At 41.4% G+C, this 61,423-nt stretch overlaps 1 long non-coding RNA gene across 2 annotated transcripts; it reads left to right on the top strand.

The window, feature by feature from the left end:
* Positions 1–1,115: 1,115 nt before the first annotated feature.
* Positions 1,116–54,547, top strand: LOC137636110 (uncharacterized). 2 transcript variants are annotated; one of them, XR_011042940.1, is made up of 5 exons: positions 1,116–1,201; positions 7,449–7,630; positions 17,966–18,125; positions 26,954–27,038; positions 53,623–54,547. It is a non-coding gene; the product is annotated as an uncharacterized lncRNA (long non-coding RNA). The 2 variants fall into 2 exon arrangements; XR_011042939.1 differs by lacking the exon at positions 53,623–54,547 and having other exon boundaries at positions 26,954–27,164.
* Positions 54,548–61,423: the final 6,876 nt, after the last annotated feature.

Genomic DNA, 61,423 nt, shown 5'->3' with positions numbered 1-61,423 from the left:
ATGGAATATATATTTAATACGAAATTATTCGAATCATTAAACAATAGATATATTCATGAGCAATCTAGAAAAGGCAGAAGTTGCTAACAGTTTTTAAAAATTTAGATTTTTACCAGTTTCTATCTTAAGAATTTAATATATTAGGGTTGGGAATGAAAGTAGACACGATTTCTATAATATACGTTGTAAATTTCATTTATCATATTGAGCAGGTCTTGCACAAAATACCTTTGCATAATTCACTAAGTTGAGATTTATTTTTAGCATAATTGGTTATGTTTGCTCTCAGTAGGTGTCCATACCATCACTGTGTCCATGAATTTCTTAAATTAAAAGTCTTAAATAGAAAATAAACATCTATAAATCATTAGATACAATAAACAGCTCGTATTTCAAAATATTCAAAATCAACATTATATAAAACAATTGGATGAACTTTTCTGCATTATCTAATTTAGTTTTTTCCCTATTAGAAAATCGTCTGCAGCACAAATCTAGATTTGTTTAATGTTTTAGGTTAAACATATCACTTTCTAGTGTTGAATATTCATTATTTATTAATTGTAATTAATTATAAGATAATGTAATCCATTTATAGGACTAGAAAAGCAGTCCTTAAACAGAATAAGGAAACGCTTGTCAGTCAACTTTCTTGTTACTGTTCATAATTAAGTTATAAAATATAATTCCACTTTTACTGTACTGTCCATGGTGTATAAAAAATTTAGTTTTATTTTAGAGAGTTTTATTTTATAATTCACACGAGCAAATCGTAGATACGAAAATATATAATATTTTTTCTCGAAATTCTCGAAGTCACTAAATCAGTGTTGCCAGACATGGGAATTTATCCCTAGATTTGGGGATTTTTGATGTCTGGTGGAGATATTCTGTACCAATTTCTACGAAGAAGAAACAAAGATGAGTAAACCTTTATATTGTTGCAATTAGTTTTCTTGCAATTATATGAAGTATAGGATTAATTTCTGTATTATTAAAGCCTACAGGATAGGAAGAAAATATATTTGTGGAAATTGGAGATTTTTTTATCATGAGTTTTCGGGGATTTTTAGACTAACCTATCTGGCAACACTGCAGTGATGCACCAAGTGAGTTCCAATTCCAAGATGGCGACTTTGTTTTGGTTTTGGGAAGGCCACTCTTCTGGTCCTCCGTACTAACCTTCTAAGATAAATTAAATGTAAGTTATTTCATATTTATCATTATATCATATACACAACATCCCTTATGCTAAATGCCTTTTTATGCAGTGATTATTACCAAAGTGTGGCCATGTGACCATGTCAAGACTTAGCAATGAAGCCACAAAATTGTATTGCCATTGTAAAATTTTCTTATTTTACGAAAATTGCTTTGGATTTTGTGCCAAGGTGAGGTATAAACAAAGGGCCACTCCGAATTTAACCTGTTATTTATATTATGCAACCTATGTGGACATATTAACCATATTTTTTTAATGAAAATTATTTTGTAGTTTTAACTTGTGTTCTGATATCTCCCACCCTACGTATCCTAGTAGTAATGGGGTCCAACTTCGGTCCCTTGGTGGGAATGTGTTGACAGCGAAAATGAAAAATAGAATAGGTGAAGATAGGGGCTGAATTTAACGAAACAACAAGAAAACTTAACACTAAATTATGTTTCGTGTTACTCTTAAAATATTTTATTTTTCCTAGTTTCCTTTCCTCGCTGGGCTGTTTTCCCTGTTGGGCTCCTCCTGGGCTTGTAGCGTCCTGCTTTTCCAACTGGGGTTGTGGCTTGGCAAGTAATATTTGTTTTGACGTTGTTACTGCTTTTAGAATGATTTTTTGTTAATTTGTTCTCATATTTATTTCCTTATTTTCTTTCCTCACTGGGCTATTTTTCCTTAATTGAGCCCTTGGGTTCATAGCATCTTGCTTTTCCAACTAGGGTTGTATCGTGGCTAGTGATGATAATAAGGTGAACCAACCCCTACCGAGTCACTGCGTCCTAGGTAGCTCTATTGAGGACCGTTTTCTATGTACCAATTCAGAATGGTCTGCTTCGCTTACATAACATTTTAATGCTCATTTGTTCCGGGCAGTGTTACTTCGTTGTACCATTGGGCAGGTAATGAGGTCCACTATTTAAAGCATTCAGGGTGTATGTATGATGACTGTCATGCCCCATAACTCCCTTATTTTCACCCCCCTTTTGTTAAGAATAGTTTTTATTATAAAATAATCTGTTTTAATGTTAGTTTTCTCTATATTTTAATTGTTCCTATTTTTTATAGTTTATTTCCATAGATCATTTCCTCACTGCGCTATTTTTCCCTGTTGGAGTCCTTGGGCTTATGGCTGGGTTTTCCTATTAATATAGTGTTCACTTATCATGGGCTTTTACCCACATCCCCCTCTAAAAGAAAGTCTTATTGAATCTTTTTTTCATAAATTATTCTATTTGGGCTGTACAGACTCTTGTGGAATTTTGTGTAAAAAGCGAACAAATACCGCTGTGAATTTTTTTATATTTAAGATAGCAAAATTTTTATGAAGCTTTAAAATAAATTTATCTAAATGAAAGTATGTTCGGAACCTCAATTTGGGTACCTCGCTAAATAGGCGTTACGTTGTGGTCTTACGGTGATTTAACTGAGGCTAAGTATTCCTCTTTAAAATGTATAGGTACACTAGGTTAAGAAATTTCACATCCTCGGAGACACCTGTTATCTTGACAAAACCTTAGGTTGATTACTTTCACAGATGCCGATATGTATTTCAATATAAGTCATTAGATAACATCGTCGCTGGCTACGACTAACAAATCTGAGTAAGTGTAAAGGTTGGATAGAATAGAAACCAAGGGTTTCCTGTTATAGAGATTAGACGTTGTCAGGTTTCGTCCAAAGGAAAAGGGTAAAGTTAAGTAGGTGAATTAATTTTGGTATTGTTGTGTATTACAGGGCAATGTAACCTAGGAAAAAAATTACTTTTTCTTATAGAAAAAATTACGCTTTTCGAAAAACACACTTTCCCGTCGCAAATGAATAGTTTCAGAAACATATATATTATTATTATTATTATTATTATTATTATCATTATTATTATTAAATGCTAAGCTACAACCCTAGTTGGAAAAGCAGGATGCTATAAGCCCTTGGGCCTCAACAGGGAAAATAGCTCAGTGAGGAAAGGAAACAAGGAAAAATAAAATATTTTAAGAATAGTAACAACACTAAAATGAATATTTCCTATATAAACAATAAAAACTTCAACAAAACAAGAGAAAGAGAAACTAGATAGAACAGTGTGCCTGAGTGTAACCTCAAGCAAGAGAACTTTAACCCAAGACAGTGGAAGGCCATGGTACAGAGCCTATAGCACTACCCAAGACTAGAGAACAATGGTTTGATTTTGGAGTGTCCTCCTAGAAGAGCTGTTTACCATAGCTAAAGAGTCTCTTCTACCCTTACCAAGAGGAAAGTAGCCACTGAACAATTACATTGCCGTAGTTAACCCCTAGGGTGAAGCAGAATTGTTTAGTAATCTCAGTGTTGTCAGGTGTATGTGGACAGAGGAGAATCTGTAAAGAATAGGCCAGACTATTCGGTGTCTGTAGGCAAAGGGAAAGAACCGTAACCAGAGAGAAAGATCCAATATGGTACTGTCTGGCCAGTCAAAGGACCCCCTAACTCTCTAGAGGTAGTATCTATATATCTATATCCTACAATAATGGGTGACCCCCAGTGGGAACTCGGGGTTTTGGGTGGGGAAACTATATATAATCGTAAAACAGGCCTTTTCTTCTCTATACATTACCTTCTTGAATGTATAATATACAGAGGAAAATACAAAACATTATAACTGGATAAACTTTGGAGGCGCCGTTGCAAAGACTATGTCTCACAAAAAAATACAGTAACCAGTGCTGCCAACGTGTAATATAGATCAAATGTTAACGTATCATGCTAACATTAGCAGTGTTTTTCATTTAATTTTTCTCATTCTACTTGCCCGTTGTAGACGCTCTTGTATGTACATTTGGACATAGCAGGTTTCGACTTTCTGCGCAAAAACCCCGCCTCCCTGCGCAGAGACTTTTCCCCCACCAATAGGATTTCTTCTTCTCTAATCGTGAAATGTAACTGTTCGTCTCTCTACCAGCTCTGTTCAAGTCTATTACTCGATTAGTTATGTAATACCCTCGTATACATATTACGTTTGACCCCAGTATTATTTGTTTTATTATCCAATACCTTATAAAATCACCTCTTTTTTTTTTTTTTTTTATATACCCATCAAATATTATTTATCATACATTCCATTTTATCTTCATACATTACTTTTATACATTTTATTACCTTGTCACTCCCATATTTCACATAAATACTTGGTGGACAAGTTTCCCATTCTGTTCATTCATGTTTACTCTGTAGACTCCGTTGCTTTTCCGTTAACCAATCACGAACCCATATGTATGTGAAGTTTACACGGGGGGGTTAAAATTTCCCAACCCCCACCTTCCAACAAGCCCTTTTCCGTGGAAACCTTTGCCCAAGTCACGTCGTTGTTAGTTCAAGTGTCGTCTTTTGCGTATTTTACGATCTAAGTATTAGAAAATTGTAACGTCTTCAGTAATACATACTTGAAACTATTTTGGTGTATTCCAATGTTGATAATTTTCTTAATTCACGTAATGTAATATACCAACTTTTACAGTGTTCCAAGTGCAGTTCTAATCTAAGGCAAAACAGTTAAGACACCACAGTCTCGGTCACAATACCCCTGTGACCCCTAAGTTACGTCGTCACGGTCATAATAGTAAGTCATTAATTTCTTTTAACTTTAATGTGTTAGTTTTATTATATTTTGTTAGAGTGCAAAGCTCAGCATTACCAATTGCCAATGCATACGAGGGTGATGTTTTATTTTCATGCGAGCCAATGGTGAAACAAGAACCATTATATATATTGTTATCGTAACAGTACTAACGTTACCGTAACGTGAGTGAAGTGATATATAGGTCATTACATTGGGTTTGTGACCTGGGAACCCCTAGGGTAGGTTAGGTGGGTTTGTTAGGTTCTGTGCCCTTTTTGTACTTTTTTATATATTGTGTAAAGGGTATATGGAGAAATTCTTTAAAATATACATGATGATAATACCGTATCATTGCTAACGTTAGTAATGGCACCGCAACGTTAGTAATGGCACCGCAACGTTGGTAACGCTGTCTATCACCGTAACGTTGGGTATCATTGGTAACATTGCTAATGTTATCGTTCGCAGTACATACGTGGTGACACCGAATTTGACAAGTGCTTATATTTAAAAATTTTAACACAACATAAATGACAACAGTGATTATATTTAACCATTTCAACAGAACATATATGTTTTCCTGTAGAAAATAACGTGATTTAACCGGCTTTCACCTTGATTTCATCCGTAATAACAGCAACCAGTTCGGCAACTTAAAGTTAGTTGAATTGGTTGATCTGTTTGTTTGCGGTTGAAATGAAGGTCAAATTCGGTTAAATCACGTTATTTACCACAGGAAAACTTATGTTTTCTGTTCGAAATCACACCCTGTAATACAATACAAATTTACCCAACCCCCTAATGCTAAGAAGTTTTTTTTTTTTTTTTTTTTTTTTTTTTTTTTTTACAAAAAGATCTGTTAGTTACTTTTCTCAATATATTTTAATTGATCATAACTATTTGTATAGTTTATTTTCTGTAATCCTTTCCTCATTGGACTATTTTTCCCTGTTGGAGCCCTTGGCCTTGTGGCAGAGTTTTCTTATTGATAGACTTATGGGCTCACATACCCCTTGAAAAAAAAATCGTATTGGATCCTTTTCATAAATAATTATATTGTGCTGTACAGACTCCTGTTGACGTTTGTGTAAAAAGCGAACAAATACAGCTGTAATTTTTTTATATTTAAGATAGCAAATTTTTTACGAAGCTTTAAAATAAATTTATCTAAATGAAAGTGTGTTCGGAACCTCAATTTGGGTACCTCGCAAAATAGGCGTTACGCTGTGGTCTTACCGTGATTTAACTCAAGTCAAGTACTGTATTCCTCTTTAAAACGTGTAAATACAGTAGGTTAACCCTTTTACCCCCAAAGGATGTACTGGTACGTTTCACAAAACTCATCCCTTTACCCCCATGGACGTACCGGTACGTCCTTGCAAAAAAAATACTATATATATTTTTTTTTCATATTTTTGATAATTTTGAGAAAATTCAGGCATTTTCCAATAGAATGAGACCAACCTGACCTCTCTATGACAAAAAATTAAGGCTATTAGAGCAATTTAAAAAAAGATATATACTGCAAAATGTACTGGGAAAAAAATAACCCCCTGGGAGTTAAGGGTTGGAAATTTCCAAATAGCCTGGGGTTAAAACGGGTAAGAAATTTCACATCCTTGGAGGCGCCTGTTATCTTGACAAAACCTTAGGTTGAATAGTTTCACAGATGCTGATATATATTTCAATATAAGTAATTAGATAACATCGTCGCTGGCTACGATTAACAAATTTGAGTAAGTGTAAAGGTTGAATAGAATAGAAACAAAGGTTTTCCTGTTATACAGATTAGACGTCAGGTTTCGTCCAAAGGAAAAGGGTAAGTTTAAGTAGGTGAATTAATTTTTTCAAGTGAAATCGGGTTTCCAGGAAAAATATGATAGGAGGATATTGTTAAGCATGAACAATGATTTAAGGGGTCAATAAAAGTACTTGAGTACTGTGGGCTACATACTAAGTTTAATTGTCTGTGAACAGTCCACAGGCTAAACTGATGGCCCTTGAAATTTTGAAAGTATTGTCTTTATGTTAAAAATATGCCATAAAAAGAAAAAATGGTAAAAAAATCCTGGAATAAATGTTGCCAGGCATTTACTGTTTTAAAAACAGATATATTGACCTGAAGGACAATATTACAGTCACCAATCCGTAAAAGATAATAAAAAAGTAAGGTAGCAATTCTGGTCAACTGTATTTTACTGAAATATGGCTGAGAATAGTAAATTTTTCGTAGAATTTCCAATTAAAATTACGGGTTTTAGTGTACTTTTAAGTATTGTAACTATATAAAATTTTAAAAAATCAACTTGACAAATTTTAATATGTAAGGATAACTTTCCATGGTATCTAATAACAGTTCCTTAATCTGTACCCTTCATCGTCTTTGTGAGTTATTTCAGAAGTAGGTTTGATAAGGGTGTCATGCTAATTTTATATTTATTTCAAAGTGACATAACTGCTTGTTTGACATAGCAAGAATCAAGATGAAACCATTAGGTTCACTACATGTTTTATTGAACCATTTAATGCCTACATTTTCAAAGTGTCTTACATGGTAAAAAGTTAACCTTGTGTAACAAATTTATTTAGTCATAGTCTTAGTCTGTTTTTCATCATTTTAACCATCAGTTGCTTCTTTATAAGGTAAGGTATCTGGTGTCAGTTCCTGTATCATCCGGAGAGATGCACACCTGAATGTTAGGGCAAGCCCAACGCACTGTGGTGCCCAGCCCAAGTAAATGGATTAAACTCTTGGTCCCTGCCTGGTATCAATCTGCCGCCATGTGAATGCTAGGCCACCAAGTTACCGAAGTACTAGCCTGGAGGTAAGTTATTGATGTAGCTCTTGAGGAACTTATCACTTTCATTGAATAATTTTCTTGTAGTTTCCATTGGTAATTACTATATGCAACTGTGGATTAGCCAAAATTAGTCTGGTTGAATGATTTGTACCTTATAACTTGTCATGGTGCTGTTACAGTCACACACTGTAGGCTACAATAGTGGAGCCTTTGTGAAATTCTGTTGGCTATAAAGTTATGTATGCTAAGTACTACATGTTTTGAAAGCCATCATGTACCCTTTTTGGGGGGGGGGGGTGTTTGTAGATTTTTGTTGTCAAATGTTGTTACTGGTGAATATGGGAAATGTTCCAGAAAATGTTATGGCTATCAAGCCTGGATTGAGTCCTACTATATCAAGGCTGAGTTCTTGTGAGAAGTGCAATTCTGTATTACACAGCATAGTTAAATGATTAGGGAAAGACACAAATGTTTACCCAAATTTTATGATTCTTGTGATATTTATCTCTACCAGTGAAGTTGAAAGGCGGTTATGCTTCTGCCCCTGTATGTTTGTTTGTTTGTTCGTGAACAGCTTCCTGGCCACAATATTAATCGAAGAATAATGAAACCTGCAGGGATTGTTATGTAAAAAACTGGAAATGATTCGGTTTTGGATGGTCAGGGTCACTGTCGAGTAAAATGTCCAATTCATGTAATCAACCATAACTTTGGACATCGTTATCACAGAGACTTCAAACTTGGTTTATAAGTGTATGAAACTCCACGCCAATTAATACATGTTAATGTCAAGGTTGCGAAATAAGCTGCCAAGGGGGAGGTCGGCGTTCTTATTGAGTGTCCCTCTAGTTAGTCATTGAGATAAGTAGTTCAAAATTGTCAGTTTGCTACTTTCTTGACGCTTCCTAAAGCAACTGCAGTGTTCCCCCTCATATTTGCCTGGCTGTTGAGTGACCTTAGGCCAGAATGGCCAGCCGTATGGCCCAAATTCTCTAAAAGCTAATGCCGTGCTTTTGCATGAGTTTCATACCATAGGGTAAAGTGCAAATGATCAACAGTAGGAAAGGTTTATTTGTTATCGAAAATATTTCCAATGAATTACAGACTTAATTTAAATCAAGATATTTATAACCTGATACCTCCGAAGGAATTAAGTCTTCCTATACTTGGGGCTTGAATATGGCCATTTAACTAATGCTCCTGTTGCGTCAAACATTAACAATTGAACATATTTTATGTGGATGTATGAAAAAGTGGTGTCATGTATTGATCTTAAATCACTTAGATCTTTTTTTATTATATTATTACTTGCTATGCTACAACCCTAGTTGGAAAAGCAGAATGCTATGAGCTCCAACAGTGAAAAAAGCCCAGTGAGGAAAGAAAACCAGGAAAAATAAAATATCCAAAGAACACTAACATTAAAATAAATACTTGCTTTATATACTATAAAAACTTTAACAAAACAAGAGGAAGAGAAACGAGATAGAAAAGTGTGCCCGAGTGTACCCTCAAGCAAGAGAACTCTAACCCAAGACAGTGGAAGACCATGGTACAGAGGCTATGGCACTACCCAATACTAGAGAACAATGGTTTGATTTTGGAGTGTCCTTCTCCTAGAAGAGCTGCTTACCATAGCTAAAGCCACTGGACAATTACATTGCAGTAGTTAACCCCTTTGGTGAAGAAGAATTGTTTGGTAATCTCAGTGTTGTCAAGTGAATGAGGACAGGCGAATCTGTAAACAATAGGCCAGACTATTCGGTGTATGTGTAGGCAAAGGGAAAGAACCGTTACCAGAGAGAAGGATCCAATGCAGTACTGTCTGGCCAGTCAATGGACCCCATAACACACTAGCAGTAGTATCTCAACGGGCGACTGGTGCCACCCTGGCCAACCTACTACCTACCAATTATAACTTATGATTCCTTTATTTTCTCTTCATGTAAAAACAAACATCCAAACCAGCCTCGTACGAACTAATATATTGGAATCGGTATAACATTAGATTTAGTTATTTTCTCTACTCAAGAACAAACCCCAAAATTAGTCCTGTACAAGCCATAGATTGGATTCAATAGTTTGGTTGAACTTTTTAAACTACCAGACATTTATTTACGACTACTTTCAACCAGGTAGAAAGAGTAGAAGACTTTAGCTGTGGTAAGCCGCTCTTGTAGGAGAAGGACACGCCAATATTAAACCATTGCCGCAAGGGTAGAAGAGACTTTACCTATGGGAAGCAGCTCTTATAGAAAACACTCCAATATTAAATCATTGTTCTCTAGTCCTTGGTGGGGCCATAGCCTCTTTATCATGGTCTTCCACTGTCTTGGGTTAGAGTTTTCTTTCTTGAAGGTGCACTCAGGTGCACTATTCATTTTTCATTAATTTTTTTCCTCACTGGGCTATTTTCGAGTTGGAGCCCTTGGGCTTATAGCATCCTGTTTTTCCAACTAGGGTTGTAGCTTAGCTATTAATAATATGGTGCATTGCTCCCAGCATCCAATTTTTGCCTCTCCCCGGCGTACCCAGGTCATCTGGTATAGTTGATTTAAAGAGGGAAGACAGTATTAGAAAGGAAATGAGGAAGTGGGTAACCTAAAGTCAATTTGTTTTAATGAGGTGCAATTGCACCAACTCGCAGCGGTGCCCTTTTAGCTTGGAAAAGTTTCCTGAGCACTGATTGGTTAGAATTATCTTGTCCAACCAATCAGCAATCAGGAAACATTTCCGAGCTAAAATAGCACCGCTGCGAGTGGGTGCAAATCTGTCTCGCTAAAAAAAATTGGTTATAGATCAGATTTTTTATTTGTGATGAACACAACGTTGGTTGAATTGAGTATTGAATTTAATATTAAAGAAATGCAATGTATAGAGCAATATAATTGTTTAATCCATCTAAAAAATGAATTTTCAATATTAAACTTACCCGATAATCATGTAGCTGTCAACTCCGTTGCCCGACAGAATTCTATGGAGGGATACGCCAGCTATCACAATACTAGAAGGGGGTGTACTTACCAGCGCCACCTGTGGCCAGGTACTCAAGTACTTCTTGTTGACACCTCCTCAATTATTCCTCTGTCGTGCTTCCGGCAAGACGTTCTGGGATACGCTTATGTTCTTGGAGTATTTTCACGACTTTGGTGAAGTATTTCTCTTTGATTTCGGCTGTCGCTTTACTGGAAACTTCTATATTAGCTTAGTTAGCTTTTGGAATTAATTTGATTTATTATGGTGACGAAGAGAGTATGAACTCTCGTTCACCTTTCAATGGCCGACCCTTCCCTTAGACGGAAGTGTTGGTTTCTAAGAGAGTATAGACTCTCTTTCTTAATTTTGCTTAACATTGAGCCCGTCATTTCGGTTTTACCTGTTAACATATTATGCTATTTCCGCCACAGAGTTTGAAAGAATTTCTTTGATAGTCTCGTACTTTTTCAATGTTGAACTAACGTTTTGTTTTGTCTCTGCAGTTGTTGACGTTCAGAACGTTCAACTTGCACTCTATCGTTACGATAGAGAAAGAATGTTCACGGTTTCACATTGCAGTAAGAGTAACCGTGTCTAGCGTTTTGTTCATTCTTTCTTAACTTAATGGTTTTGATCCTAATAAAGGAACTTTTCATTTTGGGAAATATTTCAGTTTTTTCCTTTAACAATAATATGTTTTAACGATATATATATGATTGGGCTCTTCTCTCAGGTTCTAAGTCAAGAGAGAGAGAGAGAGAGAGAGATAGAGACGGAGGGAGAAAGAGGATAAACGTTTCACTCAAGCCTGCCAGGCGTACGAGTATCGTCGTTATCGTTTTTGCTCTTCTCCCTAGTCTCTTTAGGGGAAGAAACTAAACGTTTCTAGAGTGATCTAGTGTTTAGTCTCTTTCCAGCCACTGAATTATCTTTCATTAGATTTTTCTGTTACATTGTAATTCTGTTTTCGCAATTACTAACTTTTGAGAAAGGATAGAATTGCGTGTTTCAGGTACAAACCACTTAAAGTTTCGAGTTCAGTGAAATAAGTGCAAACAGAAAATCAAAGTGATAAGTGATTAGCGCAAAGTGTGTCAGTGTTGTGCGTGAGGGTACTTCTGTGCGCGCCAGTCGTTCTCCCAGTCCGGGACCTCTTGCAAGCTCCCAAGCCCAGGGGAGAAGCAATGTCGAAGGACAAAAGGGTTCGGCAGGCCTTGATCGGCGCACAGAAGTATCCTCGGTGGTTGTGGGCGTGTCTTACCGAGACCGTCACTCCCACCCGCAGACGATTGAGCCCTTATTTTGCTCGTCTGCAGAAGAGATTTAGGGGAGAAAATAAAGGCAGAGTAACGCTGGTCTCAGGTCTCAAGACCTCTTAAACGTAAAGTCCAGACCTATGCCAGACGTACGAAGTTAAAGTTCAACAACCCGGATGCAGTCATTGGGTTAGCTCTGACTCTCCTCAGTCATCAGTTGAATACACTCCGCCTAAGAGGAGTAAGGTTCTGCCGCAGCAGATCTCTGCTGTTAAGGCTTTACCTCAGCAGACCTTAGTGTCTGCCGACCCCAAGTTGACTCTACTGCAGTCCATGCAGTCACAACTTTCGGTCTTGATGCGTGAGTGTCGGGCTGAGAGTGTTGCGCCTCCGCCTCCGCCTACACTCCCCCCGCCTATGTTCGCTCCGCCTGATCGCAGTACCACCTGCCAGGCGTACGATGTTGTGGACTCTACTACAGTCCATGCAAGCACAGCTTTCGGACTTGATGCGTGAGTGTCGGGCTGAGAGTGTTGCTCCTCCGCCTCCGCCTACACTCCCTCCGCCTACACTCGCTCCGCCTGATCGCAGTACCACCTGCCAGGCGTACGATGTTGTGGACTCTACTACAGTCCATGCAAGCACAGCTTTCGGACTTGATGCGTGAGTGTCGGGCTGAGAGTGTTGCTCCTCCGCCTCCGCCTACACTCCCTCCGCCTACACTCGCTCCGCCTGATCGCAGTACCACCTGCCAGGCGTACGATGTTGTGGACTCTACTACAGTCCATGCAAGCACAGCTTTCGGACTTGATGCGTGAGTGTCGGGCTGAGAGTGTTGCTCCTCCGCCTCCGCCTACACTCCCTCCGCCTACGCTCGCTCCGCCTGATCGCACTACCACCTGCCAGGCGTACGATGTTGAGCCACGTGCTGAGTTTGCTGTTCCCTGTGGTGTTCAGCCTCCGCCTTCCTTAAGGCAACCTTTACAATGGGATCAGGAGGATTATACCTCTCTTCCTCCGCCTCCACTTGCTGCTCCACCAGTGGTGCAACACTCGGTTGAGGTACAACAACCTCTCCCGTCCATGAGTCAGTCTCCTCAGCTCTCGCTGCAGCGAGCTCAACCCTCCACAAGGCAAGCACCACAACACCTTAGCCTTGCGCCTCAGGAGCCTCAGCTTGCGAGACATTTACCTTGTTCTGCGCAGCCTCTTCCTCATCGCGCTCCGCTCACACCACAGGAACTGGAACTTGCTACTCCGCTTCCGCCAACCGCTCAGCAAGCGCAACCCTTGGGTTCAACCACTCATGCTAGGAGTCAGCCTCCTCCACCCATGCGCCTTCCTTCTGCTTGTCTTTTATTCAGCCTTTGCAGACTGAGCCTCAGGTGTTCCCTCAACAGAGTCTTGAAGAGGAAACCACAACTATTGTTGTTCCAGCTCGTTCTGACTCTGCTGTTCAGCATACCTTACCTCCATTTTCAAACCATGGCAAAAATATGAATCATGAGTTATGAATGTAAGGTAAACATTATGTTGATTTTTAAACCCCATGCAAGCATGCATAAAGCACTCTAGCACTGGTCATGGAATTTCTGAGAAATGTTTAACGCCATGCACACGCTCTGCTTTCCTTACAGCAGGCTCTGCTTACAGCAGGCTCTGCTTACAGCAGGCTCTGCTTACAGCAGGCTCTGCTTACTACATGCTCTGCTTACAGCATGCTCTGCATACAGCATGCTCTGCATTCAGCGTGCTCTGCATACAACATGCTCTGCATACAACATGCTCTGCATACAGCATGCTCTGCATTCAGCATGCTCTGCATACAACATGCTCTACTAGTCTGCTGCTTTTGCACCAGTGAACCCTCACTCAGAGAACTTAGCTTTTCTAGGATAAGGTCCCTGTAGATGAGAAAGTTCTTTTCTCCCTCCTTCTGATATTCCCTTGAGGACTCTGTCATTTGGAGGGAGCCTTTAGCTGCATAACCTCTTATGGACTTTTATTTAAGCATAACATGCTTCCAGGGAAGTTAATGGTTCCACTTCAGTCGCTAATCCCGTCTGTTACCACACCTGCTCCCATAGACCTTGAGCTGTGTTGCATGACATGCAGTCCAAGCTTAGTCCTTGTTAGAGGATTTTTTTGTTTACGGAGTCATTGTGTCACGGGGAAGACGTTCAACAACCAACAGAAGTGACTTGTTGTGACGCAGTGCGGCAACCTCAGCAACCCGTTAAGGAGTTGTCTGTACGACCCAGACAGTCTAGACAGATTCGGGTTGTCACTGTACTTCCTCGCTTGCCCATGATTGACGGTTCACAGACTGTGCAGCAGTATCATGATCTTGTGTCCGGCTCCGTCAGACGACTGGCTTTTAAGAGCTCCCACAAGTCGTCGCTGTCTGGAGATTTTCAAATGGACTATGGATCTGACCAAGGAACTGGGCCTCCTGGTCAATTTTGAGGAGTCTCAGCTCGTTCCATCCCAGACCATTGTCTCCTTGGGTATGGATCTTCAGAGTCGAGCTTTTCGGACTTTTCCGTCGGCCCCAAGGATCTTCCAAGCCCTAGAATGCATCCAGAGCATGCTGAGAAGGAACCGATGCTCAGTCAGGTAGTGGATGAGTCTAACAGGGACACTTTCATCTCTGGCCCTGTTCATCGTGTTAGGGAGACTCCACCTTCCCCCCCTTCAGTATCATCTAGCTGCTCACTGGATAAAGGACATGACGCTAGAGACGGTCTTAGTTCCTGTTTCCGAAGAGAGGAGGTCTTCTCTCGCGTGGTGTAAGAACAGCTTTCTTCTCAAGGAAGTCTACCTTTGGCTGTTCAGAAACACGACCGCCGTCTCCTCTCGGACGCATCAGACATGGGCTGGGGTGCGACTTTGGACGGACAGGAATGCTCGGGAACATGGAATCAGGAGCAAAGGACACTTCACATCATTTGCAAGAAGTTGTTGGCGGTTATTCTGGCCTTGATAAACTTCAAGTCCCTCCAGCTTAACAAAGTGGTGGAGGTAGACTCTGACAACACCACAGCCCTGGCTTACATCTTCAAGCAGGGAGGGACTCTTTCGTGGAAGTTGTTCTAGATCGCAAGGGACCTACTCATCTGGTCTTAAGATCGAAAGCTAACTGGTAACGAGGTTCATTCAGGGCGGTATGAATGTCATGGCAGTTCACCTCAGACGGAAGGGTCAGGTCATCCCCACAGAGTGGACCCTTCTCAAGAATGTTTGCAACAGACTTTGGGCCCTGTGGGGTCAGCCAACCATAGATCTGTTCACTACCTCGATAACCTAGAGACTCCTGTTGTATTGTTCTCCGATTCCAGACCCAGCAGCAGTTCACGTGGATGCTTTTCTGCTGGATTGGTTCCACCTCGACCTGTATGCATTCCCGCCGTTCAAGATTGTCAACAGGGTACTTCAGAAGTTCTCCTCTCACAAGGGACACGGCTGACGTTGGTTGGCTCCGCTCTGGTCCGCGAGAGAATGGTTCTTAGAGGTACTGCATGGCTGGTCGACATTCCCAGGACTCTTCCTCTAGGAGTGAACCTTCTAAGTCTACCTCACGTTAAGAAGGTACACCCAATCCTCCACGCTCTTCGTCTGACTGCCTTCAGACTTTCGAAACACTCTCAAGAGCTAGGGGCTTTTCGAAGGAGGCAGCCAGAGCGATTGCCAAAGCAAGGAGAACATCCACTCTCAGAATCTATCAGTCTCAAGGGGAAGTCTTCCGTAGCTGGTACAAGACCAATGCAGTTTCCTCAACCAGTACCACTGTAACCCAGATTGCTGACTTCCTGTTATATCTAAGGAAAGTAAGATCCCTTTCAGCTCCTACGATCAAGGGTTACAGAAGTATGTTGGCAGCGGTTTTCCGCCACAGAGGCTTGGATCTTTCCACCAACAAAGATCTACAGGACCTCCCTAGGTCTTTTGAGACCTCAAAGGAACGTCGGTTGTCCACTCCAGGCTGGAATCTAGACGTGGTCCTAAGGTTCCTTATGTCATCAAGATTTGAACCTCTCCAATCAGCCTCTTTTTAGGACCTCACATTAAAAACTCTTTTCCTCGTGTGCTTGACAACAGCTAAAAGAGTAAGTGAGATCCACGCCTTCAGCAGGATCATTGTTTTCACATCTGAAACGGCTACATGTTCCTTGCAGCTCGGTTTTTGCTAAACGAGCTTCCTTCACGTCCTTGGCCTAAGTCGTTCGAGATCCCAAGCCTGTCCAACTTGGTGGGGAATGATCTGAAGAGAGTACTTTGCCCAGTTAGAGCTCTTAGGTACTATCTAAAAAGGTCTTAACCTTTACAAGGACAATCAGAAGCCTTATAGTGTGCTATCAAGAAACCTTCTTTTCCAAGTTCTAAGAACTCAGTTTCTTACTATTCAGGCTTCTGATTAGAGAAACACATTCTCATCTGAAGGAAGAAGACCTTGCTTTGCTGAAGGTAAGGACACATGAAGTGGGAGCTGTGGCTACTTCAGTGGCCTTCAAACAGAACCATTCTCTGCAGAGTGTTATGGATGCAACCTATTGGAGAAGCAAGTCAGTGTTCGCATCATTCTTTCTCAAAGATGTCCAGTCTCTTTACGAGTACTGCTACACCCTGGGATCATTCGTAGCAACGAATGCAGTAGTAGGCGAGGGCTCAGCCACTACATTCCCATAATCCCATAACCTTTTAACCTTTCTCTTGAATACTTTTTATGGGTTGTACGGTCGGCTAAGAAGCCTTCCACATCCTTGTTGATTTGGCGGGTGGTCAATTCTTTCTTGAGAAGCGCCGAGGTTAAAGGTTGTGATGAGGTCCTTTAGTATGGGTTGCAGCCCTGTATACTTTAGCACCTTTGGGATGATTCAGCCTCCAAGAGGAACGCTGCGCTCAGTAAGGAAGACGAACTTAAAAAAGAGGCAGAGTAACGGTTCAATTCGACTTCCTTACCAGGTACTTATTATTTCATTGTTATTTGAGATAACTGTTATATGAAATATGGGATACTTAGCTATCCTTTAATCTTGTACACTGGTTTTCACCCACCCCCCTGGGTGTGAATCAGCTACATGATTATCGGGTAAGTTTAATATTGAAAAATGTTATTTTCATTAGTAAAATAAATTTTTGAATATACTTACCCGATAATCATGATTTAATTGACCCTCCCTTCCTCCCCATAGAGAACCAGTGGGACCGAGGAATAATTGAGGAGGTGTCAACAAGAAGTACTTGAGTACCTGGCCACAGGTGGCGCTGGTAAGTACACCCCCTTCTAGTATTGTGATAGCTGGCGTATCCCTCCATAGAATTCTGTCGGGCAACGGAGTTGACAGCTACATGATTATCGGGTAAGTATATTCAAAAATTTATTTTACTAATGAAAATAACATATTAATAGATTTTTATTGTATCATATTTCTTTGATTTCTGAATAAGACAAAAAAAAATTATATTTTTTAATGCAAATTGTCTGTGAAGTGTATAGAGTCCAATAGATTTAAAAGGTATTATGAGGACTTGACTTTGAATTGTCCTGAGGCATTCATTGAGGTCACCTTTAGTAACAGACCCATAATTTCAACAGCAGTTTCAGCTCCGACCTCAGTGAAGGGTAACAGAAAGGTCATGATCGACTACTAGGTTGAGTTATAAAAGGGACAAACTGGTTTTTCAATCCTAATACCTGATATGTTGGCCTAGTATCATAACAAGATAGAGCTTCTGTATTTGTTATTAATATACAGAAGGTGCTCAACTTAATGAACAAACATTCAGAGATAGACAATTTCCAACTGAAATCATAAATTTTAGATGGTGTCAAAAGTTCATCAGGAAATACAGTAATAAAAAGAATATTTCTTTACTTTTGCAGCTGAAAATTGTAGGCATGTGAGTTGAGTGAATCTTACATTTGGCCAAAATTTAACAATTTGAATTATCATCAGCTTTTTGGAACCTGTTACATTTGTAAATTGAGGACATTCTCTACTATTTTACAGGCCCAAGATTGAAAGATAGTATAGGAGAAGGATAAGGTTATTTTTTATACAACTGTGTTCAACTATATTAATACTGCAATTTAAAACTAATGACTTACTGTATATGAATTTTGCAGATGGAATCTTTCAACTATGAGGGTGGATTCTTTACTAACCATTTTGTCCAATAACTCAATGATGACCACAATTAGAGGCCCATATATATACTGGGGTTCATACCAGCATTAGCAAGATGATGATGTCACGCCAAAATACAGGTGGAGAAGAATTGCCCGTGTAAGTAATAGAGAAATTTTCAGTAGTCTTATCCTAGGGATCCTTTCTCTCGTACCAGATTCCAGAGATAAACTAGGAAAGCTTTTCCAATAGGGCCTGTTGTTTAGCTAGTAAAAATGATGTGTTTGATGTTGGAAATAGTTAAGCCTATGTGTGGGTTTTGGAACAGGGCAACTTGTTCTGGATGTTTGGAAATATACAGACCAGTATAATTTCGACAAGGTACAGTTGCTAATAATTCGCAAAACCTTGAGGGGTTTGGAACAGTTGCATAAGAGAGACCTTTTTGATTTCATATTTGGGTAGACTTTACTGAACCTCGACATCGCCATCACTGCCTGCTTTTAGTGTGGGATTCAGAAATAGAGTTTTTGAAGGAATTTAAACACAAATTTTCCATTAAATTTGTGTCGGTACTTTCCGAAGTTCATGAGCATCACCCACCCTCCTCTCAGTGCTGTGTTGGAAAAGTTCCTTAAGCTATAGAGAGATTTTCAGGTTGGAATAAGTAATGAGAAGGTTAGTGATGCATTCACCCAAGTAACCTCCTGATAGGGCAGCATCTTCGCATGGCTGGGAGCTGTAAACACGTCGGCATATAACAAGAGCATCACCCACAGAAAATTTTATATAAAGTTTGGAATTTTGGGCTTTCACTTCAATAGGGGGGGAACAGCACTGAACTTCGTTCAAATACAATATCTTTTAACCAAGATACTGTTTCTTTGGAACCAGACAAAAGACCGACTCCTTGTTGAACCTTCCCATGATTAGATACCAGTTTGTTAAAAGAAAAAAAGGGGGGGGGGTTCAAAGAAAGCACAATAACTTAGAGTAATACCCCACTTTAGCTCAGTTTGATGTGTGTCTTTCGATTTTGTCGCTTTTCCTCAAGTGTTGAATATGAACACATTACTTCTGTTCCTACATTGTAAATGAACGATGATTACTGTACTTCACATGGAAGCTTACAGTATTAATGTAGGTTTTTCCGTAACTGGAATACAAACCACGCTATTTAATAGGGGTATTACTTTCTGGGTAGTTGAAATGACGAGTCATTAATTTTTAACGAGGGTTAACTACCCACACCGCTAGTTAGCGGGGGGTTAGGGAGGGTAGCTTGCTACCTCTCCCCCTCACACACCTGTGATTGAGCTCACTTTGCTTTCGGCTCGGATGTTGAACGGTCGTTGCCGCTCTTCATCCTCGCCGACTTTTGGCGGCCATTAACCCCATTTTGTTTTCTCACTTTCTCTTAAAGTGTGTGTGAAGTTGACTTCTGCGACCATGCGCACCTGCCCTGAACTCTCCGGCCGCCCTTGTGGAACATGTATGTCGGCGGTTGAGACTGATCCTCACGCCCTTTGTCCTTCCTGCAGAGGTCAACGGTGGGATAGTGTTAACAAGTGCAGGGAGTGGTCTTCCTCCCAGTGGGAGAGGTTTGCGCGACGGCGGAAGAAGAAGTCCAAGCAGGATGTTTCTCCTTCGAAGGAAGAAAAACCCACGGCCTCTTCTTCCGTCGCCCAACCCTCCTCCGAAGCTCCTATACGTTCGGTCTCTTACGAGAGACTGTCAAGTAGTAGTGTAGACCAAGTTATTATTGACCAACCCTGGGTCTCGAGAGGTGATGTTGCTTCCCCTAGCGAAGCAGCCCCACCTCTCTCCCATGGTGAGGCCTTGTCACTAACTTCCCTTTTTCAGATGGGTTCGCCCTCCAAGGAAGCCCTACTGCAGTTCATCCGCATGGGTGCTTCTGTTAAGCAATTATCGTCACCGTCAGAGGTAGATCCCCCGACTTTTGTCTACGTTGTTGTGTCGAAGGTGTCTCATGCGGCGTCATCCATCTCCTCTGCCACTCCAAACTCCACAGCTGTAGCTGCCGACTTGGTTTCCCTCGTTCCTGACCATCCTACGAGGGGGAAACTTAAGTTCAACGTCGGTCTCTCCTGCAAGTGTTTCTTCCCCTCGGGGGAGTTCACTTATAGAGACTCCCCTTCGGAGTACTGCTGATGGTCAGCTTGCTGATCCAACAGCCCCCGGAGGGTGCATCCGTCGAAATACTCGCCTTCCTCTTCGCCTTAGAAGTCTCCCTTCGAGGCGCCTATTTGGTTCAACGTCATCACTGCAGTCCCCTGAAGAGGAGCCCCGGTCAGACCTGCATACATCATCCATCACTGCACCTGCAACCAGTCTTGTGACTTCGGTCCTGGACCTCTCTGCAGATAGTTTGCGATCTCCTTCAGTGGATGGTCGTCCTAACAAAGGACACGTCGACCATCCGTCCTCCAGACCTGCCGACCTTCCATCACCATTCCTGTCGCCTGTAGAGCCCACTGTAGTTCCACCTAAGAGCGCAGCTGCGCACCATCACACTCGCCCTGCGCACCACACGCCCAGACCTTCAGCGCCCACCAGCTGATCATCACTCTACAGTGCTTCGGCGTGCCCATCAACCTGCTCGCCTTCACAGACGGCAGCAGCCTCACACGCTTACGGGCTAACATTCACCGACACGTCGGTGCTCTCCTGCACGCTACATGCCCACGCGCCCACGATCACCTTCGCGCACACGCCCAGGGTCACCCACGCGCCAGCACACCACAGCGCACTTGCGCTCTCCTGTGCATACACGCCTACAATCTCCTGCGCGCCAACGCTCGCCCACGCGCCAGCACTCTCCTGCGTGCCAACGCTCTCCTATGCGCCAGCGCCCTCCCCCGCGCCAACGCTCTCCTACGCGCCAACATGTGCGCCCTTCATCACTCGCTCGCCAACCAGCGCGGCAAATACCTGCGCTCCATCACTCTCCAGTGCAAAAGTCTGTAGGTGAGACGACAACCACATTGCCGCCCTCACCTACGCGCCAACTTTCATCAGCGCGCCACCATGTGCCCACACGCCAACTCTGCACGCCACCATGTGCCCGCGCGCCAACGCTCTCCTACGGACGTGCGCCAACACACTCCTGCGCACCCACGCGTGCTCCAAGATTCTCCCACGCTCGCTCCAACTTTCTCCTGCGCGCGAACACGCGCACCAACAGGCACGAGCACGGATGTGTCATCCGGCAAGGTCGCCATCACCTGATTCCCCTCCCCGCAAACGCATTCCAACGCGCACTGCGGGAGAAGGGAGACACTTTCAAGCAGAGGGGTTCAGGATTTCTAAACTGCTGTCTAAGGCAGACCCACCTATTACAGTGATTCCTTGTAGGGAACCTTCTGTCCCTTTCCCTTCAGGGAATGAGTCTGACAGTGCATCCGTCAGCCAGCAGCCCTGGTTCAGTGCCTTAGTCAGAGCCGTAACAGGCTTTCAAGCCTGTCCTGTCTGATCGCTCATCAGAGCGACCCATAGCTCTAGATCTAAGGCACGGAACCATGGCTTCCTCTACCCCTTTGAAGAGGAAAAGAGGAGTTTCTGACGCGATCACTTCCCCGAGGGCGAAGCTGACTCCATGCAGACCATCGAGACAAGTTCCTCCTGTTTCTCAGAGAGAGACTCCATCCCTGTCGGACGAAGACCTCCCGTCACCAAGGGAACCGCGCGTGGAGAGAGACTCCTCTATCGCACCAATGGAGGAAACCTCTCCACGCCAAGAGTTCCCCGCAATCTGAGATCAGGAGGGACATGCCACAAAGATCATAGATGTTGGAGTCTTGCCTCCTTCCTCGGAAGGAATCCAAAGACACTAAAACACTGCCAAAGTCCTCCACTAGGGCTAGAATGGAGACTGCCAGCCACTCAGGGAATGTCCGCTATTCACCCCAAGAAGAGCCTTTGGGGATAGGAGACTTTGCTGCAAGTCCTACAGCAGGAGACCACCAAGAGTCAGAGCATGCATTCTGGCAGGTTCTGACTCTAATGAGGGTTCTCAATGGGTTTTCCGACCCAGAGATACCACCTCGACAGGGCAAAGACACGGTCTTAGACCGCGTCTTTGGTACTCAGAATCCCTCAAAGACCAGTGCAGCCCTGCCCTGGTCTCAAGGGTTGAAGAGTACCAGGGATAAGATCTCCCTACAGCTCTCTGACTTTTCCTCCTCCAACTGTGCCGGTACCACGAACAAGCTCCTCCCACCTCGCGAACAGCAGAGTACTGTACAGTACTTCAAGATCCTGGAGGAACCCAGTTCAGCTCTTCCTCTTCACCACACTCTGGAAGAGCTAACCAGGGGAATCCCTCTTGAGAGGCTCCAACCGGGAGGTCTCGTTCTCGACAACCTAGATCCTTAATCAGGTGGTCAACAAGTATGCTATGCAAGCTACTTCGTGGCTGGACATCTGGTTAGGGACCTTGGGTATCCTGATACGGTCCAAGGATTTTTCCAAGGAACATACTAGGAAAGCTATGGAAACCTTCCTTCTCTCAGGCACTCGCACGATCGAGTTTCTTGCCCACCAAGTCTTGAACTTGTGGGCAAACGCCATCTTGAAACGTCGAGATACAGTGTCTGAGAGGTTCCACCAGAATGTCCCTATCGTCGAGATAAACAGGCTCAGACATTCCTCCCTAGAGGGGTCCCATCTGTTTGAGCTTAAGGATGTGGAACTTGCTGCTGAGAGGTGGAGTCTCCTCCATAAGGCTTTAACACCCCAACAGTCCCGTCCAACCAAGACCGTAACGACGACGAAAACAGCAACGAAGACTGTGATGTCTAAGCCTTTTCTTGTCAAGGACAGGAAAGGTAAAAAGTCCTCCAGGGGAAGAAAGAATCCTAGAGGGAGCAGCCGAGGCCGCAAACGCTAGGATAGGCATTCCCCCTGCATTTTCACCACGGAGGGTGATGCTTACAAAGTTGCTCAGACAGGTGGAAGCAACTTGGGGGCAATTCCTGGACAATCTCCTTGATCCGTCTAGGTCTGCGTCCTGTTCATAACATCTCTACCTCCCCTACCTCCCCTACCTCCCCTGACCAGGAATCCAGTGCCATGGGATCACCAAGGGGGCAAGCCCTTCGAGCAGAAGTCCAGATTCTGTTGAAGAAGGGCGCTCTCCAAGAGGTCCTCGATGGATCCCCAGGCTTCTTCAGTCGACTCTTTCTTGTAAGAAAGGCCTCTGGAACCTGGAGACCAGTCATCGACCTGTCAGCCCTGAACAAGTTTGTCAAACAAACTCCGTTCAGCATGGAGACGGCAGACACGGTCAGACTAGGAGTAAGACCGCAAGACTTGATGTATACGCTGGACTTAAGATTCAGCCTAGACAACAGAAAGTACCAGTTCAAGGTGCTGTGCTTTGGTCTTTCCACAGCACCACAAGTTTTCATCAGAGTGTTTACCCTAGTATCATCTTGGGCACACAGGATTGACATCCGTCTCTTCCGTTATCTGGACGACTGGCTGATCCTAGCGGACTCGGTGTCGACCCTTCTTCAACACCGAGACAAACTTCTGAGACTTTGCCAGTATCTAGGGATCATGGTAAATCTCGAAAAGTGTTCTCTACTCAGAGACTGGTATACTTAGGCATGATCATAGACACCAATCTCAACAAAGCCTTCCCATCAGGCGACAGGATAACAAGGCTTAGAAAGGCCACAAGACCTTTTCTCAGACGAGAAGAACTTCCGGCCTATTCGTGGTTACGTCTCCTTGGTCACATTTCATCGTTGGCCCGTCTAGTTCCCAATGGTCGCCTCAGGATGAGATCCCTCCAGTGGCGACTCAAGTCCCGGTGGAATCAATCCCACGAATCCTCGGACATCCAGATCCCCATGGGACCTGCGGAACTGACAGACCTCTAGTGACAGACGAGAATCTACAAAAAGGGGTGGACCTTCCTGTCCCCCCCCCCACGGATTTGATGCTGTTCTGGGACGCTTCTAAAAAAAGGGTAGGGGCCCCACGTGCTGCACCACACGACCTCAGGCCTCTGGTCAGAGTCAGAAAAGTACCTCCACATAAATGTCCTAGAGATGAAGGCCATCTTTTTTGGCCCTTCAACAGTTCCAACAGTTTCTGGCAAGCCACTCATTGGTGGTGATGAGCGACAACACCACAGTAGTGGCTTACATCAACAAGTGAGGAGGTACTTTTTCGCAGCAGCTCTCCCATCTAGCAGTAGAGATACTGAGATGGGCCGAAATCCACTCGATACCACTATCGGCACGCTTCATTCCAGGCAAAAGGAATGTGCTCGCCCTCAACCTGAGCAGAGCATCTTATATAGTGAGTACCGAGTGGTCTTTGGATCATATAGTAGCCAACAAAGTCCTGACTTTTTCTCCGACTCTGGATCTTTTCGCAACGGCCCTGAACCTCAAGCTCACGCTGTACTGTTCCCCAGTCCCAGACCCCAGGCTCTCTGGCAAGATGCTTACCAACAACGGTCGGACAACATCGACGTTTACGCCTTTTTCCTCGTTCTGTCTGAGGAGGAGGGTACTCAACAAGAGCAGAACATTGGTCAATCTTTCAATGACTCATAGCTCAGCTATGGCATCACGCAGAATGGTTCCCGGACCTTCTGCAACTCCTAATGGAGCCACCAAGAGAACTCCCTCCACGACACAATCTACTCAAACAACCACACACCAACATCTTCCACAAATCCGTAGCGCGACTTCATGCCTGGAGACTATCCAGCATCTTCTCTCTGAGAGAGGATTTTCGCAACAAGTTGTGATTTGGATGTCTGGCCATCTGCGGAAATCATCAGCAGCAGTCTTCCAGGCAAAGTGGAAAGTCTTCTGTGGTTGGTGTGGAACGGGTATCTCTCCACTCGATGCCACTATTCCAGCAATAGGGAAGTTCCTCGTGTATTTGCGTGAAGAAATGCGCCTATCAGTCTCGGCAGTGAAAGGCTATCGCTCAGCCTTAAGCCTCGCCTTCAGACTGAAGGGAATTGACATTTCTTCATCGCTAAAACTTTCTCTACTCATACGGAGTTAAGAACTTACCTGCCCTCAGTCAGAAGTGAGACCTCCCCCATGGAACGTGGTTCGAGTTCTCGGGTCTCTTAAGAGACCTCCTTATGAACTATTACGCCAGGCAACAGATCGCCAACTGACTTGAAAGACGGTGTTCCTGCTAGCTTTGGCCTCGGCCAAGCGAGTCGGTGAACTTCACAGTCTCTCATACCACATCGCCCATTCAAGGGATGGGGAGAGGTAACGTCCAGCTTCGTCCCTGAGTTTATTGCTAAGACTCGGAACCTGGGAGTAGCGGATCATCGATTCGACTCCCTCCGGATTTCTAGTCACCATACCGTAACAGATGACCCAGACCATCTCTTACTATGCCCCGTAAAGAGCTTGAGGCTGTACCTCAAGAGAAATGCCGCAGCCCGTCCTCATGTGCCAGCACTACTCGTCGGCACAGGAAGGACTAAGAGGAGGGTCACCAAGAACACCATCTCAGCATGGATTCGCAGGGTCATTGACCTTGCACTGAATCCAGACCCTCCTCTGTCACATCCCCCCAGAGCATATGATGTCAGCGGCATTGCTACGTCCCTGGCCTTCATAAGAAATTATTCAGTGACGCAGGTTCTTCAAGCTGGGGTGTGGAAACGTCATAACACGTTCACATCCCACTACATGCAAGACGTGACCCACAGGAGAGACTATATGTTTTCTATCGGTCCTGTGGTGGCTGCACAAGAGTTAGTTTAAAACCTCAAGCTCCTTATTGGACAAGTAGCAGAAGGTTGAGGGTATTGTTACCAAGTTTTAGTCTGCATGAATAAAAAGGTTTGACTGGCCCTTATTCTTTTATCAACATCCTCTCTCTTGGTGAAAGCAGCATCCTGGGTTCTCTGCATAGCTGACCTCAAACCACTGCGGGTAAACCATGCTCCCTTGTGTACCTAATATTAAGATTAATACCAACGTACCCTGACGAGGTGGTATTGGGAAAGTCCTAATGCACAGTTATCCATTTAAGAACTTCGGTACAACTTTCTAGGACAAGTCACACTTCTTCATACCTTCACACACAGCTTGCGTAGGCCGCAGACCTTACGTAGCAAGGTTTTAGCGAGGTGCAGGGGCTCCTTATTTCTTGAGTGCTAACACACAGATAAGGAGCCCCCGGGCAAAGCCAAAAAGCCAGACTGGCACGGACGTCCACCCTTCCTAATGGGTGAGTCATCCCTATTAAATAGCGTGGTTTGTATTCCAGTTACGGAACAAATGACATTCGTAGATTATTTGTATTTTTCCTAACTATACAAACCTTAGCTATTTAACCAAACTTACCCGCCAGCCCTATCCTTATTGAAGTCCTACCTGCAAGCAAAGTGAGCTCAATCACAGATGTGTGAGGGGGGAGCGGTAGCAAGCTACCCTCCCTACCCTCGCTAACTAGCGGTGTGGGTAGTTAACCCTCGTTAAGAATTAATGGCTCGTCATTTCAGCTACGCTGAAAGTAATACCCCTATTAAATAGCCAAGGTTTGTATAGTTAGGAAAAATACAAATTATCTACAAATTTGTCATTTTAATTTGCTCCTGCCGTACCACAGGACGTTGGCAGCACTCCCGGACATGTAATTTTGTAGTTTAACATGTTAAGAATTAGCCCAAAGAATATCGAGGTCTAAGTCAGTAACTGGCCAGTGGAAGTGTCGGGCTACAACATCAATGAAGGGTTAACAGAAATGTCATTATTGTATAGTGTGTGTGTTATAAAGTATACATACAATGCCTGCTTTTGTGGCCCCATATCATAAGATGGGACTTCCTTGTACATTATATTCTTAATACTGTATACTATTTAAAAGGCTAAGATAGGAAGTATAGGCGAGTGGTATTTATTTATAAGAATGCATTTATCTGTATTACTAATACTGTACAATTTAAAACTAAAATAATTTAAATCTTTCAGATGGATGCCTGCAGAACATGGAGGAGGACGATGATGATAAGTCCGTGCCTACTGGACGACGGTGATGTTTTTTTTTTTTTTTCGGGTAGGCCAGGCCCAGCAACTACCAAGATCATATTGATGGATACTAAAGATACGTCTTGCAAGATAAAGTCTGCCACCAATACCTGTCTGCAGTGGCCAGTGTCATGATAACGCCAAACCTGAGGCCTTTGTCCTGCAGTGGATTAGAAACAGCTGCATTTTTTGTTGTGTATTACAAAGTTGTTCCGTACTGGAATACAAACCTACGCTATCTATTTAGGGGTATTACTTTCTGCGAAGCTGAAATGACGACCCATTAAAATTTAGCTAGGGTTAACTACCCACACCGGTAGTTAGCGGGGTTAGCATGTTAACGCTCCCATTCACACACTGGTGATTTAGCTCACTTTTAGCTCGGATGGAGACCGGTTGTATCTGCTCTTCCTCCTAGCCTATTTTGGACTGCCATTAACTTTTGTCTTTTGACTTTTTCCTATCTCATATATATATACACACACACACACATATATATATATATATATATATATATATATATATATATATATATATATATATATATATATATATATATATATCAAAACATTCTTAATGTTTATGTATTTATATATGTAGAAATGTTGTAAGTTTCCTTTCCAGTGTTTGTGCTGTGCGTGTGATACGTAACGACAGGTTCTCAAGACACTGGTGCAATGCAGGGGAACCTTCCCCTCCAACCTCTACCCCCTTGTCCACCGGTCTTCCCCATCGGCAGATAACCTACCGTTGACTCGGCCGCCACCGCTGGGAAATCGTCATCGTTTGGACCCTCCTCGTTCAACTGTTGCATTCGCCTTTCCCTCTTCCTACGGGAAACTTATAGATTACTGAGCGAAGGGAGTGTGACCTCTCAGAGATTGACTTCGGTCTTTCTCTTCTCAAGGGCGTTCACCTTCCATGGGCCTCCAATAGTGTACTTACGAGGGAAGCACCTTTCCCGTTGTTAGGTTAGGTTGCGCTTTCGATTGTTTTCTCAATTATTTAAGCGAAATTATAATTGCTTGTATTGGTAGGAGAACCAGAATTTAATCACTCCCTATGGTGAGCATTGAAATTGTCAACAGAGACAAAAGAGGCCTTTCTATCATCTTGTATCTAAGCCATAACGGTAAGAAGACAATTGAAGATAAAACCATCCACATTCAAAGCAGCACTTATGAGGAGCTGGGTACTCTGTCTTAGTATACACTGCCATTCCCCTGGCCCTAGGAAAGGCATCCCTTTTCAAAATTATTGGCTTCCTTAAACCAGTTATAAGAAGCTCAGATGAGTGCATCATATTAGGAACCAAAGTTTTTGAGCCCTAAAGAACATCTTACTGTCTGGATGCAGTTATAAGGTCTTGAATATCTGTTTGAAGACCACGAATATTGCAATATAGCAGATGACATGGACGAAATTCAAGACATACTGGCCCCGGATTTTGCTCGATGTCTCCAGACAGCATAAGAATTAATGGTAATAAAAAAAGATACTCATACTTAAAAACTAAATTAACAAGAATGATAACGAAAACAATATGTAGAGAATTATAAATAAAGAAATTGATGAAACCCATAGAATATAGAAAAAATATCAGAAAAACTGGTCAACATGGAGGAGCCGATACACCATGCAAGGCTAAATACCCTTCAGGATAGCCACTTCAACTAACGTGAAAATAGTAAGGATGGTCTTGAAAAGAAAAAGAAACGGATGAGTAAAAGACAACCTCTTGGTAAACCACCAGGCATCCATGGCCCTTCTATTAAGCCTGCCCAACACCATTAAAAAAAAAGGTAGAATAGTGTGCTCGAGTGTACCCTCAAACAAGAGAACTGTAACCCAAGAGTAAGACCATGGTACAGAGGCTATGGCACTACTCAAGACTAGAGAACAATGGTTTGATTTAGGAGTGTCCTTCTAGAAGAGCTACTTATCATTGCTAAAGTCTCTCTTCTACCCTTACCAAGATGAAAGTAGCCACTGAACAATTACAGTACAGTAATTAGCCCCTTGAGCAAGGAAGAATTTTGGTAATCTCAGTGTTGTCAGGTGTATGAGGAAAGACGAGAATGTGTAAAGAATAAGCCAGACTATTCGGTGTATGTGTAGGCAAAAAAAGAAATGAGCTTGAACCAAGGAAATGGATCCAATGTATTACTGTCTCGCCAGTCTAAGGATCCAATAGCTCTCTTAGCGGTCGTATCTGAACTGGTGGTCGGACCGCATCAGCTGCTTCCAAACCCCGAAGCTTTCCTAACTACGCATTCTTCTTCACTTACCTTCTCCTTCCTTAACTACTAGAGTAGGGAAGTCGAATAGGATAATTACGGAAACTAACACTTGTCAGAATTCAGGCAGGAACATTGTTCAGCCAGATAAATCCTTACGCCCTGCCATCTCAGCTTGGGATGACATCATCACGGCCGCTAAGTTTTCTGCGCAAGAAGAATTTTCTTCACGTGCAAGACAAGCGTACAACTAATCCCAGGGTATTCCCGGCAAGGTCAAATCATGTGCTGGTTTTAGGCAAGAGAACTTTTCTCCAACACATCAAGGTTGAGATATCCTCCCTAAAAGGTCTAGGCGGTGGCCCAAACTGTGACCCCCGTGGATATGAATGATCGTCTGCTCGGGATTCCCCTTCACGAATATTGAGAGGAAGAGATGTGAAAAAAATCTCTTGCCCTACGGAACTCCAGTCAACCTTGCTAAGAAGTGTAACGAGGTCCGTGTCGAAGACAAGGCAGAGGCCTTCCAGTCGACAAACCTTTTGCTTGTACGGTAATAGTCCAAATCCGGGAAAGGAAACCCATACTTCAGCTGCACATATTGAGCCAGGAAAAAGTTTCCTTGGGCCTCTCTCCACCTTCTTATATCGCCTCAATATGTTTACAGCTAGAGAAGGGAAGAACGTTCGAGATGAATTAGGTAATCCTTATAACCTTGACAACGGGACTATTGTCAACCCTACGCTGGCCGCTGCTAAGAGCATTGGTGCCAACCCAACAGAGGTAAACCCTTTAGGAAACCACCTTGTCGGTCAGAGACGCCTTAAGCTACGAGCATTAGAAGCATCATCCATCACCTAGAGAATATAACAGTCTCTCCACATGAGAAACCTGCCGCTGAGGAAAAACCGGGAGAAAGGATTCCAGAAGCAAGCACGGAATCCTGAACGCAAGTACGTACTAAACCTCTTTAGACAAACTAGAGAGAGTAACCCTGTTTAACATGCAGCTCTTGGCTTCTGAGAATTCTTGAAGCCAACAGGTCCCAGGGTTATTACCTCTGGCCCCGTTTGAGCAGAGAAATTTATTTGCACCATCAATGGTCTTTCAGAGCCCATTTCTGTTCCAAGTGAACTTTACTAGCCTAGTTCCATCTGCCTAGACAAAGGACGTACCTACATTTCCCTCCGTTTTTTCAAGCACTGAAATGGTAAACATGGAATTAGCAGCAATGTTTGCGATCCATACCTGTTCATGGCTTGACCATTGGTCTAGAGCAACACTGTATCCTGTGATGCGACTACGGAAAATCAAAAGGATCGTTATGTCCTATGTCAATTAGAAGATTTGTCATGAGCAGGGTCAAAACCCCAAGAAATCTTTTCACTTCAGGCCGTCCCTCTATGGGGGAACTGTCTTAAAAAGGTGTGATGTAATCTTGGCCAGAGGCTTGGAACAGCTGCCCCCTGGAGAGTTATAAGTCTGATTTGGTAAATTCCCCCTATCTGCTCTCCCAGACAGAGGTAGTAGGTAATAGTAAAGATAGTAAGATGGGAACAAACTACCTTGGTAGGAAGAGATACAACAACTGGTATGCCACCCTCTCAGCTCCCACAGAGAGAATTGTGTAAGATACAATCATATCCAGTAGTTCAAACTACTCTGACCACGGGAAGGTAAAGGCTGCAGGTTCAATGGCTCCTACTAGTAATATGTGCGTTCCCGGGCTTACCTTAGGTAGGGAGTGGATGTTAAAGTGCGGTAGGAGATTGTAAAATTGGTCGAGGACCAGTCTCTGAACCTTGATATAGCATGTTCAGGATATAGGTCTCCCCTTTTTCTTTCCTTTACTCCCATGGTTAGACTAGCTACGTCTCCACTAACTGTGTTGCGGAGGACATCTCTGGCCTCCGGTGTTAGACATCCACTTCCTCAAGAGTATTCTAATACCAGCTGCGGGCAAGGGAAGAACCTGGTTCAAGTTTCCATTTCACTGAGCCTCACAGTAGGAGGTCGGATTTCGTTTGGATTTATCCCATTTCTTTTTTATTTTGTAGTTGGGAATAGAGAAAAGTTGGTTTCAGGCTGTTGGTTACCCAAAGCTCTGGTGAGGTACTAACTGCAAGCCCTTACCAAGGCTACCTGAAGGAAAATCTCTTAACCCTTTTACCCCCGGGGTATTTGGAAATTTCCAACCCTTAACCCCCAGGGGGTTATTTTTTTCCCAACACATTTTGCAGTATATTTTCTTTAAATTGCTCTAACAGCCTTAATTTTTGTCATAGAGAGGTCAGGTTGGTCTCATTCTCTTGGAAAATGCCTGAATTTTCTGAAAAAAATTATCAAAAAATATGAAAAACTAATTTTTATAGCATTTTTTTGCAAGGACGTACCGGTACGTCCATGGGGGTAAAGGGATGGCTTTTGTGAAACGTACCAGTACGTCCTTTGGGGGTAAAAGGGTTAAGATACTACCTTCTGAGAAGAAGACTACTATCTCAAACATATACCCTTGACTAGACTCAAGATCATGATAGGAAAATTAGGTTATGGAAGTATGGGCCCTTTAATTCTCTAGAATATGGAATGGAGCCATCCCCACTTGGTGCCGTCAGATGTCTGACCATAAACCGGAAACTTTCCTGTTTTCATAAAGAAAGATCATTCCCAAAACCAGATTTTAGATGACGGAACCTTATTTCTCCGGGAAAATATTTACCCATCCTGAGAAGCTATGTCTTGGCTATATACGAGAGTATCCTCGATGAGGGTCTTGTTTAGCCTCGGAAGACTATGAGTACACAGAACCCCTCCTCTATCAGAGGAACCTTGGCTTCCCATATCCTTGGAGGACCATGTTGTATCAAGAATAAAAGCTCAACTGTGAAGTCGTAAGTTGACCTCCTGTCTTTCCCATCCATCTGTTAAACAGGACTTCGGTACTCCCTTCCGAGGCTAGATAGCTTCTCCGGAAAAGCTAAGAAGTCGCTTATGGATAAGGACTTTTAGAGCCGTGAGATACGCATTTACTCCTGTCAGGAAGCCTGGCATAGATATTTATGGAGAGGCCTAAACCAGTTATTCCCCCTGCGGAGTCGGGTCATCACCGAGTAGGAGCGGTCATAACTATATACGAGTATGAACCAGGTATGACCAGTAGAGTTATGTCCTCCATACCTCCTAATTAAGCTTGCCCTTAAATGTTTTCCTGTCCTGAATCTTTTAATTTTGCCGGATTTCTTGTCACCCAACGTTCTCAACCAATACTTTGGTAATGGCTGACGTCGTCCTCCCCCCTTGACTCAGGAATATAAGACCAGGAGATCCAACGAAGTCAGATGGACACCACAACTTCTTGAATGTAAGAAACCGTCATCAGGTCTGAAACTTCTCAAGATAAACTCGAGCAGACGACCAAACCGATAAAAGAGTGCTGTAAGGAATCGCTCTTAGACTAGTTGCAGTGGGTTTACTTGACGTGTAACATATGAATCTAACGGTAGTCTTCCTTGGAAATAGTTAGTCAGCAACAAAGACTGTTCAGGTCAAATAGAACTCTTACTAGGGATTATTCTAGAGTGGGGAGCCTTCCAAGACGACTACTTGATCAAGGACTGTTTGGCAATTTTGAAACAGATCTAGTTCTAGAATCTGAAGTGAGTCCTTGTTTGAGGTAATTAGGACTCTCCTCCACCGGGAAGAACTAACGACATGTTATCAGTGAATCTGCCACCTTTCCTGTTTCTGGTTCTATGATCAAATCCAAACTCCGGTGAGAAAAGATCTCAGGTTACTTCTTTCACATTAGCGTCTCTCAAAGAGGTTTCCAATCCCACGAATAACTAATTTTTCTGTCCCGTAGAGCAGTGTTAGTTTTTCTGATAGAACAAATAGCTGAGACATATCACTCCCTCTTTGTTCACGAGCTCTGGCCACTCCAGAAGAAATTAGTCAGTGACACGGTCTCTCAATAAGTAATAAAGACTTTCAGAAGAATCTATGCATGCTTAGGGAAAGTGTCTCTAGGGACCCCCCCTAAGCACACAATTTATATGGGATTTCCGTAACCTTAGTGTTCCGCAAAACTACTTAGTAATACTAGACCCCCAAACCATTTTGTTCGAGTTTTGACCGGTCCTAAGAATGTGTTCAGAAACACCGTCTCTGATTAAGGGAAACTATCGTAAGAGTTCATACATCCTCGGGAAGCGTCGCTAGGGCTAAGAACACAATACATGTAGGCTTGCCGCAACCTCAGCGTTCCGCAAAACCACTCTGTAGTATATGTCCTCAAACTGGTGAATGGAAGGGAAAACCCATCTTCGGACAATTACCTTAAAGGTGGCACATTCAAGCCTTTGGACACCCTCTTGATAGGTATTATGATAGTCACACAACAAATTACCTAACTGTCAGTTCTCATGGGACATGTGCTGGTTCTAGCCTCAAGCCTAATTGTTCTCGTCATTATTTGCTAAAGAATTTCAAGGCAGATGATGATCTTGATTGGACTCGAAGCCTGCTTTGGGTTTTCACCTCTTTCCTTCAGTATTTAATGATATACTAAAAAATGGTTCTTTTATTATGTATTACTTGATGTTCATACCACTTTACCCCTGGCAAAGATTCCCATTTTGGATTTGAACGAGCAGCCTTGCCTCGTTGTGAGCCGGATACTCTGTTCTCTGACAGTACTCTTTGATTGCTTACTGTTACTTACAGTAATTGTATCAGGGAAGGGTATAACGCTCAACTTCATGGATACTTCACTCCTGAGGAGAATTGGAAGTTTGGCTTTGCCTTTTTACAAGCCTGCTAAACTGCCCTCTTAACAATTTGCTTCGATCTTTTGTTATTACTTATGTTAATTAGATTTTCAAGAGAGGAAGGGTTATACCTCTTAACTTTATGGAGACCTTCCTCCTAAGGAAAACTCCATATAAATGACTCAAAAGTTTTTATCTGCATAGGAGTAAACTGCAAATTTTCAATATTAAACTTACCCGATAATCATGTAGCTGTCAACTCCGTTGCCCGACAGAATTCTACGGGAGGGATACGCCAGCTATCACTATACTAGAAGGGGGTGTACTCACAAGCGCCACCTGTGGCCAGGTACTACAGTACTTGTTGTTGACGCCACCTCACTTTTTCCTCTGTCGTGCTTCCGGCAAGACGTTCTTGGATACGCTTATGATTTTGGAGTATTGTTCACGGTTTGGTGAAGTATTTCTCTAAAATTTGCAGCTATTCGCTATACTGGAAACTTCTATATTAGCTTAGTTAGCTTTTGGAATTAATTTGATTAATTATGGTGACGAAGAGAGTATGAACTCTCTTTCACCTTTAAATGGCCGACCCTTCCCTTAGACGGAAGTGTTGGTGTCTAAGAGAGTATAGACTCTCTTTCTTAATTTTGCTTAACAAAAGTTATAGATTTATTTTATATCTCTCCGCCTTTTATAGGCGTCTTCGATTAACTTCCTTTTATTATAAACTTATTAAAATTAATTTTTATATTTGTTTATATTCGACCTTTCCTAATAGTAGGCGGTCTTTTCTTGGTACCGAAGTTAATTAACATTGAGCCCGTCATTTCGGTTTTACCTGTTAACATATTTTGCTATTTTAATGTTTTTGAAAGAATTTCTTTGATAGTCTCGTACTGTTTTCAAAGTTGAACTAACGTTTTGTTTTGTCTCTGCAGTTGTTGACGTTCAGAACGTTCAACTTGCGCTCTATCGTCACGATAGAGAGAGAATTTTCACGGTGTCACGTTGCAGTAAGAGTAACCGTGTCTAGCGTTTTGTTCATTCTTTCTTAACTTAATGGTTTTAATTCTAATAAATTGGGAAATATTTCAGTTTTTTTCCTTTAACAATAATATGTTTTAATGATATATATGATTGGGCTCTTCTCTCAGGTTCTAAGTCAAGAGAGAGAGAGAGAGAGAGAGAGAGAGATAGAGACGGAGGGAGAAAGAGGAGGATAAACGTTTCGTTCAAGCGAGTAACGTTGTTATCGTTTTTGCTCTTCTCCCTAGTCTCTTTAGGGGAAGAAGGTAAACGTTTCTAGAGTTTTTTCTTGTTCTCAAGCTTTATGCGGTGAGAGATTTTAAACGTAGTTTATTTGATCTAGTGTTTAGTCTCTTTCCAGCCACTGAATTATTTATCTTTCATTAGATTTTTCTGTTACATTGTAATTCTGTTTTCGCAATTACTAACTTTTGAGAAAGGATAGAATTGCGTGTTTCAGGTACAAACCACTTAAAGTTTCGAGTTCAGTGAAATAAGTGCAAACAGAAAATCAAAAGTGATAAGTGATTAGCGCAAAGTGTGTCAGTGTTGTGCGTGAGGGTACTTCTGTGCGTGCCAGTCGTCCTCCCAGTCCGGGACCTCTTGCAAGCTCCCAAGCCCAGGGGAGAAGCAATGTCGAAGGGCAAAAGGGTTCGGCAGGCCTTGATCGGCGCACAGAAGTATCCTCGGTGGTTGCGGGCGTGTCTTACAGAGACCGTCACTCCCACCCGCAGACGATTGAGCCCTTATTTTGCTCGTCTGCAGAAGAAATTTCGGGGAGAAAACGCTGGTCTCAGGTCTCAAGACCTCTTAAACGTAAAGTCCAGACCTATGCCAGACGTACGAAGTTAGAGTTCAACAACCCGGATGCAGTCATTGGGTTAGCTCTGACTCTCCTCAGTCATCAGGTGACTGCACACCTCCTAAGAGAGGTAAGGCGATGCCTCTACAGACCTCATCTTCTATTAAGGCTTTGCCTTAACAGACCTTATCGTCTGTTGATCCCAAGACGACTTTGCTGCAGTCCATGCAGTCGCAGCTTGCGGTCTTAATGCGTGAGTTTCAGGCTGAGGTTACCAGCGGTGTGCAGCAACCTCCGCCTCCTCCTGCGAGAGCTCCGCCTCCGCAGTCCAGTCTGCCAGGCGTACGAAGTTGAGGTTCCTCAGGCTACCTTACCGCGTTCTGAGTTGCCAGTTACCAGCGTTGTGCAGCAACCTTAACCTTCCTTAAGGCAACCTCAGCAATGGGAGCAGGAGTCTTATGCCTTACTTCCTCCGCTTCCGCTTGCGGTTCCACCAGCGAGGCAACAATCTCTTGAGGTACGACAACCTCTTCCATCAATGAGGCAGCCACCTCAGCACTCGCTGCAGCGACCACCTTAGGCTAGCACCTCAGGAACCTCAACTCGCGAGACAAGAACTGCGTTCTGCGCAGCCGCTACCTCAACTCTCGCAGCTCACACCTCAGGAACCTTAACTCGTTCCTCAGGAACCTGCTACTGCGCATCCGCAACCCTTACAGCAAGCGCAACTCTTAAGGCAGCAACCTCATGCTATGAGTCAGCCACCTCAACGCATGCATCTGCCATTTTTTCCTCAACTTGAGCTTCTTCCCATTCAACTTGGGAATAACAAATGACAATAATAACACCTCATTACTTTCATAACTTGCATTTGTAATCATATACATGTATGCCTACACAAACATTATGATAATGGAGGTTATTTGTATTACTTATATAAAAATATATATGTATTCCTTGCAATATATTTTTAACAAATCGCAAAATATGGCAAAAATATCTTCTAAACAAAAATGAATCATGAGTTATGAATGTAAGGTAATATTATGTTGATATTAAACCCCATGCAAGCATGCATGAAGTAATGCAGTGTTGCCAACAGGGCGAGTTTCCCTTTCCTGAGGTGAAGTAGATTATAGTACATTTAGTGTAGCTTAATTCTACGATTATCATGCCGGCTATCAAATTCATCAACAAAACAGTCTAAATCAATTCCCTCGGCACGTGCACTTTCAATGAACGGTAATGCGATATTACTCACTCTAGCACTGGTCATGGAATTTCTGAGAAATGTTACACGCCATGCAACACGCTCTGCTTACCTTACAGCATGCTCTATATACAGCATGCTCTGCATACAGCATGCTCTGCATACAGCATGCTCTGCATACAACATGCTCTGCATACCTTACCGCATGCTTCTCAGTCACACATCTTTGGTTGTTGCCAACTCACTAGACTGTCAAGCAGTTTCATAACGTTGCCTTCTAGTCTGCTGCTTTTGCACCAGTGAAACCCTCACTGAGAGAACTTAGCTTTTCTCGGATATGGTCCCTGTAGATGAGAAAGTGCTTTTCTCCCTCCTTCTGATATTCCCTTGAGGACTCTGTCATTTGGAGAGGAGCCTTTAGCTGCGTAGCCTCCTATGGACTTTTATTTAAGCATAACATGCTTCCAGGGAAGGTAATGGTTCCACTTCAGTCGCTAATCCCGTCTGTTACCACACCTGCTCCCATAGACCTTGAGCTGTGTTGCAAGACATGCAGTCCAAGCTTAGTCCTTGTTAGAGGATTTTTTGTTTACGGAGTCAATGTGTCACTGGGAAGACGTTCAACAACCAGCAGAAGTGACTTGTTGTGACGCAGTGCGGCAACCTCAGCAACCCGATAAGGAGTTGTCTGTACGACCCAGACAGTCTAGACAGCTTCGGGTTGTCACTGTACTTCCTCGCTTCCCCATGGTTGACAGTTCACAGACTGTGCAGCAGTACCATGATCTTGTGTCCGGCTCCGTCAGACGACTGGCTTTTAAGAGCTCCCACAAGTCGTCGCTGTCTGGAGATTCTCAAATGGACTATGGATCTGACCAAGGAACTGGGCCTCCTGGTCAATTTTGAGGAGTCTCAGCTCGTCCCATCCCAGACCATTGTCTCCTTGGGTATGGATCTTCAGAGTCGAGCTTTTCGGGCTTTTCCGTCGGCCCCAAGGATCTTCCAAGCCCTAGAATGCATCCAGAGCATGCTGAGAAGGAACCGATGCTCAGTCAGGTAGTGGATGAGTCTAACAGGGACACTTTCATCGCTGGCCCTGTTCATCGTGTTAGGGAGACTCCACCTCCCCCCCCTTCAGTATCATCTAGCTGCTCACTGGATAAAGGACATGACGCTAGAGACGGTCTCAGTTCCTGTTTCCGAAGAGAGGAGGTCTTCTCTCGCGTGGTGTAAGAACAGCTTTCTTCTCAAGGAAGTCTACCTTTGGCTGTTCAGAAACCCGACCACCGTCTCCTCTCGGACGCATCAGACACGGGCTGGGGTGCGACTTTGGACGGACAAGAATGCTCGGGAACATGGAATCAGGAGCAAAGGACACTTCACATCAATTGCAAGGAGTTGTTGGCGGTTATTCTGGCCTTGATAAACTTCAAGTCCCTCCAGCTTAACAAAGTGGTGGAGGTGGACTCCCTCCAGCTTAACAAAGTGGTGGAGGTGGACTCTGACAACACCACAGCCCTGGCTTACATCTTCAAGCAGGGAGGGACTCTTTCGTGGAAGTTGTTCTAGATCGCAAGGGACCTCCTCATCTGGTCTAAAGATCGAAAGCTCACGCTGGTAACGAGGTTCATTCAGGGCGGTATGAATGTCATGGCAGATCACCTCAGCCGGAAGGGTCAGGTCATCCCCACAGAGTGGACCCTTCTCAAGAATGTTTGCAGCAGACTTTGGGCCCTGTGGGGTCAGCCAACCATAGATCTGTTCGCTACCTCGATAACCTAGAGACTCCTGTTGTATTGTTCTCCGATTCCAGACCCAGCAGCAGTTCACGTGGATGCTTTTCTGCTGGATTGGTTCCATCTCGACCTGTATGCATTCCCGCCGTTCAAGATTGTCAACAGGGTACTTCAGAAGTTCTCCTCTCGCAAAGGGACACGGCTGACGTTGGTTGGCTCCGCTCTGGCCCGCGAGAGAATGGTTCTTAGAGGTACTGCAATGGCTGGTCGACATTCCCAGGACTCTTCCTCTAGGAGTGAACCTTCTAAGTCTACCTCACGTAAAGAAGGTACACCCAATCCTCCACGCTCTTCGTCTGACTGCCTTCAGACTTTCGAAAGACTCTCAAGAGCTAGGGGCTTTTCGAAGGAGGCAGCCAGAGCGATTGCCAAAGCAAGGAGAACATCCACTCTCAGAATCTATCAGTCTCAAGGGGAAGTCTTCCGTAGCTGGTACAAGACCAATGCAGTTTCCTCAACCAGTACCACTGTAACCCAGATTGCTGACTTCCTGTTATATCTAAGGAAAGTAAGATCCCTTTCAGCTCCTACGATCAAGGGTTACAGAAGTATGTTGGCAGCGGTTTTCCGCCACAGAGGCTTGGATCTTTCCACCAACAAAGATCTACAGGACCTCCCTAGGTCTTTTGAGACCTCAAAGGAACGTCGGTTGTCCACTCCAGGCTGGAATCTAGACGTGGTCCTAAGGTTCCTTATGTCATCAAGATTTGAACCTCTCCAATCAGCCTCTTTTTAGGACCTCACATTAAAAACTCTTTTCCTCGTGTGCTTGACAACAGCTAAAAGAGTAAGTGAGATCCACGCCTTCAGCAGGATCATTGTTTTCACATCTGAAACGGCTACATGTTCCTTGCAGCTCGGTTTTTGCTAAACGAGCTTCCTTCACGTCCTTGGCCTAAGTCGTTCGAGATCCCAAGCCTGTCCAACTTGGTGGGGAATGAACTGGAGAGAGTACTTTGCCCAGTTAGAGCTCTTAGGTACTATCTAAAAAGGTCTTAACCTTTACAAGGACAATCAGAAGCCTTATAGTGTGCTATCAAGAAACCTTCTTTTCCAAGTTCTAAGAACTCAGTTTCTTACTATTCAGGCTTCTGATTAGAGAAACACATTCTCATCTGAAGGAAGAAGACCTTGCTTTGCTGAAGGTAAGGACACATGAAGTGGGAGCTGTGGCTACTTCAGTGGCCTTCAAACAGAGCCATTCTCTGCAGAGTGTTATGGATGCAACCTATTGGAGAAGCAAGTCAGTGTTCGCATCATTCTATCTCAAAGATGTCCAGTCTCTTTACGAGTACTGCTACACCCTGGGACCATTCGTAGCAACGAATGCAGTAGTAGGCGAGGGCTCAGCCACTACATTCCCATAATCCTATAACCTTTTAACCTTTCTCTTGAATACTTTTTATGGGTTGTACGGTCGGCTAAGAAGCCTTCCACATCCTTGTTGATTTGGCGGGTGGTCAATTCTTTCTTGAGAAGCGCCGAGGTTAAAGGTTGTGATGAGGTCCTTTAGTATGGGTTGCAGCCCTGTATACTTTAGCACCTTTGAGTTGATTCAGCCTTCCAAGAGGAACGCTGCGCTCAGTAAGGAAGACGATCTTATTAAAGGCAGAGTAACGGTTCAAGTCGACTTCCTTACCAGGTACTTATTATTTCATTGTTATTGTGGATAACTGATTATATGAAATACGGGATACTTAGCTATCCTCTAGTCTTGTACACTGGTTTTTCACCCACCCCCCTGGGTGTGAATCAGCTACATGATTATCGGGTAAGTTTAATATTGAAAAATGTTATTTTCATTAGTAAAATAAATTTTTGAATATACTTACCCGATAATCATGATTTAATTGACCCACCCTTCCTCCCCATAGAGAACCAGTGGACCGAGGAAAAAGTGAGGTGGCGTCAACAACAAGTACTGTAGTACCTGGCCACAGGTGGCGCTTGTGAGTACACCCCCTTCTAGTATAGTGATAGCTGGCGTATCCCTCCCGTAGAATTCTGTCGGGCAACGGAGTTGACAGCTACATGATTATCGGGTAAGTATATTCAAAAATTTATTTTACTAATGAAAATAACATTTTTAAACAATTCGTATTTTTCGTAGCTATACAAACCTGAGTCATTTACCAAGGGTCCTGCCTCAACTGCCCTTTAAGTCTTTGACCAGGTGAGTGTTATGAAGAGACATTGTGACCAAGTGTCCTCTTGCTCCTTGCACATCCGCTTTGTTTACCCAAGAATGAAGCATGATGCATTCAACCAAAGTTTTGATTGGCAAGTCATAGAAAGCATCGTTTGTAGTTACCCCTTTTAAATAACTCTGGGTTGTATAGCTAGGAAAGATGAAATTATATAAAATTTCCAGTTTTTAGAGGTTAGAACATTACATTAATATCTAATAAGAAAAGGGAGTGCAAAACTGTATCTCATACTCTAAGAGTTATCCTCCTGCCTCTTATTGTGACCAGCTATCACTTAAATGGGTTTGATTTAGCTTTCTTTTTATCCATATTGTTAATATGAATATTTTTTAAGTGGGAAGTTGGGGTAAAATGCCACTTATTTCAGAAATAATATATTATAAAGATCTAATTTTCATTATTCTTTTATTTCATCACAGTCATATTACGAATCTTTCACCAGAAGATAACGATCGATTTCCTTCCCTATCGTCTGCTTAAGAGTCAAGTGTCTTGCCATGAATGAGAAGATATTCCAGAGAAGGAAGAGTTTCAAATGAATTTCTCAATAGGAGCCAGTCCCGTTAGGAGCTGGGACTGGATCCAGATCCTTCATATTTATAATTATCAGATTCGTAAACATTTGGATCCAGATGAAGCATTAGGTTTTATGAGGATATGCGTCTTATCTGCCATAGTGTTGGCTATGGAGAACCTCTCCATGCTCAGGTGACTGGGAGGTGGTTTCTTTCTGAGCCACCCAAGTGCACGTTATATGTTAGGAGTACCACACTCTAATCACAATATACACCATGATGGTCTTGATAAAGCAGTTTTCAGATAAAGAAAATTCTAAGGTTGATCAGGTCATCATGTCTACCTACCCTCTCTTGGCAGGGGAAGGTCTATGTGCATATGGAAACGCTAACTCCTACCTATTGAACTAGAGGAGCTGTCATAACACAGGGCACATCTAGTGAATGACCTAGTCATTCAACATCAGCATTTACTGCCTCTGAAGTCGTAGCATCTAGAGCAGGGGTTCTTAACCATTTTCATCCCATGACCCCCCGGGACTAATCAGAGTATTATTATGACCCCCTATAATAGATTTGGAAATAATGAACCTTGTCAAAGGGTCAAGTAAACAAAATTACAGGAAGACCATGGTTTACTCCTATACAATTTTATTGGAAACACCACAGAACAAAAACCTTGAATTCCACTTACATAGCCTCTACAAATGCCATAAAATTATCAATTCCAAAGAACTATTCAACACCATACAAAACCTAGCACCTACTTCTCATTCACTCAGTGTCGTGGTTGAAATTGTTTTGCAGCCTTAAGTCTATCAAAGCGAGGTCCAGTGTTCGATAGGCAACACCTCATGTCAGTATCGATGACAAGCCTATTGGGTGCCTTTGTTTTCAGTGCAACCATTGCTGAGAATTCAACCTCGCACCAGTAGGTTGACAGGGACTGAATCAACATGGTTAATGCACGCATCGAGAGTATAGGACAGTAGTCCTTCACTTTTGCCCAAAATGTTGGGAGCTCTTGTTCGGCAAAATCGACTTTAAGCTGAGAATCCTCACGAATTTGATAAAATTCTACCTTAGCAGCAACATCTGTATCACTGATGGCACTATCCTTTACTGATAAGGGTCTATAGATCCACGCATCAGTACAGCGGTCGTTTAGTCCTGGAAAGTAACTTTCGATGGCGTCATTTACTGCCAAAAGATGAGTGGAAATCTCCTCACGGAAACTACAATCAGCATCTGGCATGGAACCCAGGAGAGTCATCATCTCCGTGAAGAAAGTGATGTCACCGTCTTGAACTCTTTTCTGGTAAAGTTGAATCTTAGACTTGAACGCTGCCACTTTGTCCCGAGCTGTGTGCATCATTGTAACGTTTCCTTGGATTGAAGTATTCAGAGAATTTACTTCCAAGAAGAAATCTGCCAAGTAGGCAACCTTTGTTACTAAAACAATCATCCTGCATCTTTTCATGAAGAAGATTCTCCTTTGCCATATGACCACGTTCCAACAGCATTGTTATTTCTTCGCGAAGTTGTAGCACGCGATTTAAAACTTTGCCGCGTGAGAGCCAACGTACCTCTGTATGAAATAGTAGAACAAAATTCAGCACCCATTTCTTCACATAGCAATTTAAAAATCCTTGAAGTTGTTGCACTTCCTCGTATATGGTTCACAATTTTTACAACGTCAGTAAGCACTTCTTGAAGTCCAGGTGGGAGATTTTTCATTGCCAAAGCATACCGATGAAGCAAACAGTGAGTGAAAGAGACATGTGGAGCGGCATTCTTCACGAAGGCTTTGAAGCCCGATTTGCAGCCGGCCATAGGAGCAGCTCCATCTGTACACACTCCAACAAGTGCGTCCCAACCTAGTTCGTGCTTAAGGAGAAAGGCTTCAAGGATTTTGAAAATATCTTTTCCACGAGTGGTTGTGGCCAGTGGTTCAGAGAACAGGTACTCCTCTTTCATAACTTCCACGTCAAGGTAACGAACATAAACAAAAAGTTGGGAACATGAAGCAACATCCGTTGACTCGTCCAGTTGCAATGAATAGACTGGGCTACTCCTCACAGCAGCCACTACTTGCAGCATAATATAGTCACTCATGTCTGAGATCCGACTCCTGACTGTATCATTCGAAAGGGAAATATCCCTCATCTTGTTTGCCTGATGTTCTCCAAGAATTACCTTCGTTGCTTCCAGAATGCAAGGGTTAATCAAGTCTTCGCCAATATTATGAGGTTTCTTGGTCTTAGCAATTTTTAGAGCAATTCTGTATGAAACCTCCAACGTTGCTTTATTCTGACAAGCAAAGTGACCAGCGGAATCGATGCGACTGGCCTTCAGGGCAGCTTCTTTTTGCTTGAAATAGTCCAAATTTTTGTCCCCCAAATGGCTGTGACAGGACTCAAAATGTATCTTCAGCTTGCTTGGCTTCATACTTTCGTGACTCAAAACTTTGCTGCAGATGACACATTGCGGCTTAACCACTGAGTTTTGAATAATGCTTGTGAAAGCCATCTTGAGAAAGGCTTCATTGTACGTACGTTTCTTGGCAGACATAGTGCAAAAAGGAAGCGACAGAGTATCTGGAAAAAAAAGAAAATCTTGTTTCAGATTTCGCAGGCAGAAAAGGTAAAAGATGGAAAAGGTAATGCAACGTGAAAATAGTATGAAAGAAAAAAAAAAACGTTAGGCGCCCATAACAAAGGAAGCTGGAGAAATAAGTAATGACGTTTCACATGGCCACTTGACTTACCGTAACTGGTAACCATGACCATATTACAATTCATATCACAAACCTGTCAAGCTTATGTTAATTTCTATATACTAATTGCTATAGCGAAATTATTTCGTAATTGTATACTAATTTCTCCTAAAAGAAAAAAAATGCCTAGCGTGCAATGTAAACATTAATCAGTATCTCACTTGATCTCGCAAGAACACTCACCCAATCATAACAACAGCCTCCCCCTTTCCCCCCCCCACCCCCTTTACTCTCAACGATTCAAATTAAATAGTAAATAATTTACGTACTTCCTCATTGTTTTGCAGTATTTTTTATATATAATTATATGAGAATAGGTATTTTCATGTGATTGATAGCCAAACATAAATAAATTAACACGTTTTCGTGAATCCTAGAAATTCACTGGGGTGGCTGCAGTCTCAGTCCCTACTGACGAGCCGCCACTGATCGTAATACACTACAACACATACCTCTTGGCTCTTTCCCTCGTTGACTGAAACTCGAATGCAAACGGCCTTCAAAGTCAGAGAGCAAGAGCGACACATTTCTCTCTCACTTCAACTGTAGCTCAGAACTGATCAGTATGCAATGAGCATGGACTCAGGGAGATGCGTATGTACGATCATTAATGAAACAAGGTGAGGATAATGTAAATTTTGTTCACCTTGCAGCCCTCACACCCATGGCCGCTGACCAATGGCAGGGCGTCAGAGATATCACGTTATTCACGTCACGTATCATGTGACTTGGAGGAGTATCCGATTGAGCTATAATGGGAATTTAACACTATTTTGGTAACACTGGCTATGGTTAATGTGTAACAGACCACCCAACTTGTGACCAGTGTTGTACTCATCAAACTGGTAAAAGCTCTACTGGCTATTTCAAATACGTGTATAATGTATTTGAAAAATAAATTATTCTCCAGAACCCTTTGTGACCCCTTAAGAAATCCCAAACGACCCCCGTCCCCAGGTTAAGAACCACTGATCTAGAGACTGTATCAGGGTCGCCGTTCCAATCAGATGCTGCTTCGATGTAGTCCATGCTATGCTTCGTTTTGTGCCTTGTGGTCTTTCTTTGCTTTCAGTGCATTTGTTACGAGTGTTTCTCAAGTGAATATGAGAACTTGCCCCAATTTCAGAGGAAGGTCTTTCTGGTACCTATCATGGTAAGCAATGCTTCTTTACCTTATCTTGTTAATTTTTCCTGATTTGGCAAAAATCAAGTAGTCGTCGGATTCCTCCCCTTTTGCATCTTCCTCTGCTGAAAGCAAGAAGCTAAAGCCTTCCTCTTTCAGATCCATCATTATTGGAGTTTACCGCAATAAGGATTTAGCTAAAATTAGTTCATGGTGCAAATTATGGGCATGCAGTTGAACCCTAACAAAACTCAAAATGATTGTAAGTAGGTCGAGGACAATCGCTTTGTAATTGTCCTGTTTCTTTATCTGTGTATGACTTAAAATTATAGGTGCGATTCTTGATAGCAAATTTACTTTTGAGAAACACATTTGGTCTTTCTCTTCTTCAATTGCACAAAATGTTGGTGTATTAAGAAAGTCAAGATTTTTGGTGATCAACATATTCTGAAGAAGTGTTTTAATTCTTTCATGCTTCCTTGTTTTAGTATTGATCTCCTGAGCTGCTGAATCTCATTTCAGCTTACGGTCTATTTAAAGGCAAAGAGGGCAGCTGACCTGAGGTGGGGTCAGGGACTGGGTCAGTCATATGAAGAGAATAAGAAGTAGTTTTGGAAAGAAGTGAAGAGAGTAAGGAAGGCCGGCGCAAGAATTGAAGAGACAGTAAAAGATGGAAATGGAAGGTTGTTAAAAGGAGAGGAGGCAAGGAAAAGGTGGCCGGAATATTTTGAAAGTTTGCTGAATGTTGAGGATGATAGGGAGGCAGATATAATTGCTGTTCCAGGTGTTGAGGTGCCAGTGATGGGAGATGAGAATGAGAGAGAGATTGCAATAGAGGAAGTGAGGAGAGCACTAGATGAAACGAGAGTAGGAAAAGCATCTGGTATGGATGGTGTGAAAGCTGAGATGTTGAAGGAAGGGGGTGTGACTGTACTTGAATGGTTGGTGAGATTGTTTAATGTGTGTTTTGTGTTGTCAATGGTACCAGTAGATTGGGTGTGTGAATGTATTGTACCACTATATAAGGGTAAGGGAGATGTGCATGAGTGTTGTAATTCAAGAGGTATTAGTTTGTTGAGTGTAGTTGGAAAAGTGTATGGTAGAGTACTGATTAATAGGATTAAGGATAAAACAGAGAATGCAATCTTGGAAGTACAGGGTGGTTTTAGAAGAGGTAGGGGTTGTATGAATCAGATTTTTACAGTTAGGCAGACATGCGAGAAATATTTAGCAAAAGGTAAGGAGGTGTATGTTGCGTTTATGGATCTGGAGAAAGCATATGATAGAGTTGATAGGGAAGCAATGTGGAATGTGATGAGGTTATATGGAGTTGGTGGAAGGTTGTTGCAAGCAGTGAAAAGTTTCTACAAAGGTAGTAAAGCATGTGTTAGAATAGGAAATGAAGTGAGCGATTGGTTTCCGGTGAGAGTGGGGCTGAGACAGGGATGTGTGATGTCGCCGTGGTTGTTTAACTTGTATGTTGATGGAGTGGTGAGAGAGGTGAATGCTCGAGTGCTTGGATGAGGATTAAAACTGGTAGGCGAAAATGATCATGAATGGGAGGTAAATCAGTTGTTGTTTGCGGATGATACTGTACTGGTAGCAGACACAGAAGAGAAGCTTGACTGACTAGTGACAGAATTTGGAAGGGTGTGTGAGAGAAGGAAGTTGAGAGTTAATGTGGGTAAGAGTAAGGTTATGAGATGTACGAGAAGGGAAGGTGGTGCAAGGTTAAATGTCATGTTGAATGGAGAGTTACTTGAGGAGGTGGATCAGTTTAAGTACTTGGGGTCTGTTGTTGCAGCAAATGGTGGAGTGGAAGCAGATGTACGTCAGAGAGTGAATGAAGGTTGCAAAGTGTTGGGGGCAGTTAAGGGAGTAGTAAAAAATAGAGGGTTGGGCATGAATGTAAAGAGAGTTCTATATGAGAAAGTGATTGTACCAACTGTGATGTATGGATCGGAGTTGTGGGGAATGAAAGTGATGGAGAGACAGAAATTGAATGTGTTTGAGATGAAGTGTCTAAGGAGTATGGCTGGTGTATCTCGAGTAGATAGGGTTAGGAACGAAGTGGTGAGGGTGAGAACGGGTGTAAGAAATGAGTTAGCGGCTAGAGTGGATATGAATGTGTTGAGGTGGTTTGGCCATGTTGAGAGAATGGAAAATGACTGTCTGCTAAAGAAGGTGATGAATGCAAGAGTTGATGGGAGAAGTACGATAGGAAGGCCAAGGTTTGGGTGGATGGATGGTGTGAAGAAAGCTCTGGGTGATAGGAGGATAGATGTGAGAGAGGCAAGAGAGCGTGCTAGAAATAGGAATGAATGGCGAGCGATTGTGACGCAGTTCCGGTAGGCCCTGCTGCTTCCTCCGGGGCCTTAGATGACTGCGGAGGTAGCAGCAGTAGGGGACTCGGCAGTATGAAGCTTCATCGGAGGTGGAAATGTGGGAGGTTGGGCTGTGGCACCCTAGCAGTACCAGCTGAACTCGGCTGAGTCCCTGGTTAGGCTGGAGGAACGTAAAGAGTAGAGGTCCCCTTTTTTGTTTTGTTTCTTGTTGATGTCGGCTACCCCCCAAAATTGGGGGAAGTGCCTTTGGTATATGTATGTATGTATTTCTGGTCTAAACATTAATATCTTCCTCCGTTGTTCATTTAGTTCGTAAGCCTATGCATGTTGCATAAAATTTTTCCTAATTCTGACTATCCTTTGCAGTTAATTCTAATAGTCATGCTTTCTCCATCATAAAGCTCAACACTACACCGTATTCTAGAATTTTCTTCCAAATCAGCTTGTTGAAATGGTAAAATTTAAAAAGTTCAAACTTGCAGTGAATTTTCTTATGTTGAACATGCTGACATAAGTCTCTCTTAAAGTTACTTGTAGTTTATATATTTCCATTCCTCACTGGGCTATTTTCCACTGTTGTAGCCCTTGGGCCCATAGCATCCTGATTTTCCAACTATGGTTGTAGTTAAGTGAGTTATGATAATAATAATAATGACGACCTATGCCCTTTCAGGCCTATCTAGAAATGGAAATACTAACGTAACTTTTGCTATGGTTGTCCATACTGTATATCGGTTAAAGTAGCTTCAGGCGATTTTAAACCTAATCCCAGATAACTGGGGAGTTTGGAGAGGAAGTGTACAGCTGAGCCATACCCGCCATTTTCCTCGTGTCACTCTAAATATGGTGCCCGCCTTTGGAAGGAGCAAGTGTCCTTGTGACTACCACAGAGTGGCGAGTTGTTCCTGTTCTTAAAATATTTTATTTTTCTTTATTTCCTTTCCTCACGGGGCTATTTTCCCTGTTGGGGCCCCAGGGCTTACAGCATCCTGCTTTTCCAACAAGGGTTGTACCTTAGCAAGTAATAATAATGATGATAATATTATTATTATTATTATTACTATCCAAGCTACAACCCTAATTGGAAAAGCAAGATGCTATAAGCCCAGGGGCTCCAATAGGGAAAAATAGCCCAGTGAGGAAAGGAAATAAGGAAATAAATAACTGAAGAGAACAAATTAACAATAAATCATTCTAAAAAAGGTAATGTCAAAAGAGATATATCATATATAAACTATTAACAACGTCAACAACAAATATGTCATATATAAACTATAAAAAGACTCATGTCCGCCTGGTCAATAAAAAAGCATTTGCTCCAACTTTGAACTTTTGAAGTTCTACTGATTCAACAACCCGATTAGGAAGATCATTCCACAACTTGGTAACAGCTGGAATAAAACTTCTAGAGTACTGCGTAGTATTGAGTCTTATGATGGAGAAGGCCTGGCTATTAGAATTAACTGCCTGCCTAGTATTACGAACAGGATAGAATTGTCCAGGGAGAGCTGAATGTAAAGGATGGTCAGAGTTATGAAAAATCTTATGCAACATGCATAATGAACTAATTGATCGACGGTGCCAGAGATTAATATCTAGATAACTATCTAGAACCAAAAGTAGCTTATCTAGCATTGCCCTGCTTTACTGCAACCATCAGTAGGCCCTCGGTAGTGTTGATGAACGACAGCGTGACTTCAGAGAAGTATGTTTACAAATAAGGAGAGACTTACGTCTCCTTTGCTAATAGTCGATGTGAATGTCATTCACCTGTCAGCCTTCTACATCCCAGTGAAATAAGTGTGATAGGAGTAATAGACAATTGGTCAACTAGGATGATAATTGCTTCTCTTTTGTCTTTGAATCGTTGAGTACTGAGAAACCCCATTATTTTGGGTTCCTCAATTATAAATTAGTTTGCTGGTTATTTGAATCTAAAATTGGCAGCACATTATTCTCCAGTTCCATTCCAGATACTGGCCATTTCTCCTGGGAGGGGATGGATGTTTTAAGACTTTCCCCATTTCTGACTAATATATCAGGTCCTATAAAAAGGTCCGAATGCAACCAGACCTCCTGGTAAGAACAGCTTCAGGTGGAGTGGTACCTTAACTTTATAGATCTAACTGCAGAAGTTCAAAGGAAGCTTCCAGATTGGCCAATTCTGCTGTGATAAGTGCACTCAACGAAGTTCCATGTCGCTCCTTTATAAATACTGTATCTCCACAGTTAAAGTTTACCTACACCTCTAAAAGAGGGACTTTGTGATTGACTCCGAAGTAACTTTGAGATCCCTGTCACTGGTTTCATCTACAGAACACTGCATCATTCTAGACCACTATTCTTGATGTTTATGAGCGCATGGTTATCTTTGAGAGAAGCATCTGATGGGGTCCCTCCCGAGGCATATATACGTGGTAATGCAGCAACTATGGCTTCAGCAGGTACCATAATGGCACCTCTTACTCCCCTCAACAAGGCTTCGGATTGAGACTTACTACTAAAGACAGTCTTCCTTTTAGCTGTAGCCTCATCAAAAAGAGAGAGCAAACTACATGACCTATCTTTTTTTTTTTTTTTTTTTTTTTTAACTCTAGAGGGTGGAAAGATGTGTCATTCACTTTTGTTACAGAATTTGTAGCCAAGATCCAAAATCTTTCTAATAATGATACCAGATTTCACTCCTCTACAGTACTGTCATTTAAGGAGGTAACTGATGATTCGCACAGTTTACTTTTTCCTGTAAGGGCAGTTTACTTATACCTTAAGAGAATGTTCCCTGCCACCTGTCCTACCATATCTTTGTTTGTTAGCACAATTCAAAACAAGAAAGGCGTGTCCAAAATCATAATCTCCTTCTGGTCACGAGGCTGTGGTTATGAAAGTTTATATCTTTGGTAAAAGCCCATGATATTCTTGGTCTTTCCTCAACCTTAGCGTTATGCAATAACCATTTAGTAGACATGGAGAGAGAGGCTGTTTGGAGAGCCTTCAAACCCTCGGGTTACCTAGCCCCCCTTCCAGCGCGCACAATATTCGTGCGCTTGCTGCGACCAAAGCTTCCTACAAGATCCAAAATCCACCTTTTTGTGTCAACTGATCTGACTTTCATCACTCGAGAAGGGACTGAATTACTACTATGCCCTTTTAGGGCAGTCCATCTCTATTTGATAAAGACTGAACCTTGTCGAACCCAGTGTCTCCAAGTTATTTGTCAATAATTGTTAAAAGAAAAAAAGAGTAACTAAAAATAGTTTCTCTTATATTACAAAAGACTGTTATGAGGCCTCCATCCCTTTGGAGCTCTTCTCCCAGGGCTCATAATATCCGTGGTCTTTCCGCAAAGATTGTTTTCACTGAAACCCCTGGATATCGTAGGTGCTTTTGGCAGGAACTTGGAAGAGGAAAATTACCTTTCCTAAGATCATAAGATCCTAGACACCTGCTCTCTAGGCCTTGTAGTGGTTGTCGCCCAATATTTGGTGTTGAAGCGATGCTTGTGCAGTAGTGTTTTCATAGTGTCAACTCATCAGTTACTTATTAATACCTGATGTGTGAGCTGAATTCAAGTAACCTTTCGCCCCATCCTAACTCTTGCGGTTGTGGTAGTATCGACACTGATGGACACTCAAGGAGGTGAGCACACCTCTGCATCATGGGGATACTTGAATCTGGTGAAAGAGTTTGTGTATCGCCATGATCAGAAAAACTACTAGTCAAGGACACCATACTAGGTTTGTTTGCTGTGAATACTTACTGTGTAGTTTGGACCTCGTACCAGAAAGTATTTATGTATTTATGGTGGGGATACCTGAATGTGTTAGCCTTGTTGAAGCAAGTCTGATAATTACACAGCACTCATATGCCATTGATCATTGTGAAGGTTGGAAGGTTTCCTTCTCTTTATCTCCCACAGTTTGTGGTGAGGACAGATGACCTGTCAATATGGGATTCTAGCAATCAAGACGATCTGCTACTTTGTCCTGTTGGGGCATTGAGATGCTAAATCAAAAGAGAATATTTCATAGCTCTGAATCATAAGCTTAAGAGAATGATCTCCAAAATCACTTGTTTCCTTCTGGCTTTTAAAAACTATCAGACGTTCCTACCACTCTTTGGGGGTGCAAGGCACTGGACCCTCGAGAGTGAGGGCACACAAAGTCCAGAGTATCTGGGTTGGTTCGCCAAGCCAGTTTTGGTCTTAAGAACTTCCTCCCTCCTCAGGAAAAGTCTCCCATTCAAAGTCGATGGTTTGTTACTTTTTTTTGTTGCTCTTGCATATACTGTATATCCTAATCTCACTGAAAGGCCACTATATTAAATCCCGTCTGTTGGTTTAGTATTCTCGTTTCCATTTAAATCATGCCCTCCATGCAGGGTCCTTTGCTGATGTGTCAATTTACAGGTTGGGATAATCTTGCAGATTTCAGCATTAATTCTCTGGTGCCCTTTATACTAGGTACAGTAAGAATATTCTTTTGGAATTTTAATGACATAGCATTATTATTTTTGGTGCCACTCAGTCATGAAACTTGTTTTTAAAGTTTGCCTTAAAATACACCCATCACAATCCCACACGAAACTGGTGCCCTATTTCTCGCTACTGTCAAATCTTAAAAGATCTCGCCTTGTTTCTCAATCTTCTGTCATTCAAGAGATTTATATAAAGTTTCCCTCAATTTTTAGTCTTAATCTTAAGAGGGTATCGTGTAGAGAGAGGACCTTTCACCCTTTGCCTTATGCTTATCGGATTAGATTGTTCTGAAGGCTCTGCATAGCATCGGTATTTTTGGTCAGCACTGTTTCTATGTTTTCTTACTTTCATCATAATCCCTTTCGGGTCTTTGTAAATAGCCGTCCAGTTTCTGTTTTAGCCCAAGAGATGTATAGGGTTGCGTTTTCACACCACTGATGTCTATCCGGTGTCATTTTAAGCGGCTAGTCTCTGCCTCCTCCTTGTGCCTAAAAATGTCTATTGACTTTGTAATCATGGAATGGGTCTTTTTTTACTGTGTGGGACCAGTTCCTTAATGTTTTTGGCTCCCAATTTCCAGTTTCCTTTTGAAATTGTCTATCATTGAATCATTTTAATTGTTACCTTGGTCTAAAGTTGCAGAATTGTAGTACTTCAAACTTTTTTAATGAAAAGTTTAGTAAAATACAAGAATTATTTAAACTTTTCAAGTTCTCTCCTTGTTTTGAGAAATTTGTGAAGTTACCATAACAGTTACTTTATTTTTCTTTTCTGTAATTGTTTACCTGAGAAATTACTAGAAATATTATTGCATAGGTTTTCTTGAATTATCTAATTTGCTGTACCTCTTAAGAAAATAGTCATATTTGCTAAGTTTTACTGATTAATTAGTACAATTTGCTGAGTAATGTCAATATGTAATCTGTTTATGTACAGTAGTTATGATAGTAGAGATGTTATGATTTTGAGATGTTCTACTTTCATTTAGCTTATTCTCAATCTTGCTTTGATAGAGAATCAATTCACATCCTAAAGACAAGTTTAGATTTTTAAAAGTTTACTTGAATCTTCAGTGCTTTTTAAGCGCAAACTGAAATTACCATTCAAATCTGAAGTTAGTGAATTAAAAAACCTTGTTTATATGTTTATTTTTATTATGTAATTTTTTTATGGGAAGTAGATATATATTTGTATTCAACATGCTAATGTCTAAAGAAATGATTAATTGAACAAATATAGTTTGGCAAAGCCTTCTTTTTTTTTTACATAAATTTATATCCCAGCCACTACAAAGTTGACATATCTTTTATGGTATTTTATTTTGTATTTCAGATTTTAAAGTTAAATTTGATGTCTGAAGCGGTCGCTACCTAGAATTATCAAAATAGAGATAATTGCAATACTTAACTTGGGAGTAGGAGTCTCCAAAAGTTCAGACATCTTCACAACACGGTAAAAAAGAGGCTACGAACACAGAACACGTGTGGATATTACGATGTTAAGAATGGAATGATGGGAGGCGCGTGGGTGGGAGTGGTAATAGCGGGCAGTAGTCAGATGTAGAACGGCACCTCGTAGTAACGGGAGATGTTGAGGAAGGAGAAGACTAATTGGTTAGGGACCTCTGATAGGGGCTTTAACACGCTCCAGTTACTATACCGACACCCTATTAGGGTGAGCGAGCTGAGTATATTCCTGGCATTCCATGCAACTTTTTTTCTCTGGTATATTTAGCAGCATTTATACCTTAGAAATGGTGCTATAAGGAGCATTTCACAGAGCAACGCAGGTCCTTCGCCTAGAAATAGATTTTCCCTTTGTCAAAATCCCTGTCAATCAGAGAAGGAATTTATGGTAAAGGTTAAATGAAATTTAGTATAATGATCATGTTGTACGAACAATTGGGTATCACGAATTTTCTTGTCATAGTGTTTATTAACTATGGAAACTCTATAATTAAGTTAGGGAGTGTACATGTAAGAGATAGTCTTCAAATGTCTTTGTTTTCACCAAATGCCTAACAGATATATTTATCCATCTTTATTGCCCCCTTTTCTTTGTTATATAAATATTTATGTAAAATTTCTTTAGACTAATTATGTTTATCCACTTTTAAATGGTGCCAAATCTCTTGCCAGTCAGAACCAATCTCAATCAGGTTAAAATCCAGTAAAATATTTATTGTAGAATTTCTTTAGATTGATTGTTTCTTCAATTTTAAATATTTCCAAAGTCAAAAGAGATTTTTATCAAGATAAAATCCTGTGAAATATTTATTATAAAATTTCTTTAGATTTATTGTTTTTTCAATTTTAAATATTGCCAAAGTCAAAAGAGATTTTTATCAAGATAAAATCCTGTGAAATATTTATTGTAAAATTTCTTTAGATAGTTTCTTCAATTTTAAATATTGCCAAAGTCAAAAGAGATTTCTATCAAGATAAAATCCAGTGAAATATTTGTGTAAATGCTCTTAGACTAATTTTGTTTCTATTTTAATTGCTAAAACTTTTGTGTTAATAGATTTATACTTAACTTTTTTGGTCAAATATCTGACTTATGGTAATAACTGCATTGGTTAGAAGGTATCTTGGTTGGCATTTTAATTTCCAAGTGTTTACATTTCATTACAAGAATAATTTGTATCACTGTACACTATGTATCATGCATTTGAGTTATTAGACCACAAAATTTAGCAATTGTGGTCAGAAGTTTTGGATGTAAAAGCATTTTTTTTTTCTACAGTTGACTGGAGAGAGCTAGTCAAAGTCCCATGAATGTACTTATGAATCAAAAGGATTCTTATGGTCTGCTTTGTGGGTCATTGACTAGGATCTCTTGTCAATTGTGCAAAAACCATGATTTTACATCCAAAACTTTGACCACAATTGCTAAATTTGCTGGACTATTACCTCAAATGCATGATACATAAGTTAACAGTGATGCAAATTATTCTTGTAATGGAATGTAATCACTTGGAAATTAAAATGCAAACTGAGATACCCTCTAACCGATGCAGTTAATACTGTAAGTCAGTTATTTAACCAATAAAGCTAAGTTTAATCTATTAACACGAGTTTTTGCAATTAAAAGAAATGCAAGATACATATATCATGAAATTTATGTAAAATTGTACTATGTAAAAAATCCTTATGCTTATGTTGTGGAAATGAACTTTAAAAAATCTCTTATTTCTATGTATAGAAAATTAAGGAAAATAAAGGAAAAATTTAGAACAAGAAACTTTTATTTCCCATAAAAATACTAAGGTAAATTATAACAAAATAAAAAAATATATTTTTTTAATTTTTTTTTTTCCGGACATATTAGTGTCCCCCCCAAATAAGGGGCTGACCTCATAGAAGTTGCATTTGCTGGCTCTACCTGCTTCCCAGCATACCAGAGAACCTTATATAGAAGCCGAACAGTCCCGTAACGTCTCCTGTGACGAGTACGGTGACATTCTCATTCCTCCGAATGGAGAAGTTGAAATTGTATGACAACTCCTTGTTTACTGGAAGCAGACTATCACTGGGACATCTCCCAGTTGGTTAACGTTTAAGGAAATGGGTATCATTTACAACAAATGATAATTAAAGTCCAGGAATATCATAACTAGAAACTGCTGCTGCGGACAATTTTTTATCTTGTTGAGAGAATACTTCGAAGCAATTCTAAGTGTTTCAGTATACCACAGTACCAAAAATATCTCTGAACATAGAAATCTTAAGGAAAATTCTGAATTTTGTAACTCGATTATCAGTTTTTAAAGTTCCATTTAGAGTCTTGCTTTTCAAAATCATGACTTATCTGAAGCAACAAATAGAAGTAAGGTTTTTAATTCCTTGCAGTGATCTAAGAACATCTTTGACATTACAGTTTCATATACCATTTGAATAACTTTGCCAATCAAAGGGAATCCTGCTTAACTATACCTGGAGACTGATGTTCTAAAAATCAGTACAGTACTTAGATAATGTTACCATGGACCTGATAGTTAACTCTTTACAAGAAACTTCATAGGCAATTCAGTTTCGTTAACATATCCTAACCGTATAATATACTGCATAGCCTAGAATCTAAGTCCAGTTTACAAAACTAGAACCTTCAGAAAGCAGAAATATTAGCCATAACTCTTCCACACATCTTTGAGAGCAACAATATTTTAATAACCAAAATATGTTAAACTGCATAAAAGCAACATTTGTCAAAGTACAAATTAATCTTTAAACACAACATTTAATGTCTGGCAAATGTCTCTCTGGATTTAAGATTATCTGGATTATATCAAAGTGTTTCTCTACTACTTTTCAAGTGGATATATATCTTTAATTTGGTCCGAATAAGAACAATTTCAGGCGTTATCTCAATTAAACTCAAGTTGTTGGTAATGTAACATTTAAAACCCCCAAAGAAACTTTAATATTTAAACTTGTATCTTACGTTACAACTGACATTAAAGTATGAACTTATCAATGCCATCATTTATTAAATGAAAAGAAACAAAAGACTAAAAGACTAAAGTATCCCCATTTAAACCCGTGAACATGAACGAATTATCATTAAAGTTCAGACATTTATAGTTCACTTTAGCGTCCCAAGTCACCACTGAGGACAGGAGTCCTCATTTCAAGTACAGTCCAATATACCTGGATGAAAAAGCTTTATAGAAAGCAGCAAGACCAAATACACGACCAAGGTTAAAATTCGTGCGATGTTTCTCAAATGCAAAAAAGACTCTGGAAAAGGGGATGACATCAAATGCAGGGTACTACCCCGACACCCCGGCTTCACCCCAGCCGGCTATGTGCCAGATCGGACTGACGTCGCATTCCCCTACACAGACGAGTTAGCACAGGCAGCGCACCCTTCGAGGGGGCACTGAAAGACATGGCATTGGTACTAAGGTAAACCTTAAATACCAAAATGCATCTGCCAGAACTTTCCTTGGAGGGTGACTGCCTGACCTTTACATTAAATCTAAATGTTTTTACATATTCAAGTTATTTCCTGCAATATTCTGTAAACCAAAAGATAAAAATAAGGTTGAAATGTGCCCTTCTAAATTGTGGTCTCTTGAGCAAATGGCTGTCTCTAATAAATGTTTGGCCTTAATTTGTCTTATAACATGATTGCTGTCTTCATTTCGAGGGATTTCAATAACCTAGACTCTGTTGAAAGCAAACCCTGATGCACCATCAATTTTGAAAAGCAGACTCAAGTTGCTCCAACAAACAAGAATCTTTATGATTTGAGTAAACTGTTGGAAATGACACCAATTTTTTTCTAGACTTGTCACAATTAGATAAAACTTATGGATAAAATCCCAATAACCAAAAGAAAAAACCAACAGACTAATTGATGTGAAAAAATATTGCCAGAATAATCAAGAACAGATTTCTTTTTAAGCTGTGCAACAAAAAGAGACATCCTCAGCAATTTCCTCTCAAGCAAACTAAAGGGAAAATATAGCTACTCTCATTTCCCCATTGGAGGCCATGTCATTCATACAAAGCAGATGACAAAGATGCTTAGGTTATAATACAAATATCTTTCTTAAATTGAGGTTAAATGTACTAGGCTAACCTGAGCTCATTCTGTGTCAACAAAACCTAAGAAAGGGTACTCAAACTGAAATTCCTGAAACGGTATCCTACTGATGTGATACCTCCCAGAACATTTAGTACTTTGGAATTACTGTCAGAGCAAAAATAGATATCAAATGCATTTCACTGCTCTGTGAGAAACACAATACTTGAGTACCCATAAAGGAGCTTTCTTAGAAGCAAAATAAAGAGCAAAGCTAAGAGGAGAACGCCGTGAGAATCACGAGAGGACGAAGCAAGTTTAACACTTGCTAATAAGTGTGAGACCCGTGATATTCAACTGGAAGACTGAGAAGTTTATGAAACTCATCCAGGCAATTTTCTATCTAAGAAACATTGCACTGAAATGCACTAGCTACTCAACTGGAAACTCATGAACAATGCAAATTTCTATGACCACTAGATCAGCTCCACATACAACTGGACTATAGTACTTTACTCCAAGGAAAAAATAAGTTTCTTTCTCAAAGAAATAAAGAGAACAGAGGGCATCATCAATATATTAGGGATCAACTGCTGCTAAAGTTTCCAACACTACCCTCTTTCCTGCTGTTTGTTTTTCCTTCTTCCTTAGAGGCAACAGTCCAACAACTTCTTGAATGGGAGCTGAGCCAAAAGCAATTGTTTGGATCATTGTCAATCATTTTCCTACAATGACAATGATTAAACAACCCACACGAGGCAAATAGAGCTAATCACAATGTATCCAAAACCCAACTAAACACAACATAAAATGACTTGTACTTTGGATTTAGACAATCAACACCAAGAAAATGAAAGCACAATGGGATTCCAACACTTAAGAAATCCTGACCTCAACTGAGCAGGGACTAACATCATAGTCAACCTTAATTGGGTATTACAAATCCAAATTCAAATCTAAGACTTGTAATAATAAAAAAGCAAAATTGCGATAATTTAGAGAAGGGTAAATCCTTGGACTACATCCCATAAGAAGGGACATTCCAAGTGAGTTAGCTTTCTTGAAACAAAGCTTGTTGAACTTGGAAACAATAAGTATGTCATAGAGTGCAGAACACTACTTCCTCCAGACCTCAAAGTTCCACCTTATCACAGCTGTGATCCAAAACAAAGCGCACAGTGACAAGGACAATATTCTACACCATCTTACACTTCTAACAAGGATTGAAAGAGAAAAGTTTATTATATGCCTTTGGTGTTTAGTGACAAATATAATTTTTGTTTGTTCTCTCTAGAATACGAAACCTGATTTGGAACATGCCGTTATAAATTCTCCACCACTGAGCATTGGTATGTACAATGAAGCTGGTGATTTCAATGTATTTCCCTCTAAATTAACAGAAGTATAAAAGTACTAACTGCTTGAGGAGAAATTTCCTAAACTTCACAATATGCCAGCTGTCAAAAGACATCAAAGTCCATCTCAATTACTAGCAAAACTGCCTTTATTTCAAAAACAATAAAAGATTTCAAAATAGCAAATGACAGTTGTACACTAAGTACGGCAGAAATGCTGATGTAAATTCCTTGAACAAATAGTGTTTTAGTAAAAATAAGAATGACCAGGATCTGAAAATAACTAGTGGCCTCAACAATCAAAGAAGTGGACAGTGCTACACTAATTCAGATCAACCAAAGGGCAGATCTAATGATATCCATAGACAGCAATATGAAGTACAGAGGATACAAGACAATGAACCAAGCAAATAATTAACAGCCTCCTTGTGCACATAAGTCAGCTACGACCAGAGCTAAAAACTCAAAAGAGAACTATGGATCAAAACTAACTGTATCAATAGCTGTTCATAAACGCATTGCTACAGGTATAATAATTCAATACAAGCACAATGGACCTGAATTCATTCCTTAAAATGATGGCACAAGGGAAATGTTGCAAACCAGACAATGAAAATTACTATCGCCTCTTACTGATAGCTGAAGATTAAAGTCCACATATCTCGAGACAAGCTAATAAAATAAAATGCTGAAAGTACAGTAATCAATTGCCTTTGTGCTATGTTGCATCCCGAGTTGCACTGAAAGCAATATTCTTTTCAACAAGATACTGAACAAAACAGAACAGATAATTTCTTTCCTCTCTTAGATGGAGAAACTTCCTCCCAAGGAAATATGAAAATAATTACAAAAAGAGCAATAATAAAGAACTGTTTTTCACCAAGTCTTTAAAACAGTAAGATCTCAGGAAAAACTGTAAGGTCTCAGGAAAATATCCTCACTATAACAAAAGTGGCCCAACATTTAGGCATGCAGTTACAGAGAGTAGTACTCAAAACAAATACAGACAGAAAGAGTAACATATAAAGAAAAATATACATCAAAATCAGCTATCGAATCTATCAAAGCATTTGAAATGAACAATTAAAGAGGAGCTTCCAAATACCATGATACCTAGACCAAGCATCATACTCACAGAAGCTGTTTTCATTAGAGCAAACAGGATGCATTTAGCTTCTTCCATGTAGACGTATGTCGTTCTTGGGAAAACTGAATCTTTTAGATTCCCAGGAGAAGATACTTAACTCAGACTTAAAATTGCAACGAGCATACATATTCCTTTGGGAAGACAGAATGAAATCTATAATAGATTTATCAAAAGCAAGCGTCAAACCAACCTTTGGAACAGGGAAAAGTTAATCTACAGGTTTTTTGTGCAAATGAAGCTAAATTATGGCCGTATTTAAATCCATCAGAAAAAATCAACATATCACACAAGACCTGAGTGGAATAGATTTTGGACAAGCACTAATTAAATCATTCGAGCAAGGGAGAAAGTACTCTCGAAACATCTTCAGACTGGGAAAAAAATCTAGAATGAATTCAATTGCTTAAGTATAACATTGCAAAAGGATTGACAATGACAAGTAGTTTTTATATCTTTCATCCAAAAAGAAAAATACAGAATATTTCTGGATCACCAAAGACAAAATGGCTTCAAATGAGCTTCTGAACAGTTAAATTGATTAATTAAAATTTCCATGGCAGAACTCAGATTCAATGTGAAAATCTAAACTATACAGTATTTCCCAAAGCAGTTATCTAAAAGATCTCAATGGAGAAATAAACTTAGCAGTCTACAACTAGAGACTTTCAGCCAATAATATAACTCTAAAATGTGTACAGTAACTTCTCCAATGTCATTCAGTACTGAGCTTTCAATGTGTCTCAGCTTAACTGAAACCTTAGATGTACTGACATCCTTTACCATTAAGCTATAGCCAATATGAAAAAGCTTCATCTGGAAAAGTCTTGTAGACTCAACAAAATTCCTTACATTTCAAAAAGAAAATTGTCTCAAGATCTGATAATCTTTAAAAGGAACAGCCAAATTATTCAGTACTCTTCCCTACTGCAAACTATCTCCTGATATGTACTGTACATTAGTTGAAGTACTATATAACATCTAAAATCGCTCAAATAAAGTAGGAATCTTAAACTTCTCGATCAAAGACTTTTGAACAGCTTATGATGGAGATGAAATCTGTAGTCAAAACAAGATATTACTGTAGTTTTTGTACAAAAGTTGA

Source organism: Palaemon carinicauda, unplaced genomic scaffold (genome assembly GCF_036898095.1).
Source record: "Palaemon carinicauda isolate YSFRI2023 unplaced genomic scaffold, ASM3689809v2 scaffold230, whole genome shotgun sequence".
Lineage (NCBI taxonomy): Eukaryota > Metazoa > Arthropoda > Malacostraca > Decapoda > Palaemonidae > Palaemon > Palaemon carinicauda.
Note: the sequence above shows the minus strand (reverse complement) of the source record. Positions and strands in the feature narration are given on the sequence as shown.